The sequence below is a fragment of the Miscanthus floridulus genome, chromosome 1 (assembly GCF_019320115.1).
Source record: "Miscanthus floridulus cultivar M001 chromosome 1, ASM1932011v1, whole genome shotgun sequence".
NCBI lineage: Eukaryota > Viridiplantae > Streptophyta > Magnoliopsida > Poales > Poaceae > Miscanthus > Miscanthus floridulus.
Genome location: NC_089580.1, coordinates 10,135,973 through 10,208,061, shown reverse-complemented (window position 1 = coordinate 10,208,061; position 72,089 = coordinate 10,135,973). Strand labels below are relative to the sequence as shown.

At 45.6% G+C, this 72,089-nt stretch overlaps 2 protein-coding genes across 6 annotated transcripts; one reads left to right on the top strand and one right to left on the bottom strand.

The window, feature by feature from the left end:
- Positions 1-14,913: 14,913 nt before the first annotated feature.
- On the bottom strand, positions 14,914-17,705 carry LOC136541418 (formin-like protein 18). Of its 5 annotated transcripts, none has more exons than XM_066533301.1 (3): positions 16,941-17,701; positions 16,271-16,323; positions 14,914-15,476 (listed from the first exon to the last, which is right to left on the bottom strand). In XM_066533301.1, the coding sequence occupies exons 1-3, from the start codon at positions 17,506-17,508 to the stop codon at positions 15,219-15,221; spliced, it is 879 nt and encodes a 292-aa protein (XP_066389398.1). In that variant the 5' UTR covers positions 17,509-17,701; the 3' UTR covers positions 14,914-15,218. The 5 variants fall into 5 exon arrangements, with proteins under 5 accessions (XP_066389398.1, XP_066389475.1, XP_066389685.1 ...); XM_066533378.1 differs by having other exon boundaries at positions 14,914-15,464; positions 16,941-17,698; XM_066533453.1 differs by having other exon boundaries at positions 15,338-15,967; positions 16,941-17,705.
- A 43,955-nt stretch (positions 17,706-61,660) lies between these two features.
- Positions 61,661-68,004, top strand: LOC136541335 (uncharacterized). The gene is made up of 4 exons (XM_066533204.1): positions 61,661-62,399; positions 62,490-62,689; positions 67,062-67,136; positions 67,220-68,004. The coding sequence occupies exons 1-4, from the start codon at positions 61,733-61,735 to the stop codon at positions 67,649-67,651; spliced, it is 1,374 nt and encodes a 457-aa protein (XP_066389301.1). The 5' UTR covers positions 61,661-61,732; the 3' UTR covers positions 67,652-68,004.
- The last annotated feature ends 4,085 nt before the right edge of the window (positions 68,005-72,089 follow it).

Sequence of the window (72,089 nt, the reverse complement as noted above, 5' to 3'; positions counted from 1 at the left end):
GTCGAAGCCTCGGAGCCGCCTGTTGTTAAAGCCCCGGTGCCACCCGCTGAAGAAGTGGTGGCCGCGCTCGCCATTGTACCCTCCGGAGTCCCCATGGAGCAGATGTCGCTGGCACCAACTCGCTATTGGTGTGATTTCTGCAAGGAGCATACGCCGATCCCGCATACCCTCGAGTACAACTACACGCTGCCATCGCCCACACCGGTCGCTCCGACTCAAGTGGCGACTGGCAGAGGCATCCCGATGGTGTCCTCGATATGTGGTTCCTCGCCACAGAGGCTGCCCCCATGCTCGACTCCATGAAGGTTGAAGCAAAGGAGGATCTGGTAACTGGCCCTAGCATCGGTGTCCTCAACTACCCGGTGGCATGCTCGTAGCTTGTCGTGGCGCCCAATCGTACTTCATCAGTGCAGCAGGCCCCTTGGCACCTCTAGCCATGTCTCCACCTCTAGCTAGCCCGATAGCTTCCTCGATTGTGACCACGCCACCAACGCTTCGATGCCTCCTCGGTCGTAAGGTGGCGGCGGTCGACCATCGCCCCCGCCTCTAACAAGGAGGCACATGGAACCCGATGGACCTCAGCCTCTCCAACGCGGAGATCCTCAACATGGATGCCACGCTCCCTCTAGCTCCATTCCCGGACGCGCCTCCACCGAGAACACGGGCATAGGCCGCCGCCCGCATGGTGGCGCTCGTCCTCTCGACCATGGCAGCCCTCAACGGCTCTGGTGGTGGTGGCTTGGCATCGATGGCTGGCGGATAATGGCCTGCCGTAGGGCTTCGGGTCCTTCCTCGCACGTTGTGCCTCGCCCTCTCCTCTCCCCTCCCCTCCCTTCCCTTCCCTTCCCTTCCCTCCACCTCATCACGGCTCAGTGGGGAAAACATTACACGATGAGGCAACGAGCGCGCGAACGCCCGCGAAGGTGATGGCCCGGGTGGGCTGACGGCTGCACGATGCCAGTGTGGTGACCCCGGGTCCATGCCGTCCGCTCGCTACGCGTGGGAAGCAGAGCAGCCACGGGTGTCCAGATGCGGGCGTTCGTCCGGGCACTAGTCATGCCAGATCAGAAAAGAAAGCAGAAGCGCAATATCAAAACGAGATGTATCATTATCCATTACAATTTGCAACTTTTACATGTTTATCTTGACACAATTATTTTCCATTTATGTTTTATGCACTTTGGTAAATTGAACGGCGGTGCGCTCGAGATGGTTACCTTTATATTATCTATATATACTAAGTGACTTTCCCATGCGTTGTTGCGGTAATACAAAAGTCCAATTTCAGTTGAGTTCTCCGTTAAGGAATAAGCTGAAAAGGAATCGAACATACATGTCACATGGTGTATGAACAAAAAAAACATACTTCCTCTGTCCCACAATAAACGCACGCCTAGGACTTGTGGGGGTAGATTAGTGTAGGTGAAAAATTATGACGTTGCCCTTACAGAAAGGGTTCGAATGAAGTTGTGGCTGGCCTCTGGTCGCTCTAGTGATGGAAGCATTTAACTCTTATATGATCATCTATTTTAGGATAAATTTTGAATTCTAAAGGTGCAACTATTATAGGACAAGTGGAGTAAACGATTCACAAGTCCTGGACCATAAGAGTTTCAACAAATTGATTTGCACATATAGCAACCTCCAGAAAGTAAACAAATAACCTTTGCACTTAAACTGTGAAAGAATTAACGGCACGTGATACACTGCTGAGCAGGTTTGCTTCTTCGTTGTGATCAACACTCAGATACTCTACAGTTGAGAACCGAACTGGGTTCGGTTGGCTGCCAGGTGTGCTCGCTGCGGCGTGAGTTCGAATTCTGGATTCGACTCATGTCTCTTATCGGGATTTATTCCCAAAAAATTTTACAGCCTTTGTCGCGTGGAATTACAAAGGGATTGGGACGTGCCCGTCGCCTACGGAGCCGTGGATGGTTCCGGTAATCTCAAGAAGGACGCGGTCTTCCTATCTGCGTGTAGTTGTAGATCTAATTGTGTACGCGTAGTGTGTGTAGAGTGTGTGGTGTGTGGATGTGTGTTCATACATGAACAGATTCTACAGCTGTACCTATGCTAAAAAAAAACTCTACAGTGGTTCACAAAGGAATCTAGTGGCATACTAGCATGGCCATGTTTAGGCCATGTTTAGTTCCTCATTTTCCAGAATTTGGCACTATAAAAAAAAAGATTCTCTGTCACATCAAACTTACGGTACATGCATGGAGTACTAAATGTTGATGAAATCAAAAACTAATTGCACAGTTTGGTTGTACTTTGCGAGACGAACGTTTTGAGCCTAATTAGTCAACGATTGGACAATTATTACCAAATAAAAACAAAACGCTACAGTGTAGCTACAGTGCCGGCGAATTCAGCCGTCACCGAATCTGCAAGCAACTAAACGCGGCCTTAGTTGCCCTAAATTCCAGAATTTGTCACTATGCAAAAAGAAGATTCCCCGTCACATCAAACTTGCGGTACATGCATGGGGTACTATATGTTGACGAAATCAAAAAATAATTGCACAGTTTAGTTGTACTTTACGAGACGAATGTTTTGAGCCTAATTAGTCAATGATGAGACAATTATTATCAAATAAAAACAAAACGCTACAGTAGCTACGGTGCGCACCGAATCCGGCGGCGCCGATTCAGTGGCCGAACTAAACGCGGCCCATGTTGATTTTCTGCAGGGTAAGTTCAACTAGATAAACAGGCGCGCTCCGCTGCGCGGACTGTTAGATATTATGGGCTTGGCCCATTTATTTAATATCTCTATTAAACTCTATGGTCCGTACATGTACATTAATGGTTTTATACCATATGGGAATTTAATCGAGAGGCGACTCTACTTAAATACTTGATCATTGATCGATCTATTTGAGAAGTAAAAGTGAATCACCTGGATGCCACACGCGCGCGCGCGCGCCGCCGCCGCCGCCGCCCGGCCCGTGCCCGTGGGCGTGGCGTGGCGTGGCGAGGCGAGGCGGGCGAGCGAGTGGACGGGCGGGCGAGGCCTTTATTTTTGAAACTCCATTTCCGTTTCCTGTGACGAATTGATTGGAGGTTAACTCCCGTGACTTCTGGCTCTCCGTCTCCGTCTCTCCCACCGCAGAAGGGAAGTGTGACCCCTCGGTGCCGTCGACTTCTCGTCTTCTGGCCTCTGCCTATAAATCAAATCCTCCCTTCTCGGTTAAGTTCTCTTGGCGAAATACACCACTTTCCAGCAGCGCAAGTTCTTCCCGTTCCACCTCTGGCGAGCACCAGAGATGGAAGAGTAGGCCTCCGGAACGCGTCTCCGTCGTGGGCTTCACCTGCTCGGGTGAAGACGGGCGATTACGTTTTTGGGGAGTGTCGGTGGTGGCACGACTACTCGCTGGTGAACCTGTAGCGGTGCCTCTTCACGGCGTCCTTTTCTGCACTGCATCGAGCGGGACGACTACAACAGCAAAGCACCACCATGGCTTTTCCTGGTGCGAGCGGCTCCGCCGCAGGGTATAATCTCCTTCACCCTCTTCTGAGTTTCATTATCAATATCATGATGTTCCTAGGCAATACTGCTTTCATATTCAACATGCTCTGTTTGGTTGATTTGGATAATTATGCTAGTACTGGTTTTCTGGTTCCTTTTAATTTTGTGATCATCATGATCTTAATATTTGAGAACACATCTTTTATATTTGTGATCATGTCTGTGATGCTTCAGCTATGTAAAACGATCATGTCTGTGATGCTTCAGCTATGTAAAACAATGTTTCACATATGTTTCGGCTCTATAATTTGTCTTATCATCATGTTAACATTTGTCATGAACTGTTTCTGTCTTTTCATTCATGACTTCACTCTCTTTTTTATTGCGTTATTTTTATGGATTAAAATAAATATGAAAATGCCTTATTTCTCAACAATCCAAAAACGTAATTTCAGGCCATTTTCATCTGTTGGCTTTGCGGGCATGCTAAAGCCTACGCCATTTGAGGGCACTCACTACAAGAGGTGGCGTGAGAAAGCCCTTCTGTGGTTGTCGGCCATGCGCTGTGGTCATGTGCTCAATGAGCAGCCTGCTACTATGAGATCCGATGAGGATGAGCAGGCTTGGGGACATGCTGAGACCATGTGCAAGGCTGCACTGTTGAGCATCATCAATGATTCTCTGGTTGATGCCTACATACCACTCCCGACTGGCAGAGCTGTGTGGGAAGCCCTTGAGGCCCGGTACGGTCTTTCCGACGCCGGTTCTGAGCTGTACATCATGGAGCAGTTCCATAACTACAAGATGATTGATAATCGTCCTGTAGTCGAACAGGCTCATGAGATACAGGGACTGGTGAAGGAATTGGAGCTGTACGGCTGTCCTCTCCCTGACAAGTTCGTGGCAGGTTGCATTATTGCTAAGCTGCCACCTTCCTGGATTGATTTTGCTACTACCTTGAAACACAAGAGGCAGCAGTTTAGCATTGCTAAACTTGTTGGCACTCTTGATGTTGAGGACAAGGCAAGAGCAAAGGATGTTAAGGGAAAGAGCAAGGGCGGGAATGGTGAGGCGACTACTAGTGCACATGTGGTGCAAAAGTTTCGTCCTAAGCCACAAAAGAAGAAGCCCCAGCAGGAGCTTAAGCAGAAATCCACTACCTTCTTCAAGAAAGGTAATAATAAGAAGATGGGATTAGACAAGGCAAAGATGAACTGCTTCACTTGTGGGAACACTAGGCACTTTTCTAGAGAGTGTCCTGAGGCTAAGTGGAAGCCCCCACCAAAGGCGAAGACAGTCAACACCATTGAGACTGATGCAGACGCTGCTGGGTATGGTAATTTATCTGCATTTACAGTTTGTTCCTTACCTGATTGGTGGGTTGATACAGGTGCAAATATACATGTGTGTGCTGATAAGTCCTTGTTTTCTTTTTACCAGGTCGGGAGGAGTGGAGCCTTGCTGATGGGGAATGGCGCGTGTGCTGGTGTTCATGGTGTTGGTACGGTGGATCTGAAGCTTACTTCGGGGAAGACTGTGCAACTCAAGAACGTGCATCATGTCCCCTCAATAAGGAAAAATCTTATTAGTGGCTCTCTGCTATGTCGAGACGGTTTTAAACTTGTGTTTGAGTCGAATAAATGTGTTATGTCAAAGTATGAAACCTTTGTTGGAAAAGGCTATGAGAGCGGAGGCTTGTTCCGCTTGTCTTTGGTTGATACTTTACCTCTTGCAGTGAATAATGTCGTTAATAACGTTAATGTTGAGATGAATGTTTGGCATTCTCGATTATGTCATGTTGATCTTGGTTGCATGTCCCGCTTAGCTGGTTTGAATTTAATTCCTAAATTTGACGTTGCCAAAAGCTCCAAATGTCATACATGCGTTGAGGCAAAACAACCTCGCAAGCCTCACAAGGCAGCTGTGGCGAGAGAGTTGGCACCACTTGATCTCATCCATTCCGATATTTGTGAAATGAACGGAATTTTGACAAAAGGTGGTAAGAGATACTTCATAACGTTCATAGATGATTGCACTCGATATTGCTATGTGTACCTAATTAAAACAAAAGATGAGGCATTACATTATTTTAAAACCTTTAAAGCTGAGGCTGAGAATCAACTTGAAAAGCATATCAAACGGTTGCGGTCCGATCGCGGGGGAGAATATTTCTCTAATGAATTTTCTGAGTTTTGCGCGGTGCACGGTATAATTCATGAGAGGACACCTCCATACTCACCACAATCCAATGGGATTGCTGAAAGAAAGAACCGCACTCTAACTGACTTGGTGAATGCCATGTTGGAGACAGCTGGTTTATCTAAGGAATGGTGGGGTGAGGCAATTTTAACTGCGAATCATGTCCTAAATAGAGTGTCCACAAAGAACAAAGAAATCACTCCATTTGAGGATTGGGAGAAAAAGAGATTAAATATTTCTTATCTTCGCGTTTGGGGTTGTTTGGCCAAAGTGAACGTGCCAATAAACAAAAAGCGAAAGCTTGGATCAAAAACTGTAGATTGTGTTTTCTTAGGCTATGCCATTCATAGTGTGGGCTATCGTTTTTTAATAATAAATTCTAGTGCTCCTGATATGGCTGTTGGAACGGTCATGGAGTCTAGAGATGCCACATTCTTTGAGAATGAATTTCCAATAAAAATAGGTGCATCTAGCATGTCTAGTCATGATCCTATTCCTGAACTTCATGAATCAAATATACACGCTGATGATAACACCTATGAGCTTGAGCAAAATCCTGAGGAGGATGATAATACTATCACTCGAAGGAGTAAGAGGCAAAGAGTTGCAAAATCCTTTGGAGAAGACTTTATTATATATCTCGTGGATGACACTCCCACAACTATTTCTGAGGCATACTCTTCTCCTGATTCTGACATGTGGAAGGAGGCAGTGCAAAGTGAGATGGACTCCATTATGTCCAATGGGACGTGGGAAGTGGTTGATCGTCCATTTGGTTGCAAACCTGTGGGCTGTAAATGGGTGTTTAAAAAGAAGCTGAGGCCTGATGGTACAATTGAGAAGTACAAAGCTAGGCTTGTTGCTAAGGGTTATACACAGAAGGAAGGTGAAGATTACTTTGATACTTACTCACCTGTTGCTCGATTGACGACCATTCGTGTGTTGCTATCCCTGGCTGCCTCACATGGTCTTTTCATTCATTAGATGGATGTTAAGACAGCCTTCCTAAATGAAGAGCTTGAGGAAGAGATCTACATGGATCAGCCTGATGGGTTTATTGCAAATGGTCAAGAGGGTAAAGTTTGTAAGTTATTGAAGTCCCTGTATGGCCTAAAGCAAGCCCCCAAGCAGTGGCATGAGAAGTTTGATAAAACTTTAACATCAGCCGGCTTTGTTGTGAATGAAGCTGATAAATGTGTATATTATCGGTTTGGTGGTGGTGATGGTGTGATACTATGCTTATATGTGGATGATATATTAATATTTGGCAACAATCTAAATGTGATTAAAGAAGTAAAAGATTTTTTGTCGAGTAACTTTGAGATGAAAGACTTGGGAGAGGCTGATGTTATTCTCAACATTAAGCTTTCAAGGGAGGAAGAAAATGGTGGGGTAACTCTTATGCAGTCTCACTATGTGGAAAAGGTCTTGAACCGATTTGGGTACAATGAGTGTACGCCTGCTCCTACTCCGTACGATCCAAGTATTCATTTGAGGAAGAATCACAGAATTGCAAGAGACCAATTGAGATATTCACAGATAATTGGTTCTCTTATGTACCTAGCTAGCGCAACCAGGCCTGATATCTCGTTCGCTGTAAGCAAACTGAGCCGGTTTGTGTCAAATCCGGGAGATACTCACTGGAATGCTCTTGAAAGAGTGCTGCGCTATTTGAAAGGGACAATGAGTTACAGCATTCACTTTTCCGGGTATCCGAGGGTACTAGAGGGTTATTGTGATGCTAATTGGATTTCTGATGCGGATCAGCTGTATGCCACGAGTGGATACGTGTTTCTACTTGGAGGTGGTGCTGTTTCTTGGAAGTCTTGCAAGCAGACTATCTTAACGAAGTCTACAATGGAAGCAGAACTGACCGCATTGGATACCGCTAGTGCTGAGGCAGAGTGGCTCCGTGATCTCCTGATGGATTTGCCGATTGTTGAGAAACCAATCCCAGCAATTTCCATGAACTGTGATAATCAAACTATGATCACTAAGGTAAACAGTTCTAAGGATAACATGAAGTCCACAAAGCATGTGAAGAGACGTTTGAAGACTGTCAGAAAACTGAGAAACTCCGGAGTAATTGCATTGGACTATGTCCATACATCAAATAATCTGGCAGATCAATTCACTAAGGGTCTGTCACGCAATGTGATAGAAGGTGCGTCGAGGGAACTGGGTTTGAGACCCACATAGAGCCATCAACAGTGGTAACCTATCCTATGTGATCGGAGATCCCGTGAATTAGGATGGCGAAACAAGCTGTTGATTGACTGAGGGAGAGACCCCTTAGATTATAGCTCAGTTCGTTGGAGATGCACCGTTTCTCTAATACTGTTAGGCAGGATGATTAAGTTCTTAATGTGATCCGAGCGGCTTGGTATAGCGGAGATGTTGTTCTACAGAACATCCTATAAGGAACACACCTATATGAGCTCGATTGCTAGTCACAATCTATGAGATGTGGGTAATCTCTAGATGCTCATGAAAAGGCCTCGAAGTATGACTTATATGCTTCAAAACATAGGGAAGGCACTTGGCAGCCTAGTATCAGTTAAGAGGTTATGTGAAACTCATCTCGCACAAAACTGTCAATTCAAGGTTCTGTCCATTGTTCAGTTGTGGATGAGTGTAGCTAGCTTTCTAGATGGATGTTCAACTTAACAGTCTCCATCGAAACACTGGTATATAAAAGGAATGTGGTTCTGAGAATTTCAAACTGCGTACCCTAGAGTTTGGTGGGGATAGGGTATAATCTCCTTCACCCTCTTCTGAGTTTCATTATCAATATCATGATGTTTCTAGGCAATACTGCTTTCATATTCAACATGCTCTGTTTGGTTGATTTTGATGATTATGCTAGTACTGGTTTTCTGGTTCCTTTTAATTTTGTGATCATCATGATCTTAATATTTGAGAACACATCTTTTATATTTGTGATCATGTCTGTGATGCTTCAGCTATGTAAAACGATCATGTCTGTGATGCTTCAGCTATGTAAAACAATGTTTCACATATGTTTCGGCTCTATAATTTGTCTTATCATTATGTTAACATTTGTCATGAACTGTTTCTGTCTTTTTATTCATGACTTCACTCTCTTTTTTATTGCGTTATTTTTATGGATTAAAATAAATAAGAAAATACCTTATTTCTCAACACGGACCACTATGCAGGGTTCATGAACAGTGTTTCGGAAAGTGGCAAACAGTGTTCAAAGGAGTGGTGGAACAGAGTTTGAGACCGTGTGGGGAAACAATGCTTAGGGCAGCTCCAGTGGTGAGTCGACTTCTTCATGAGAGAGAGTGTCACCTACGCCAAAAAGTCCTCCAGTCGTGAGTCGATGGTGCAGAGACTTAGGGGCCCTCTGATGCGACAGCAGCAGGAAGGAGATGGTCTCACCAGGCCCTCGGGCGGCCGGAAAAAAAAACATTTTCTATTGCTAATGCTTGCCGATGAACCGATGCAAACTTTTGCATCGACTCTCCTCCCTCTCAGTATGCACCAGTGGTTGAATCGACTCACGCTGATGACACGTAGGACATTGAGTCGGTTTGTCACCGGAGAAGCCCTTAAATAGTGGCTGAGGCAGTGCTAAATAGTGGTGTCAACAGCGTTGTACAGTGTCTGAGGGCCTGAGGAGCCTCCAATTTATTCGCGTTTGGCGTTTGAGGGATAATATATTATGCTGCTAGGTTGCAACAGAGACAAAAACTATGTGAATGAACGTCAATTGCATGCAGATCGACAGTGAGGCAATTTAAATATGTTGACATGAAAATTGATAGATTAGAAACATAGCATCAACACATGAAAATAGGGAACATATATGATTAGCTAAAACTTTCTTCGTTCCAAATTGCAAGGCGTTAACTTTTTTAGATATTAGTTTTTACTATGGCCCGTTCGCGTGCCCTTAAATCCGGCTTGATCCGATTCTTTTTTTATCCGGAACAGTGTTTTCCTCTCATAAATTCTTTCACACTCGTCCAGATTTCTCTGAGCGAACGAGGGCCCGTTCGCTCAGAGGAATCTGGATGAGTCTGGAGGAATTTGTGAGAGAAAAACATTGTTCCGGATGAAAAAAGAAGCGGATCAAGCCAGGCTTAAGGGCTATGTTGATATAAATATATATATCTAGATATGTAGCAAAAGCTATGTACCAAGAAAAGTGAGAACGACTTACAGTATGGAAGGGAGAGAGTACTTCAGAGTTGAACATGAATAGAGTTGAACATGAATAGAATAAAAGGAAATCATATTGATCTTTCACTTTATGGGAGACGATGATGTAGGGGTTGCATGCTGCGAGCTGACGCACACACATGAGGAAGCTCATGTCATCAGGGTGTGTGTATGCCTTGCAAGAACCGCTACCATACCAGTGTGAAGGCATCTTCCTCCTGATGCAAACTATGGGCCATGGCCACTACGTACTTGTATTATGAATACCTGACAATAAAAAGTGTGGTCTTGCCAGCAGCGATGTATATGTATGACTCCTTCACCTACAATGCCGACGGAATGGATAAGACGACTGCCTTGGAAGATGGAAAATGTGAGAATTGTAGGGCTGTGGGTACGATCCGGTGATGACGGAGCAGGAGAGATGATGAGACCAGGATTCTTATATGCTAATGGACGGAGTAATGGCTATGTGGCTGACCTTCAGATGGCTAGTTGTGCGTACTTACCATGAATGTGGATGGCAGTTTCTTAAGCATCAATCAATGAAAGAGAAAAAAGAAACGATGGTTGTTGTTTCGTTGGATGGGTGTCACGGAGAAGCTGTGTGAGCCACGAGGGCTCACACGACGAAGGAGTGGAGGCTAGGAAGAGAAACAATAGAATGGATGGTCAGACTGTAGGCGGCTATTTAGGGGGCCATTTGGCACGCCTAGAGTGCTCCGGCTTCTTCTCTAAGAGCACTGTAGCGAGCATGTAGCGAGCACTGTAGCATAGATCCATGATCTGTGGCTCCTCCGGTTAGTGTAGTGTGGAGATAGAACTAGAGGAGCCCTCCCAAACATGATTTTATCGGACGATTGAAACAAAAACAATAACGTGGCTTAACGTGTTCATAGAAAAAATCAGATTAAATGACCCTTTATATTATATATATTAAACCACGTCATATATATTTTTACCAGTGAGTTCTGCGATATTCAAAAAAACATGATATTGTCATAATCTACAACTTTTGGCATCATAAACTCATACTTTTCTCACTATATACGAACTGAGTAGCATATACAATGTTCCAACCAACTGTACTTCTCCTTTAGCATTAAACTTATAGGCTGTCTAAATAGGGATACCCCGATGCCAACTATTGTAAAAACGCCTTGTTGTTCAACAATGGTTGAATCTGAACTTTTTTTCCTCTGATGAAATATTATTTTCTCCAAGGAATGTTTTTTTTCCAACTTCAATATTTTCTTTCGGACCATTTCTAATTTGGAAAAAGTCTACTTACCCCCCCTAATCTATTAGTAGTTGTCTACTTTACCCCCTCACCTATAAAACCATATATTCTACCCCTTAAACTATTGAAAACTATCTAAATAACCCTCTAAGACGGTTTTTGAAAGTGGAACTGCTGATGTGGCATATAAAAAAGTTTACATAATCCCCTAACATATCAAGGGTTGACACTTGTTAAACTTGGCAAATTGATAGCACAGCACAGCACCACAGTTCCAGCATGGCTTCATCTTAACACCGGTAATTTCCTTAGCAAACTCCAAACTTCAGCGTAAAAAAAAATGTACACAAGGGCTAAGGGCAAACAGAAAACGTACAATTCCTTAGAAGGAAAATTACACGTTTCAAGTCAATTTGTTTGAATGTACACGCCATGGAGGAAACGTGGCACAAGACTTCTCCCTATATATCACACCAAAGTTATACAAACATGCAGGCCAGTGGCTCAAAGGATGCAAAATGCAACGATTTGGGGGCAAACGTACAATTTACAATGGTTGCCACCAAATGCGTCCATCTCCAACCTTCTCAAGCTCTAACGTGGTGAAGTGTTACTGCATGCTGTTACAGATAACAGCATATGCTTGCTTGTTATGCGTTTCAAAAACCGTCAGACCAGATATTTCATCAACCACTTAGTTTCCTCAGCTCCAGAGGGAGAAAATTGTTCAAATCAGCATTCCTCTTCGTGCAGAAATTGACAGGAGCTGAGCAACACCAATAGGTGTGATCTACGAATCGATGGAATTACCTCAAAATTATCTTCCAATTTTGGTTGATAGCTTTTGATTAAAAATTTTAATGGACTTTGTTGGTCTTGAAGCCTTTTATATCTTTTCTTGAAGACCAATGCCTTTTGTAACCTCAAAATATGGGACTCTTATGTTCTTAACCCAGTTTTGGTGTTTAATTGTGATTTTGACCTTATTTAATCAACTTTGTGGTTTTGCCCCTGATTTTTCAAAATGAAGGCAAAGTTTACCCATATTTGTTTAGAGTTAACATTGTAAGTTCAACTAAAAAATACAAGTTTTCCCATATAAATTTGCCCCTAGTTTTTTAGTACTATATGACTTTAACCTCTATTTTGACATTAAATATTCGAACAATATTTGTAAACAATTTTATAGCAAAATTTTTAAATATTTTACATTTAAGCAAGTTTAACAAGTTGAACATGCTTAATCAAACATCATCAAAATCTGATAGGATTAGGATAAGGTCAGGGTTAGTACCATCTTTTTTAAAAAGATATTCTTTTCCTTCAATTCATTTATTCGGCATTTAGCTATCAGGGTCTAAATCAAGGGCGAATGGTCATTTCGGATTAAAAACCAAGGGTAAAATTACAAAGTTGAAAAGACAGTTAAAATCGCAATTAGACTTTAGAGAAGGGGGCAGGAACACAAATCTTCCAAATATTTATTAGCAAAAACAAGAGACTGTTTCTACAAGCAATTTGTACACTATGAAAAATGTTGTGTGGCCTTGTGCTTTTGAATCCATATCAGTAAGGTTAGGTGTTTCTGCAGCACCACAAGTGCGAGAAGATTGCATGTCCCTGCAAACACTCGTGCCATCAGATAGATCCTCTTGGACCTTTTTTTTTTGCAGCATTATTCGTGTGACCAAAAGTGATGCTGAAATTGATTAAGAAATGATTGCTCCCAGGATCATCATACATCATTCTGTATGATGAGGGGAGTGAGACATATAATATTTTCTTCACTCCTTGTGGATCCCTGCAGGCTGCAGAGTCTAACATGCTCCGCAGCCGTCCATTCGCCAGGCACAGGTAGGCAGTAGGCGTCCTGGACGAACATCCAGTTCGAGTTCCTATCTGAAGACTGCAGGGAAAGGATACACGCGTCCGTTGCTGTGGACAGCCGGAATCAAGCCAGGCGAAGGCACGAGGCGTGTGAATGTGTGATCATGCTTCATGCCCCAAGCCCCCAAGCATGGTTTGGGTTGGCGCTGGTTAAAGTTAACTATGTGCGTTGCCGCGTGGCGTTATTGTTTCCTGTGGTTGCGCCAGGTTGAGGGCGTGAATGGCTTGACTGAAGATGAGTAAAATGTACCTTCAAGTTCATAGCACATGAACGAGGTCCCCAAGCATTAGCGCATTACCAGATACAAAAGGCTCCGTTAGATGTAGACATGAATTTTCAATGTAAGGAACTCCCTCAATCCTGAAATATAAGAGGTTCAAGTTTATCTTAAGTCAAACATATATTAAGTTTGAGCAAATTTACAAAGAAAAATATTAACATCTATCACATATCAAAGAGATATATTATAAAATTATATTTCATAACATATCCAATTAAGCTAATTTAAAGTCATGTGTAATTTTTAATTTTGTATAAATTTAGTCAAAATTTTATAGTTTGACTTAGGATAAAACTACCCTGATCGTTTCGCTGAAATTTGGCTTATGTTGATTTGTTGTGAGAGAAAAACATCGTTCGTTTACTGAAAAGTAATACTGAAATGCACCTTCAAGAAAATCATCTATGGCGGAAATCAAATATTTTGCCTTGTATTTTCTGAGTTCTGGGGTGGCATGCAATAGTTTGGAGCACCGAAACCATATCATGATATCAAGAATCTACTTGCTGCTTGCATATCCATCCCTGGAGTTGCTAAATCGATAAATTTAGAAATCTCTTAAGAGTTGCTATTACCAGATACAAAAGGCTCTGTCAGATGTCTGACATGAATTTTTTTCAATATATGATAGTAAAATGCACCTTCAAGAAAACTATCATCTATGGCGGAAATCAAATATTTTCTGCAAGTTCATATTGGAAGTACTCCCTTCGTCCCCAAAAGAATGCAATTATGGTATCCGTGCCGGTCAATTGAGTTCAAGTTTGACTAAGTTTATAATAAATAGTATTAACATTTATGTCTCTAAATAAATTTATTATGAAAATATATTCTATAACTAACCTAATGGTACTTATTTTATATGAAGAATGTTTGTACTTTTTTGTGTAAACTTAGTCAAAGTTCAGACTGTTTGACTCCTTGGAATTCGAGATTTGCATTCTTCTGTGCACAGAGGCAGTACTACACAGAAAAAAAAACAGAAATGGATGTGCACTGAGTCACTGACATCGACGACAGAAACTTGGCCGCATCACACATGGATAAGATTCTTTCACAAAAGATTGACAGTGAATCCACGGACATGAAGCTATCGAAGTACTCAGGAACAGCCAAGGAGCTGTCCGGGCAGCGAGAGCAGAGGAGCTGTCCCCCGGCAACTGACTGGAAAAACCGGATGAAATTGTTCTGGTCAGATAGTGACCGAGACAACTCAAGGTCAATGATTTGTAGCCAAACATATCCTCGACTAGTCAACAACGATTTACAGCCCAGCAAACCTCCAAACGATTCATAGCCGTGCAAACCTCCAACCGACAAAGACAAATTTCGCCTTAGGAAAATGTAAGCCCAATAAGGATGAAAGCTTTGCATTCTCTGGGCCACTGGGTCGCCTAGGGCGGTAAACTAGAACTAAGTATACCAGACTTGTTTTCCTCAAAAAAAAAAGGTATACCAGACTTGCATCCCTTCAGCCATGGTCATGGAATAGGTTACACACTTGTTAAACTTGGCAAACTGATAGCACACAGTTGCACCACAGCTCCAGCAAGGCTTCATCGAAGCACCTGTAACTTCTTAGCAAACTTCAGGGTTAAAAAAATGGTAAGGATGCAACAGCAACTACAAACACAAGGGCTGAGGACAAACAGAAGTACAGAACGTACAATTCCTTGGAAGGAAAATTACATGTTTTGACTCAATTTGTTTCAACGTACAAGCCACAGAGGAAACGTGGCACAAAACATCCCCCTATATATCAGACTAAATTATACAAACAAGCAGGACAGTGGCTCAAAGGACGTCAAATGCAACGATTAGGGGGCAAAGGTACAATTTACAATGGTTGCCACCAAATGCATCCATCTCCAGCCTTCTCAAGCTCTAACGTGGTGAAATGTTACTGCACGCTGCGTTTCAAAAAAACGTCAGACCAGATATTTCATCAACCACTAAATAGCCCCACTTAGTTTCCTGAGCTTCGGAGGGAGAAAATTGTTCGAATCAGCATTCCTCTTCGTGCCGAAATTGACAGGAGCAGCACCAATAGGTGTGATCGATGAAGTTGTGGTGTTTCTCCGAAACCTCCCCATGTTCCAATATGAGAAAGGTTCATCATGTTGGCTGCTAGAGCTAGGATCATGCCTTGCAAGATTTGGTTGTACTGGTATTGCACCATGCTGTCTATCATGCAGATCCTGCAACAAATGCTACGCCAATGTTTAGTGAAGGAACGCTGCCATGTTAACGGTTAGTTCATGGAAACCAGGTTTCTCTATCAGCTAGTCATTCTCAGCAGTACAATGTGGGTGTTTCGATACCAAAAGACCCTTCTACCCAAACAGGCCAGTTATACAAATATACCAGATATATTGTTATGATAAACTCTATCTGGATTTGTATGTAACTAATCATGAAGCGATCATGTTTGAGAAACCACATCATCTAGATTGGAATGAGGAGTTCATCACAATATCACATGGACTTTGGTGGAAGCTCATGTGATTGTCAGGGATGAGATGGTCATAGATAACCATTCCCCATAACAAACAAAAATGTAAGGAGTGAGAAGATGATGAATCGCCCCATTCCTCAAACCAAATACCCCATATGTGATTCAGCAAAGGGGAGTTGGTAACCAGATCGTGCAACAACAATAAAGTCTCTACAATCACTGGCAGTTAGCGCTCCTTATCTGTACCTAGGAAAACAAATGCTCAGAAAGTACATTAAGATGTTTCATTTCATTTGCTTTAAGTTATGGACCATCAACAATAGTTTTACCATGGAAAATTATGTTTCAACTTTCAACCAGGATCTTTCTCACATTCTTGTTAAACTGATTATGCAGGTTCTAGAGTATTCAGGATCCAAATGACATTGGGGGTTATTTATTTTGTTGTTATGGGATGTGTGTACCCCTAACAACCTGCAAAGAATGAAGCCACATCGCCCATAAAAATAGATGTTGCCAAGTAATAAGAAATGAAGTTGAAACTCTTACATTAAGTGTTCTTATGGGAACCATGTCCAAAGCATGGCTAGGATATGCAGCACCTACACAAATGGAAATTTTGTCACCACAAGATTTGTTAGATTTAGTGAGAAATTAAGACTTTGTGTGGTGGCCTGAGTCTCTGAGGTCTCTGATGCTCAACTGGATAACAACAGTGAAAAATGATGTGCAAAATAATTTTGTTGCAGGTCAACATATCTACTGTATGTTGTCATGTACCCGGTACCTCTATATTTCTCTATATAATCATGAGGGAAAATCTAGAGAACAGTGCAAGAATTCCCAAGGATGATTGGAAAGTAAAGAAATGGATACATGTAGTTATATTTCTCTATATAAGCATGAGGGACTATCTAGAGAACAGTGCAAGAATTTCCAAGGATGATTGGAAAGTAAAAGAAATGGATACATGTAGTTCACATAATATTCCCAGTAGTCACTAACTCAGTACATTGACTATGAATATAAAAACGAAATCATAGCACTGTCGCCAGAAAACTTGCTTCCATAGCACTGTCAAGCATCCACTTAGACAAAGGAAATTTCTGAAAGGTGTTATGCGCTTGATAAATTCAGAGGCCGCATGGTGGTGAGGAAACCAGACACAAGGACTACGTAGTTGTAGGCATCGAAGACACAGACGAAACCAATTACATACCTGCAGCTCTGGCCGACAGCCAGGCGTCGCGGGGGTCGCCGCTGCCGACCATCTGTCGCGACAGCCCAGGAAACCCACCACTGCCGCTGTGGCTTCCGAGCCCGATCAACGGCCTCAAAGGCATGACCTCCTCGAAATCCGCGACAGGCGGCAGCGGCGCTGGGAGACGGAAGAACGGCGACAGCATCGTTTGGCCGCCGCCGACGGCACTGCGACCAGCAGCGGCCCCAACAGAAGAGGCGGCGGCAGCGGCGTCCCACGCGCCGGCCGGCGCGCCCAGCGACGGGCGCGGGCTCCAGCGGAAGGGGCCGAACCCGGTGCTGCGCGGCGGGAGCGGCAGCGGCGGCGGCGGCGTGCGGGACTCGTCGGTGGAGATGGCGTCCTGATGTGCAGGCGGCGGCGCGCGGATGTGCAGGGGCGGGGGCGGCGGCGGGTTGGGGGAGAGGTGGAGGCGGCGGATCCAGACAGAGGCGAGCGGGTCAAGCGCGGGCGGGAGGCGCTGGTGGTGAGGGGGCAGCGCGGAGCTGCGGCTTCCTACGGAGCTGCCGGGCGCGGGGTGATCTGACATGGCGTCGCCGGCGGGGAAAGTGGAGGACGGGGAGCCGGTGAGGGATAAGTATTGTGTGAACGAAGAAAAGAATATTTTCCTTTTTGAGATGGACGAAGAAAAGAAATATCAGCACGGCGCCAGGCTCAAGTGCGGACACGAGAAAATGTGAATTCTGCCGTCGTGGGAGGTGGGCTTCACTAGGCTTCGCTCTTTTAACATTACTAAACAGATACAACCGCTAAAATGCCATTCCGTGAATTTAGAGCTAAAAAAAATGAAAATCAAAATTCTCTTCCAGGTCTGCTCCTGCCCTTTTCTTCTTCTTTTCCCATGAGCACATGGACGGACGGAACGGGAAAAGAAGAAACGGATCGCGCTCCTCCGATTCGTCTTCTCCCACGCCGGGACGTCGGACTGGCGGTACACGCAGGATACCTTGCACCACAAGTAGGTCTCGAGCTCCTCCATCTGCATGACGAGATCGCAGAAGAGGGCGTGCACGCGCTTGCAGTCCACGGTCTCCGACGGGTTCGGCTGGCATTAATTTTATATTATAGCAGCTGAAAAATACTGTAGAAATTAATCTTCCGAGAAAAAAATACTGTTTCAGTCGAATAAAAAAACTGGCCAGCCAGCCGATCGTGGCCGCAAACTGCTCGAGGATGGCCATCACCTCCGAGAGCTCGCAGTAGCGTGCTCTCCTTAACTAGCCTGTGACAAAGTCATTGGAAGATGAGCATTCATTATTTGGCTCTTAACAAATTCACATGGCAATGCACGGAACGGGCGGCATTGTCTACATGCATGATCCAACTTCACAAAGACAAATTGCGTGCATGGCCACGGAGGAAGAGGAGATGATGCAGCTGGTTGACCTTACGAGAAGCTGATTGACCGTCATCTCTCTCCTGGGCGGGTCCTTGGTCACGAGCGCCACCGCCCTGTGTGCCTCAGCGCCCACCGCATCCTCGTCTCCCATTGAAGGAGGCGATGTCGTCGCATGTCTAGCGGTTCCTGGGCTACGCGTCGTGGAGCCGCCTGCCACCGTGCGTGGCACCGCCCTGCTACCTGCCCTGCATCCGGAGACGGCGTGCAGAGGCATTAACCTTGTGCTGTGGGGGGCGGCAAACGCGAGCAGTGCTGGCGTCGCTCGGGGCAGACGCGCGGTGGACGGCGGGAGTCGCTGGCGTCGCCGCCGCCATGGTGCTCGGCTCCGGGGAGAAGGCGAAGCAGAGGAGCACCCGCTCGGAGAAGAAGCACCGCTCGATCCATTTCTTCTTTCCCCGTTCCGTGCGTCCGTGTTCTCGCGAGTAAAAGAGGAAAAGGCAAGGGCAAATCTAGAAGAGAATTTCGTTTTTCATTTTTTTTCTAAGCTCCAAACTCATGGAATGGCATTCTAGCGGGTTGTACATCTTTCGTAATGGCAAATGAGCGAAGCCCCGTTGCGGGATGATAAAACAGCGAAGCCCACCTCCCATAATGGTAGAATTCCCATTTTCTCTCTGGAAGCAGTTTCGACGTCCGGAACCCCTTCCCATGTGTAGGGTCAAGATGACAACTAGAGGGGGTGAATAGTCATTTCTAAATTTAATCGCGCCGGCTAACCGAAACAAATGCGGAATTACAACAATCGATCTAGCCAAGACTACACCCCACTATCGAAGTTCTCAAGCACCTTATAAATATCCTAATTAGCCAATAAAGGTGCCGGGCTAGCTAGAGCTCACATATCCAATTCTAGGAGCAAGGTCACACAAATCTATGACACTAGTATTTTGCACACCAGGGAGCTCCTACATAATTCTAGTAAGCAAAAGCACAAAGCTCCTAAGTTTACTAGCAATGCTCAATAACAAGACAACCAATGCCAAATTAAAGAGCGTAATTACTTAGCTACACAAACTAAGTAATGTGACTAACAAGGTTACACAAACCAAATTAGCCACGCAAGGGAGCTACTTCTATGCTACACAAGCAAGAAGATAACTAGTAAGCTACACAAGCTAACTAATTACAAGAGCAACTACACAAGCACAATATGAAAGTAATTATAAGCTTGTGTATGGGGATTACAAACCAACGGGTGAAAACTCTAGTTTGGTTTTGGTGAATTAATGAAACCCTAAGTGTTAACCTAGTTTATCTAAGTGATTATAAGATAGATGGTATATTCCAAGTGGTGCAGCAAATGAAGATCATGACATGATGATGATGGTGGCATGGTGATGATCAAGTGCGTGGACTTAAAAAGAAGAAAGAGAAAAACAAAAGGCTCAAGGCAAAGGTATAAGTGGTAGGAGCCATTTTGTTTTGGTGATCAGGACACTTAGCGAGTGCGATCACATTTATGTTTGATAGCCGTACTATTAAGAGAGATGAAACTCATAGTGAAATACGGTTACCAAAGTACCACTAGATGCTCTAACTCATTGCATATGCATTTAGGATCTAGTGGAGTGCTAACACCCTTGAAAATATTTGTAAAAATATGCTAACACACATGTGCACAAGATGATACACTTGGTGGTTGGTACATTTGAGCAAGGGTTCGAAACTCCACCGACGCCCTGTACAGAAAAGATAGGGTTTCACAGAGTGATCGGACGCTGGGGTCCTGTGTCCGGTCAGTAGCAGCAGTGAGCGCGCGTCTCGATCTTGTGACCGGACGCTGACGCGAAGAGTGACCGGATGCTCAGGGTCCATGTCCAGTCAATGTTGACGTACGCTGATGTGGCAGCGCACAGAGGAGACAGTGAGTGATCGGACGCTGGGTGTGTCCGGTCGATGGTGACCGGACACGTCCGGTCATGACTGGTACCTTATTGGAAACGACCGGACGCTGGGGGTCCTGTGTCCGGTCACTTTGAAGCAGCGCATCTGGTCATAACTTAAATGTACTGATGACCGTTGAGATCGGGCGATCAGTGTTTGAAGCAAGGGACACGTGGCACACATCGCGCGACCGGACGCTGGGGTCCAGTGTACGGTCGATCTGACCTGCACGTCTGGTCGTCCCGTTTTTCAGTGGACTGAATAGCCAACGGCTCTATTTTGTGGGGGGCTTCTATTTAAGCCCCATGGCCGGCTCAAGCTCACTCTCTTGGCCATTTGCATTAACATAGCAACTTTGTGAGTTTAGCCAAAGCCCTCCCACTCATCTTCATCATTGATTCATCTTTTTTGTGAGATTGGAAGAGAATCCAAGTGCATTGCTTGAGTGATTGCATCTAGAGGCACTTGGTGTTTGTGTTTCGCTGTGGGATTCACTTGTTACTCTTGGTGGTTGCCATCACCTAGACAGCTTGAAGCAGTGAGGATCATTGAGCAGAGGTTGGTGATTGTCTTCGGCTCCGATCGTGGTGATTGTGAGGGGTCTTGTGCCTTCCCCGACGGAGCGCCGAAAGGTAACTCTAGTGGATTACTTATGTCTTTGAGTTACCTCACTTGTGGGTAGGTTCTTGCGGTGTCTAATTGTGTAGTTAAGGTTTGTGCAACACCTCTTAGCCGTCAAACCACCAAGTGTTGGTCGACACAACGGGGACTAGCGTACCGGCAAGCACGTGAACCTCAGGAGAAAAATTGGTTGTCTCTTGCCCTTTGGTATTCTCCCAGTGATTGATTTAGTATTCATTTTGTGATTGGTTCACTCCTCTACACTGCGGTATAATCACTCTACTCTCATTTATATTCTTGCAAACTAGTTGTAGCAAGCTCTTTAGTGTAATTAGAATTGAGAGCTTGCTTTGTTGTTTTAAGTTCATCTAGTGGAGCTCTTTAGTGTAGCAAGTGTGAGAGCTCTTAGTGAGCAGTGACATAGCAAATTGTGTGTCTAGAGATCATAGCAACTAGAATTGTTGGATAGGTGGCTTACAACACTTATAGAGCTAGAGCAAGTTTGCATTTCGCTATTTGTTATACTAATCAAATTGCTCTAGTTGATTTGTAGATTTTTAAATAGGCTATTCACCCCCCTCTAGCCATATTAGGACCTTTCAAGTGGTATCGGAGCCGTGGTCACCGTTTGATTAAAGGCTTAACAACCTCGGTATCAAATTATGGCTCAAGTTGTGTTCAACCATGTGGGGGTAAACCACCGTTCTTTGATGGCACATGCTATGATTATTGGAAGAGAAAGATGAGGATGTAACTTGGTTCAATCAATGATCAAATATGGGTGGTGATCGAGAATGACTATGCTATAATTGATCCCAACAATCCCACCAACCAAGATAAGACCAACAAGCAATGCAATACAATGGCTCTCAACACCATATACAATGCCATTGATTCTAAGGTGTTTGAGCAAATCAAGGATTGTGAAAGAGTTAATGAGGTGTGGTGGAGATTGAAGGAAACATATGAGGACACACCGGCGGTGAAGAGTGCCAAGTTATACATCCTCAAGGATAAGTTGATAAGCTTCAAGATGAAGGATGATGAGAGCATTCCGGAGATGTTCCATCGGTTGCAAGTAATTGTCAATGACTTGAAGGCTTTGAGAGAGAAGATCAAAGATGATGATGTCTCTCATCGGTTCTTAATGTGCCTACCTCCAAAATTTAAGATGTTGAGATTGCTTATCATAAGAGGAGGATTGAAGGAGATTACCCCTAACCAAGTATTAGGTGATGTCATGACACAAGAGACATACCGTGTGAAAAGGGAGGGGGATGACAAGGATGATAAGAAGGAAGAAGACAAGAAGAAGAGTATAGCATTCAAGGCTAGCTCATCATTATCCAAGAATAAGGGAAAGTCTAAGAAAAAAATCAAGTGATGATGATGATCTTAGTGATATTGATGATGAAGCTATGGCCCTCTTTGTACGTAAGATGGGAAAATTCATGAAGAAGAAGGGCTATGGTGCAAGAAAGAGAAGAGATCACACCAAAAGCAAAGAATATGTGGGAAGATGCTACAACTATAAGAGCCCCGATCATGTTGTAGCAAATTATCCCTACAATAGTGACAATGATGAGGATGAAAAGAAGAAGCATAAGAAGAACAAGAAAGAAAAGAAGGAGAAGAGAATGACCTTCCAAAAGAAGAAGAAAGGTGGAGGCTATGTGGTCACATGGGATAGTGATGGCTCTTCGGATAGTGATAGCTCTAGTGATGATGACAAAAAATCTATCAAGAAAGCACTAGCAAGCATCGCCATCAACAACAAGCCCTCCATCTTCGACACTCCATCGACATGCATCATGGCAAAGCCTACCAAGGTAAAATATTATGTGAGTGATGATGATGAATGTGAAAGTGATGCTTATAGAAGTGATGATGAGGAGGAGTACACAAGGAGGAGCTCTTGGACATGTGTGAGCAAGTGCACACTTGCGTTGAAATAAGAGAAAGAAGTGCAAAGCATTACGCAAGAAAGCCAAATTTCTTGAGCAATCCTTTGATGAGCACAATGCCACTCATGAGAGGCTAATGGAAGCTCATGAGAAGCTTGGCAAAGCTCACTCTAAGATTGAAAAGGCTCACTCCTCTCTTATCAAGCAAGTCAAAATAGAGGAAGCCAAGAAGGAGCAAGTGATTATGTCTTGTGATGTGGGACTAACATGTGATATTATTGATGAATCTTTTTATAAACTTGTTATAGTTGCTCCCACTAACACTTCTTGTAGCACTACTACTTCTACTTCACCTTTGAGTGATGGTCTCACTTGTGATGCCTCACTAATGGTGGAAAATGAGACCCTCAAGAAGTAGGTGAATGAGCTCACTTGTGCCTTAGGCAATGCCTATGGTGGAGATGCCTGCTTGCTAAAGTGCTTGGATAGCCAAAGGTTTTCTCTCAATAAAGAGGGATTAGGCTATACCCCCAAGAAAGGCAAGGCAGCCTTTGTCACTCCCAAAGTTAGCTTTGTGAAGGGCAATGGTCGATTTTGCAATAGATGCAAGCAAGTTGGGCATGCAGAGGAATATTGCAAGATTAACAAGAACAAGCTACCTAATGTATCCTTAATTAAATTTGATTCTTGTTATATGCTTGTTAAGGGTGCCAATGGTGTGAAGGCTAAGTTCATTGGTACACCAATTGTGGGTCCAAAGAAGAAGACCATTTGGGTACCAAAGACTTTGGTAACTAACCTTCAAGGACCCAAGCAAGTTTGGATACCTAAAAGAAATTGATCTTCTTTTGTAGGTCAATTATAAAGCTAGAGGAATGCATTGGATGCTTGATAGTGGGTGCACACAACACATGACCGGTGATTCAAGAATATTCAATTCAATCAATGAAAACAAGAGCAAAGAGATTGATAGTATCACATTTGGTGACAATGGAAAAGGCAAGGTCAAAGGTCTTGGTAAGATTGCAATATCCAATGACTTGAGCATTTCCAATGTGCTACTTGTAGAGAGCTTGAACTTCAACCTATTATCGGTAGCTCAATTGTGTGATCTTGGTTTCAAATTCATATTTGGTGTGAATGATGTAGACATTATAAGTGTAGATGGCTCTAATTTGATATTCAAAGGATTTAGATATGAGAATCTTTACATAGTTGTTTTCAATGCTAGAGAAGCTCAATTGTCAACATGTTTGATTACTAAGTCTAGCATGAGTTGGTTATGGCATAGAAGGCTTGGTCATTTTGGAATGAAACAATTAAACAAGTTGATCAAGCATGATTTAGTTAGAGGCTTGAAAGATGTCACATTTAAAAAGGATAAGCTATGTAGTGCATGTCAAGCCAGAAAGCAAGTTGGTAACACACATCCTAAGAAGAGCATGATGAGCACATCTAAGGCATTTGAGTTGATGCACATGGACTTGTTTGGACCAACCACATACACTAGCATTGGTGAAAACAAATATGGATTTGTGATTGTGGATTATTTCACTAGATACACATAGGTATTCTTTCTAGTGGATAAGAGTGATGTGTTTGCAACATTCAAATCATTTGTCAAGGGAATTCACAATGAGTTTGAAACAACTATCAAGAAAGTTAGAAGTGACAATGGTAGTGAATTCAAGAACACTAGAATTAATGAGTTGTGTGATGAATTTGGAATTAGACATCAATTCTCGGCCAAGTACACTCCACAATCAAATGGCCTAGTTGAAAAAAAGAATAGAACTTTGATTAATATGACAAGATCAATGTTGAGTGAGTACAATGCGAGTCATTCATTTTGGGCTAAAGCAATCAACATGGCTTACTATTATAGCAACTGACTCTATTGTCACCCCATGATGGAGAAGACATCTTATGAGCTATTGAATGGAAGAAAGCCTAACATAGCATACTTTTGGGTTTTTGGTTGTAAATGCTACATATTGAAGAAAGGCACTAGATTGAGCAAGTTTGAAAAGAAATATGATGAAGGCTTCTTGCTTGGTTACTCCACTACTAGCATGGCATATAGAGTTTGGAATTTGGCTAGTGGTACTCTTGAGGAGGTTCATGATGTGGAATTTGATGAAACAAATGGTTCCTAAGAGGAAGATGAGAATCTAGATGATGTAAGAGGCACTCAATTGGTTAATGCAATGAAGAACATGGACATTGGTGATATAAGGCCTAGAGAGGTGATTGATGTTGAAGATGACAAGAATCAAGTGCTCTCTAACTCAAATGTGCAAGCTAGTGGTTCTCATGATCAAGTTCAAGCAAGTACTAGTCATGACAAAGTGCAAGATCAACAAGTGGCTAGTTCATCATCTCAACCAAGTGATCAATCAAAGGCAAGCAATCAAGTGCAAGTGCTTCAACCAACCAATGTAGCAAGAGATCATTCATTGGACACTATCATTGGTGATTGTCGACATAGAATTTCGTCCCGTGCCGAGGACACACGCAGCAAGCTAGAAGGGTCTGCTCGATGGAGCAGATCCGCCTAGCTTCAGCGCAGGGGTGGTCGATCCTGCACAATCCTCCCAAGGCGTGCCAGTCAATTTGACCCTGCAATCGACAAGGAGAGAAAATTCATCAGTAATTAAGGGTGGAACTTGCCGGTGTTGCCAGACAATCTTGAATGTACGGCTGTGAGAGCCGATATAAAAGGAAATCGGCTAAATAGCCGATTCCAGTATATTCATGAGAATAAGTTAGTTAGAGCTCATGGGGTCGTGTGAGGAGAATCGGTTATCATTCAGGATAAACATCATTTAAACGGATATTAATCAATGGCAATAAGATATCAATGATGAGCGGTCCATACTGAGCCAATGATTATGAGTAACCAAACTCCTTTTTATATAAAGAAACAATTCAATATCACTTAATCATTTAATAAAGATAAATCTAATGAACATGTTAGATCTCATCTATCGCCATGACCAATGGGGCATGAGGCAGAATCATGCAGCCCATAGAAACAACAATAGACTCGACGACCCTAACTCATTACTAATATCAGTGGGGCATGAGGCAGAATCATGCATGCCGTAATACAATAACAAGATCATGGGGCTAACACATCTTTCAACTTATCTCTACTTCAACGATCTCGTGATGTGAACTGTTCGTGAAAGCATTCGATATCGGCTAAACAGCCGATTCAGGCATAGCGCACAACTAAGGTCATGTCTTCTCAGGAACGGGTCTATCAACCAATGATCCCCACTCCACGGTGCCAACAGTGGGGTGAGAGGCAGAATCCCATAGGCCATGATGACGGGCCATGAAACGGTTCTCGCTAACCGATAGATCTACTCAAGATCAAACATGCCTTAACCGCACGCTATGCACGATTAAGATTGACGCAAAACAGCCGATAAAAACATAACTCATCGCTTAAGATGTAGATTAGATCAGTTCTAGATTAGCAAACAATGAGTTAAACAAGATATAAGGCTGATCCAGATCTATCTCAATCGAGCAGAGTGATATTGCTGTAATTAGATAAACAATGAAAGCAATAAGCAATATCGGTAACTTAATGAATCTACCAAAGACTGTCACTCTAAGATAGAGTCGATAACTTGACCTTGATCCAATTCAAGCAGTGGGGTGTGAGGCAAAATCACACAGGCCATACTTGAATTAGGCAAGAGTCAATAACTAGCTTATACTAGAGCCGCAGTGGGGGTCGACCGGATCGATGCAGCCATACGAACAGAGGTATAAACCATGACGGTACTTACAACAAGCAGTGGAGGTCGACCGGATAGATGTAGCCGTACTTGCCGAAGAACTCGCCGAGATCTACTCTACTCCTACTCCTAAGGGGTGACCAGAGCCAAAAAAAAAGTAATTGACTTGTATTTGATTGATTGATTGATTCCTTGATACAATAGCCGGGGTTTGGTATTTATACCCGGAACCTAAACATGAATCCTACTCGAGCATGATTTGTTACAACCTTTGGCATAAAATGAAAATATTCCTAATTTAAGATAACTTAGACTCTAATCTTTCCCTTTTTGTAGAGTCCAACATGTTTTCATCCTGGCGTCGAGCGTAGCCTCTGTCGTTATCTGCTGGCGCTGTCCGAAGAAAGTCGATTCCTAGATTTTGCATCTGAATCAACTATTTCTGATCCGCCCGCAACTGATCCCTTGATGATACAATCCTGGGAGTTTCTAGGTCCATGTGACTCTCCTTCCAAATTTTGGTGTAAACACATGCCCCCAATTTTGGGACAAAAGAAATTTTGTTCCAAAATTACCATGTCCGTGCTCCCGATAGGCCCGTAGCCATGGGCAAGGAATCTTGACCTGGGGTCTACTATTCGTCGCCGTCCATATCAACTCATGAGCTCATGCTTCAAAACTTTTTAGAGCATTATTGCTTCATGGGCATTTTGGATTCATCCTTCCAAGCCGGCTATAAAAATAGCTATCCGACCTTGGTGAGAGCAAACTCAACGATTTAGCCATGTTCCACTTCTATCTGCCTCCTCGGGTGTTTCCGATCCCGCTGGATCCTCCATGGTTTATCCTTTTGCTATGTAGATCTTGAGCGGTTAGGAGAATTCTTGTGCATAGGGTGATTGTGTTGCTCATTCTAGCATCCTGTCGAGCAAGAGGATCAGTTATTGTAGTTAGGAGAGTTCTTGTGATATCACCTGAGTCTTCTCTCCATGCTCACAAAGCTGTCCTAGTGTTTGCAAGGGATAAAATGTATGGACACCTTCCCCTTATTTACTCCACTGAATGCCCACTAGGAAAGTCATAGGCTTCTTCCCCATAGTTTTCTGATTTATCAAAAAATTGGTTGAATTTATGTTTAAGCGGGCGATTTCCTCTCTCCTTGGGCATAATGTTAGCAATGGGCCAACATCAACTTGCCTCGTGACGGACTTTGGCCTTGTTGGGGCCCAGACTCCCTTCAATCCAAAATAAACTGGATAGGCCGATCTCTGGTAAAATCTCTGAATCCTTTTCATATCTTTTGTAATTTGAGGAAGCAATAAGTCCGAATCTATTATTTCTTCGTTATTCGTCTCCTAAACTTCCGAAGTGTCGTTTCGCTTCTATTTCTGATTCCAACCTCACACCCCTAGCAAAATCTATCTTCTTGCCTTCCTGGGCTATATAAATAGGCCTCGACAGTTGATCTGAGGATAACTTTGCCTCAAACCTTCTGCACCCTTAGCATAGTTCCTGCTTTTCCGTAGGTTAGAGATCATGGAGAACAGCAAGAGGTTTCCTGAGAAGGTCTTCATTGGGTCTACATCATCATGTCAGCGCCTTCGTCATCAGGAGGGTATGTCCAATGGTGCCTCTGCTACCTCGGGGAACAGGCCGACTCCGTTTGGCCTTCAGGGCCTTCCTCGTCGATGGCTTGCTGCTAGCCCCCTTGCCATCAGATGAGGCAGATTGATAATGACGATCTGCTTGCCTTCATTGATCGACATGGCCAGAGTCTTGCTAAGTGTTTATCCCTCGCAGAATCGGCCCTGGCCATGGTTCGATGCCGATCACCTCCTACGGTCGATTCGGTGGAGGATAGGTTGGCCAAGGCTGAGGCTAGAATTACGGGTGAGATACTTGTCGTAACCTCTAGTTCTTTTCAATTTTGTCTCTAAGACTTTGATCACCTCCCCTTTGAATCTTTTAGATCTATCTACCCAACTGGAGAGCCTTCAATCAGCTACGGATCATGCGGTGGGATTTGTCAATGCCAGGGGCACCATTCTGGTGGTTCGTTTGCATGACATCCCAAATTGTGTCAGGGAGGTTGCTCTCCAAGGCGTTCATCATGGCGCTGCCACGGCGTTGGCTACCGCCCAAGCCCGTTTGGGCCAAAATCTTCAGCTTCTTCCCCATGGTTTTCCAAACGCAGCATACCCTGGGGAGCAGGAGCGCTTGGTTGAGGATTTCATGAGTGCCGCCAATTATGTAGCTTTTAATACCTTGGCCGATGACATAGTAGGCAAGGTTTTCCTCGGCCCATAGTTTGTAATAGGTGATATTTAGTAGATAATTTTCCTATCTTGGCACCATGCGCATTACTTTTGTTTATGCTTGCTTTTCCCCCACGGATGATACGCATTGTACCGGCTTTTACTCTTCTGAGTCTATTTTCGCACCAGCAACGATACCTTTCTGGTATCGGCCATTAGAGCTGTCAGTCGAGCAAATTGGTCATTAAGTATTAATCCAAACGTTAGGGTAATATTCCTTCAAATATTCCCTATTGATCTGCTGAATCCTTCTCCTCCTCCCAACGTCTCCAAAATGTACCAGGCGCGCAATGCCTGAGCCAATAAGGTTTCCCCTGATTAGGCGACCATACCGGCTGTCTCGCTTTTTGGTCATCATAAGTATATCTTTGAGAGCGTTTCTAGATCAGCTGGAGAAGTCAATAGCCTATGGGAGCTGATGTCATTTGACTAGAAATACTGAGAGCGACCCATGGTGCCCCAGACTCGAGATCTGCATGTCATCGCGGATCTTGTGTAGAACCGATCATATTCTCCGTTGTTTACTCATGCTTCCTTCTTTGGCTAAAGAGCCGATTTAATATAGCTGACCTAGGCCTTTGGTTTAACCAAGTCTGAAAACATGGCTTTTGTTAAGAGAACCCTTCAATTTCTAGCCTTTCAGTTGCTCAGTGCTGTATTTCCATTAGCATTAGTGAAGTGGCGCTTCGCCTTCCATTAATTGATGTTGCCTTTTACACGTCTCGAGGCGCCCGTCCCTTCGCTTCAGGTCTTCAAATACCGGTTGGTGGTTTCGGCCTCGAATACATCCTTACTCACAACTATTTCTCCGCTCTTCTCCGCCTATCGAAACCCTATAGCGGTTCTCTTTTTCCCTTTCGTAGATCCAATCGTTCTTCCATGGCCGGCGAAGATAACCGAGGTAAGCGCGCGGCAGAGGAAATCCTGGAGGAGAGTATGCCAATGAACCAGCATCTCCGACGCATGAGGTGAGATCAACATTTCTTGTTCATGATGACGAATAGTTCTGACTCACCTATAGGTTTGTTGTGAATGACAGCCTTCGTCCTCTCTCAAGGGTTGGCGGGCCTTCGATGCCGCATCTTCCGTCCTGGCTTCGTTGTTGGATTCCTCCGACTCCTATAATGGAGACGACGCCGGGCGCTACCTTCATGAGTGGAGGATGGCCCAAAATCATTATTCTGAGGTGACTTGGGAGAATGGCCAATTGGAGATTCGCCTCGGGGTTTCTCAGGCCGCCCTTCATGCGGACAAGGAGGAGGCTAGCACCGTCCGAGCGTGATTGGCCGAATCAGATGCCATGGTGGCGGGTAAGATGAATTCCATGAAGGCCTCTTACTCTGATTTTTTTTATTACTCTTATTTTGATATTTTTCTTGTTTTGTGATTGTCAGCCCTGACAGCAGAGTTGGAATCTCTCCAACTGGCGGCGAACGTAGCTGTGGACGCCGTCAATGCCTGGGGTTCCTCCATCGACATTCATCTCCAAGATATCTCAGCCTATATCCAGGAGGTTGCCCTTCACGGCGTTCGCCACAGCGCATCAGTGGCTCTAACTGCAACGCAAGTCCAGACCGGGCACGATCTTCATACTATGGAGGTTGGTTTCCCGATTGGTGATGGCCCTAAGGAGCATGAAGACCTGCTCAAAGAATTCATCATGGCAGCGGAGGCCATAGTGGACATCACATCCACGCGGGATGTGGTAAACAAGGTCTTTGATTAGCTTGTACTTAGGGTAACCCTGATGAACAAAGACTCCTATTCTTTCCGTGGATGCACCTTGGTACAATGCTCTTGTGTATGACCATTTGTATCTTTTGTTTTTTTGCTCTATAGGCGATACATATCGTATCAGCTTTTACTGTTTTTGAAGATTTTTATTTTTTGAACTAGAGGTGATACTCCTTTGTTACCGATTATTAGAGCCGAGAATGAATCGGCTATCGAATGCTGCCCAGGTGTCAGGATAACGTACCATAGAAACTTTCACATCAAAAGTTGAATGAGCAATCAACCCAGGATGAACATCCTGTTAAATGAAACATAACTTCTTCAAATCCATTAACTCTGAATTCGCCACCTTATCTAGCATTCATACATCGGCCTAAACCTCATAACTAATACTTGTTTTCCTTTATTCCAATGGCCAATATGAAGCCATAACCTTTTTTACTAAAATAAACTCTCACAGCCGATCGCTTGCATCGGCTGTTGGCTTTCATTGCTGATCTTAATGAAGCCTTCTTCCCATGACTTGCCAGAAAACACTCGAAATCTCCTAGTTCCCAAAAGACTGGATTGGCTGTTACGATGCTTATGGACTCATCAGCACAAACCAGTTCGACATCATCTCCATGCCATTGAATCAAACATTGATGCATGGTCGATGGTATGTAGCAATTCGCATGAATCCAATCACGACCGAGGAGTAAACTATATGATCCTTTCCCATCAATGACAAAGAACGTGGTGAGTAGAGTTTTACTTCTGATTGTTAGTTCGACGTTTATTGCCCCTCGGGTCTTGGATGTATTTCCTCCGAAGTCTCTAAGCATCATGTCGGTCTCAAGCAAATCTCCTGGCCCATTGCCAAGCTTACGGAAAGTGGTATATGGCATAAGATTGACAAAAGCACCTCCGTCCACCAACATCTTGTTCATCGGCTTCCCATCTTCCCATCAACAAAACCTTTCATATATAAAGCCTTTAAGTGCTGATGTTTGACTGGCTTATCAAATATTGCTTGCTGCACAACCGTTAACTTGGCAACCATCTCTTCATACTCTGACTCATCGAAGTCTGAATAAACTTCCTAATCTACCGGAGCTCTGAATTCTGATGGTAACAGAAAAGCCATTTGGATATTAGCCAATGGTTGCTTCTTATCAGCTATCTGCTTGGTATGCCATACTTGAGTTTTACCGGGTGCCTAAGCCTGCTCCATCTCTCTGTTCCTTAGGCGCTGCACCCTCCTCTTTTGGCTTCTCATCAAATCTCTTGGGCACCACTGGCCTTCCTGCCATGTGTATCTTCTTTCAGTGCCTTCCTCTTCATGATCAGCCCAGTCCTATCCAATGACTCTTTTTCCCAACCGATCATGAACACTTTCGTTTTTTAAGCGCTGATCCATGTTGTTATGATGATATGCATCTTGAGCATGGATAGACCGATGGTTGGTTTGAGATTGCCAATACTCCCGATATTGATTGCTATATTCTAGATAGTCATGTCTGGTAGGCAACTTCAAACCTTCATTCCAGCAATGCCTAAAGAAGGGACAATTCCAATGTAATTCAGCTTGTTCCCTTTCATACCTCTCTTCTTCTAATTGATGCTGGTATGCTTGATCTTTTAACCAACGTTGATAATCCTTTTCCTTCTGCCGCTGCCATTTATTCAACAGAATTCGAGATGTGGCCCACGGCTTTGACGTCTCTGCTTTCGACGTCTTCCTCTACTCATATCGGCTCTTTTGTTCGGTACGACGTTTTCTAATCTCTCTGTACTCATCAGCTGATATTTGCATTTCGGGATCGACTATCCTAGCTTCTCTCGATTTGGTCGATGTTAGGACCTTGGGTTTTCCTTTGAACAGCCCAGCATCAACCATGTTCTGATCTCCTAGGAAAGGATTATCATCGACTTTCATCTTTCGAGGTGTATCGAATTTGAGCCTCCCTTGCTGAATAGCTCTTTGTATATGCTGCCTGAAGATTCTGCATTCATTAGTGGAATGAGAAGTAGTATTATGGAATTTGTAGAACTTCTTGTTCTTCAACTTATCAGGGGGCAACATGACATGACCATCGGGCAACTTGATCTGCCCCTTCTCAAGCAAGAAATCGAAGAGCTTGTCTGATTTGGTAACATCAAAGTCATAACTCTCCTCAACTCCTCTTCCCCAAGGATCTGGCACCATCACTGTCTTCTTGCCCCAATTCCATTCAGCTGCAGCAACCTCTTCTTCATCTTCATAGCCGTCATCGACTGAATATGGATCGTAAGCTTCGGCCACTGAGGTACTCTTCTGGAATCGGGTATCTCTGCGTATGCTCTGGAATTGGCTATTAAGTACTGCCACTCATTGAGCCAATTGACCCAAGTTGTCAAATTCCTATCCTAGCAGTTCTCTTTCCACATCGGCAGCATTCCTTGGACGGCTAAAGCAGCTAGTTGATCATCGGCCAAGCTCAACGAGAAATATAGATTCTTAGTCTCTCAAAATCTTTGAAGAAACTCAGTGCCCGATTCATTAGTCCTCTGTCTTATGGTTGTCAAATCGGTTATTTTCTTCTCTCCAGTCCCAGTGTAAAAATATGTATGAAACTTCTTCTCCAGGTCAGCCCAATTGGCAATGGAGTTGACCGGTAGTGACGAGAACCAAGTGAAGGCTGGCCCTGACAAGGACAAGGAGAAGAAATGAACTCAATGGGCATCCTCAACTGATGCTTTGCCTAATTGTGTAAGATACCGACTAATATGTTCTATTATGCTTGTACCGTCTTGACTAGTGAACTTGGCGAATTCCGGGAGCCTATAATTTGTAGGAAGGGCGACCAAATCATGCCATTCTGGATATGGGCGTTTGTATGAAAAAGTCATTCCTTTTGGCTTCAGACCGAACTGATTCTTCATCATCTCGGTCACCTTGAACAGCAACTCGTCAGCTTGCGGATTTGGATTTCTCGGTACTTACTGACCCATCTATGGATTGAAATCCTACGTGCCCTGATATCCTGGATTTGGTATCATGTGGAGGGTGTTATAATCCATGTCATAATGATAGCCTTGTGGAATCTCAATCTATTGGGTCTTTTACTGGCTTGCTGCTTGAAGTCTCTGATTATAGACATAAGGATCTATATTTCTACGGATCCTCTGAACGGATGGTGCTATCTTCTGAGCCGACGACGGTATGTGGCCTGATGTGCCAAAATTGATCATCTGGTTTTGACTTTGCCCCACCAACTGCTGCACATGCTATACTGATAGTCTAGGATTGTACTGTATCTGATTTATAGCAGTACCCAGAGTTTGTTCAGATGAACCTTGAAGTGTCTGGACGTCACCATTACTAGTTGGTACTGCTTCTTGATGGCTGGTACCGACTTGATTAGTCTCTTAGGTCGATGGATCTAGAATATTATAACAAGTCGATCCAACCTGACCAACTAGAATTCCATGAATCACCTCTTTCATGGCATTGTGAAATGCATCAACGAAAGCTTCATTGCGGCTTGATAGAGCATTACGAACAGACTTGTCTATGGCTTCCGTAAAGAAACGCCTTTCTTCAGCTTCGACTGTATCTGTCTATCCATGTAGTAGAACTCTTGGTTCTGGAAATTTCTGAATAATTGTGCTGTCATGTGTTTTGGTGTAGGACAATAAACACTTCTTCTGAAATTCTTCTGTAGCTTTGTTGATGGTATCCTTATCTTCATCAGGTAGGTCCTCATAATGTACCATAAGGATGTTGTCGTTGTTATGAACTGCCATGACGATTGTGGTGTCCCACCGAGCGTGCCAGAAACATGTGTCGACACAGAATTTCGTCTCATGCCAAGGACACACGCAGCAAGCCAGAAGGGTCCGCTTGATGGAGCAGATCTGCCTAGCTTCAGTGCAGAGGTGGTCGATCCTACGCAATCCTCCTGAGGCGTGCCAGTTAATTTGACCCTACAATTGACAAGGAGAGAAAGTTCATTAGTAATTAAGGGCGGAACTTGCCGGTGTTGCCAGATAGTCCCGAATGTACGGCTGTGAGAGTCGATATGAAAGGAAATCGGCTAAATAGTCAATTCCAGTATATTCATGAGAATAAGTTAGTTAGAGCTCATGGGGCCGTGTGAGGAGAATCGGTTATCATTCAGGATAAACACCATTTAAATGGATATTAATCAATGGCAATAAGATATCAATGATGATCGGTCCATACTGAGCTAATGATTACGAGTAACCGAACTCCTTTTTATATAATGAGACAATTCAATATCACTTAATCATTTGATAAAGATAAATCTAATGAACATATTAGATCTCATCTATCACCATGACCAGTGGGGCATGAGGCAGAATCATGCAGGCCATAGAAACAACAATAGACTCGACGACCCTAACTCATTACTAATATCAGTGGGGCATGAGGCAGAATCATGCAGGCCGTAATAGAATAACAAGATCATGGGGCTGACACATCTTTTAACTTATCTCTACTTCAACGATCTCGTGATGTGAACTATTCATGAAAGCATTCGATATCGGCTAAACAGCCAATTCAGGCATAGCGCATAGTTAATGTCATGTCTTCTCAGGAACGAGTCTATCAACCAACGATCCCCACTCCATGGTGCCAACAGTGGGGTGAGAGGCAGAATCCCATAGGCCATGATGACGGGCCATGAAACGGTTCTCGCTAACCGATAGATCTACTCAAGATCGAACATGCCTTAACTGCACGCTATGCACGATTAAGATTGATGCAAAACAGCCGATAAAAACATAACTCATCTCTTAAGATGTAGATTAGATCAGTTCTAGATTAGCAAACAATGAGTTAAACAAGATATAAGGCTGATCCAGATCAATCTCAATCGGGCAGAGTGATATTGCTGTAATTAGATAAACAATGAAAGTAATAAGCAATATCGGTAACTTAATGAATCTACCAAAGACTGCCACTCTAAGATAGAGTCGATAACTTGACCTTGATCCAATTCAAGCAGTGAGGTGTGAGGCAAAATCATACAGGCCATACTTGAATTAGGCAAGAGTCAATAACTAGCTTATACTAGAGCCGCAGTGGGGGTCGATCGAATCGATGCAGCCATACGAACAGAGGTATAAACCATGACGGTACTTACAACAAGCAGTGGAGGTCAACCGAATCGATGTAGCCATACTTGCCGAAGAACTCGCCGAGATCTACTCTACTCCTACTCCTAAGGGGTGGCCGGAGCCGAAAAAAGTAATTGTCTTGTATTTGATTGATTGATTGATTCCTTGATACAATAGCCGAGGTTTGGTATTTATACCCAGAACCTAAACATGAATCCTACTCGAGCACGATTTGTTACAACCTTTGGCATAAAATGAAAACATTCCTAATTTAAGATAACTTGGACTCTAATCTTTTCCTTTTTGTAGAGTCCAACATGTTTTCGTCCTGGCGTCGAGCATAGCCTCTATCGTTATCTGCTGGCGTTGTCCAAAGAAAGTCAATTCCTAGATTTTGCATCTGAATCAACTGTTTCTGATCTGCCCGCAACTGATCCCTTGATGATACGATCCTAGGAGCTTCTGGGTCCCTATGACCCTCCTTCCAAATTTTGGTGTAAATAGTGATATTTCAAGAGGTGTGCAAACTAGATCAAGATTGGCTTCATTTTGTGAGCATTTCTCATTTGTATCATCCATTGAACCTAAGAAGATAGATGAAGCTTTGAAGGATGTTGATTGGGTGAATGTTATGCATGAAGAGCTAAACAACTTCACAAGAAACCAAGTATGGGAGTTAGTTGAGAGACCTAAAGATCATAATGTGATTAGAAAAAAGTGGGTCTTTCGGAACAAGCAAGATCAAGATGGGATAGTAATAAGGAACAAAGCAAGATTAGTGGCCCAAGGTTATACTCAAGTTGAAGGTCTTGACTTTGGAGAAATAGATGCCCCGGTTGCAAGATTGGAAGCAATTAGGATCTTGTTAGCTTATGCTTGTGCCCACAACATCAAGTTGTATCAAATGGATGTGAAGAGTGCATTTCTCAATGGGTACATCAATGAGCTTGTGTATGTTAAGCAACCTCCTGGTTTTGAAGATAAAAAAAACCCAACCATGTTTACAAGTTGAGAAATGCTTTGTATGGATTGAAACAAACACCTAGAGCGTGGTATGAGAGATTGAGGGATTTCCTACTCTCTAAGGGATTCAAAATGGGAAAGGTTGACACCACTCTCTTCACCAAGAAGCTTGAAAATGACTTGTTTGTAATGCAAATCTATGTTGATGATATCATATTTGGGTCAACAAATCAAGATTTTTGTGAAGAGTTTGGCAAGATGATGGTAAGTGAATTTGAGATGTCCATGATTGGAGAGCTTAGTTACTTCCTTGGTCTTCAAATCAAGCAATGAAGAATGGCACATTTGTGAGTAAAGGCAAGTATATCAAGGACATGATCAAAAAGTTTCGAATGGATGATGCTAAAGCTATTAGTACACCAATGGGAACAAGTGGAAGCTTGGATAGTGATGCTAGTGGCAACATAGTGGATCAAAAGATCTATCGGTCTATGATTGGAAGCATACTCTATGTGACCGCATCAAGGCCAGTAGTGATGTTTAGTGTATGTATGTGTGCTAGATTTCAAGCCTCACCAAGAGAAAGTCATTTGAAGGCAACAAAGAGAATATTGAGGTATTTGAAGCATACATAAAATGTTGGATTGTGGTATCCCAAAGGAGCAAGATTTAAGTTGATTGGATATTCAGACTCCGATTATGTGGGATGCAAAGTTGAGAGAAAGAGCACATCGGGCACATGTTAACTATTGGGAAGATCACTTGTGTCTTGATCATCAAAGAAGCAAAATAGTGTAACACTTTCAACCATCGAAGCGGAGTACATTTTGGTCGGTAGCTGTTGTGCTCAATTACTTTGGATGAAGGCTACTTTGAGTGATTTTGGAATCAAATTCAAGCAAGTGCCATTGCTATGTGACAATGAAAGTGTCGTAAAGCTCACCAGCAACCCAGTTCAATATTCAAGAACAAAGCATATTGATGTCCACCATCATTTCATAAGAGATCACCAACAAAAAGGGGATATTTGCATTGAGAGTGTGGACACCGAAGATCAACTTGCCGATATCTTCACCAAGCCACTTGATGAGAAGAGGTTTTGCAAGCTAAGGAATGAATTGAACATACTTGACTTCTCCAATATGTGTTGATGCACCCTCTATTATATGACATGCCTCTCCTTCGAGCAAAGCATGGTAAAGTTGATTGACATGTCATCCATCCATTGCTAAGGACTTGTTTAGTACATCTGGTCATTCCTATCATGTCCTAGGCTCATTCATGAAAATCAAATGAATTTGATGCTTGTATGGTACCACTATTGCTTGTATGTTTGAAATGATCTAGTAGTAGCATATGACATGTTTGTGGGCTTGTAAACCTAATGTTTGATCTAGAAAATTAGTTATAAGTGCTTAACTCAACATGGTACAAGATAACCCTTATTTGGAGGTGTGAAGAAGCTTGTCCTTGGAACAAACCGAGTTAAATATCATTTGCAAGTGATCTAGATTGAACCAAATTGGGAAAATGATCCTCATTTCACATCGTATCACCCCAACCTATCTATAATTTGAGCTCGCCTTTTTGTGCTAATTGTTGACAAAGGGGGAGAGAAATTCACAAAGATAGTAAGATAGGAGGAGAAAACGAGATCAATAAAAAATGCACACAAGTAGGGAGAGCAAGCTCATAAACATGTATGTTGCATTTGAATGTATATTTCATATATTTGCTTGCATGGCACAAGTTTTAAATTTCAATATCCATGCTTGTGTGGTGTATGCTAGTTATATGCTTGAATGGTGAAATGAAAAACTAGCATGCATAGGCTAAAGTAACTAGACTTATATTCATCTTATGGAAACTAGACCCTTGCTTGAAATATTGATCTCATGGGATATTCTAGTTTTTGTGTATGTCTAGTTACTAATGGTGCTAAGGATGTTATATTGGTGCACTCCGATTGGTATCACGCTTCAAAGGTCCATCTCTTATACCTTAGCATCATTTGGTACACATTGTCTCCTATATTTCCTATCTAAGCATATGTGCAAGCTAACATCCAAACTCTTAGCACATATGTAGGGGGAGCAATTGCTACCATTTGGGGTTCATGAAACTTATCCATATTCTTTTACACATGTTAAAAATGCTTGGGCAAGCAACATGGATTCAATTAAACTTCAATTCATATCTTTGTGTAAGGGTTGTCATCAATTACCAAAAAGGGGGAGATTAAAAGCTCTAGTTTGGTTTTGGTGAATTGATAAAACCCTAAGTGCTAACCTAGTTTATCTAAGTGATTATGAGATAGGTGGCATATTCCAAGTGGTGAAGCAAATGAAGATCATGACATGATGATGATGGTGATGGCATGGTGATGATCAAGTGCTTGGACTTGAAAAGAAGAAAGAGAAAAACAAAAGGCTCAAGGCTAAGGTATAAGTGGTAGGAGCCATTTTGTTTTGGTGATCAAGACACTTAGCGAGTGTGATCACATTTAGGTTTGATAGCCATACTATTAAGAGGCGTGAAACTCGTAGTGAAATACGGTTATCAAAGTGCCACTAGATGCTCTAACTCATTGCATATGCATTTAGGATCTAGTGGAGTGGTAACACCCTTAAAAATGTTTGTGAAAAAATGCTAACACACATGTGCACAAGGTGATACACTTGGTGGTTGGCACATTTGAGCAAGGGTTTGAAACTCTAGCGGTGCCCTATACAGAAAAGACAGGGTTTCATAGAGTGACCGGACACTGGTCACATAGTGACCGGACGCTGCGGTCCTGCGTCCGATCAATAGCAGCAGTGAGCGCGCATCTCGGTCTTATGACCAAACGCTGGCGCGAAGAGTGACCGGATGCTCAGGGTCCACGTCCGGTCAATGTTGACGTACGCTGATGTGGCAGCGTACAGAGGAGACAGTAAGTGATCAGACGCTGGGTGTGTCCGGTCGGTGGTGACCGGACGCATCCGGTCATGACTGGTACCTTACTAGAAATGACCGGACGCTGGGGGTCCTGCGTCCGGTCACTTCGAAGCAGCGTGGCCGGTCCAACTTAAATGTACCGATGACTGTTGAGATCAGGCGATTAGCGTTTGAAGCAGGGGACACGTGGCACACATCGCGCGACCGAACGCTGGGGTCCAGCGTCCGGTCGATCTGACCTGAAAGTCTGATCGTCCCATTTTTCAGTGGACTGAGGAGCCAACGACTCTATTTCATGGGGGCTTCTATTTAAGCCCCATGGCTGGCTCAAGCTCACTCTCTTGGCCATTTGCATTAACATAGCAACCTTGTGAGCTTAGCCAAAGCCCTCTCACTCATCTACATCATTGATCCATCATCTTTGTGAGATTGGGAGAGAATCCAAGTGCATTGCTTGAGTGATTGCATCTAGAGGCACTTGGTGTTCGTGTTTCACTATGGGATTCACTTGTTACTCTTGGTGGTTGCCACCACCTAGATGGTTTGAAGCAGCGAGGATCGTTGAGCGGAGTTTGGTGATTGTCTTCGGCTCCGATTGTGGTGATTGTGAGGGGTCTTGTGCCTTCCTCGGTGGAGCGCCGAAAGGTAACTCTAGTGGATTGCTCATGTCTTTGAGTTACCTCACTTGTGGGTAGGTTCTTGTGGTGTCCAATTGTGTGGATGAGGTTCGTGCAACACCTCTTAGCCGCCGAACCACCAAGTGTTGGTCGACACAACAGGGACTAGCGTGCCGACAAGCATGTGAACCTCGGGAGAAAAATTGGTTGTCTTTTTCCCTTTGGTATTCTCCTAGTGATTGATTTAGTATTCATTTTGTGATTGGTTCACTCCTCTACACGGTGGTATAATCACTCTACTCTCTCATTTATATTCTTGCAAACTAGTTGTAGCAAGCTATTTAGTGTAATTAGAATTGAGAGCTTGCTTTGTTGTTTTAAGTTCATCTAGTGGAGCTCTTTAGTGTAGCAAGTGTGAGAGCTCTTAGTGAGTAGTGACATAGCAAATTATGTGTCTAGAGATCATAGCAACTAGAATTATTGGATAGGTGGCTTGCAACCCTTGTAGAGCAAGAGCAAGTTTGCATTTCGCTATTTGTTATACTAATCAAATTGCTCTAGTTGGTTTGTAGATTTTTAAATAGGCTATTCACCCCCCCTCTAGCCATATTAGGACCTTTCAACGGGAAGAACAATGTTGATACGGTGATTTTCTCTCGAGGTTCACGTGCTTACCAACACGCTACGTCCCCGTTGTGTCGACCGCTTACTTGGTGGTTCGGCGGCTAATTGGCATCACCCACCAAGCCCGCACGTCGGGCACCGCAAGAACCTACCTTGAAAGTGTGGGTAGCTCAATGACACGCTCAACTAGAGTTACTCTTCGTGGCTCCCATGGGGCGAGCACAATGCCCCTCACAAAGCTCTTCTCCGGAGCACCGCACAAGCTTCATGCGGGCTTCGACGGAGACCACCACCAAACCATCTAGGAGGTGGCAACCGCTAAGAGTAACAAGCACCACTGCTTACAACTCGACCACCTTGTGCCACTTGATGCAACCTCACAATGCAATCGCACTAGAATCGCTCTCTCACATAATCGGATGATCACTATCAAGCATATGTGAGATGGAGGGCTCCCAAACACCACCACATAAGTCACCAAGGCTCTAGTGTGCTTAGCTCTTGCAAGCTTATGGCCAAAGGCTGACCACCACTTCTATTTATAGCCCCATGGGCTAAAATAGCTGTTACCCCTTCACTGGGCGTTTTTTGGGACGACTGGACGTGCAGGTCGTGTGCACCGGACACGTCCGGTGTGGTGACCGGACACGTCTGATCGCTGGGTCTGGTCACTGCTTGACTGCCACGTGTCACATTCAAACGAAGTAGCCGTTGCCGCTCAACAGCGATCGGACGCGTTCGGTGTGCCAATCGAACGTAGGACGGGCAGCGTCCGGTCGAGTCCAGAGAGCTTCCAGAGCCACTCAGTTTCGATCGGACGCATCCAGTGTGACCAACCGAATGTAGGATGGGCAACATCCGATCGATTCTAGAGAGCTCCTAGAGCCACTCAACTCCGACCGGACGCGCCCTTGCATCCTGTCCTCTTTGGACCAAAGCCCGCGCCCCATGTCACCACAACCTTATGCTAAACAGTGATCGCTCAGCGTCCGATCACTACTATGAGCTAGAGTCTGGTCACCTTGACAACTCTGCCCATGCTTGGCCAGAATACCGGACGCGTCCGATCATGTCGGGAAATACCGGACGCGTCCGGTCACCCCATGACCAGCGCATTCAACTCCTTTTCTTCACCAACTTCTTCTCCTTTGCAAATGTGCCAACACCACCAAGTGTACACCACCATGTGTATGTGTGTTAGCTTTTCACAAACATTTTCAAAAGGATTAGCCCCTCAACTTGCCACACCACTCGATCCTAGCGACGATGCAAAGTTAGATTACTCGAGTGGCACTAGATGACCGATATGCAAACAAGTTTGCCCCTCTTGATAGTATGACCATCTATCCTAAACCCGGTCATCGACTTCTCTACACACCTATGACTAGTGGAATAAAATGCCCTAGGTTATACCTTTGTCTTGAGCATTCCATTCCATCTCCTCCAATGTCGATGCAACACATGCACCAACACGATCAACAATGATATGATCCACTTCATATCATCACGTGATTATATTGGTTCATCGATCTTGACTTCACTTGCTCTTCACCGTTGCCTTCGTCCATCAGCGCCAAGTCTTGCTCAAGCTTCACTGTCACGCGGTCCATTGCTCCAAAACCTCCGACTTGCCCATCACTCTTGCAACCATTCCATCAAGCCAAGTCTTGTCTTGATCTTCTCCACCTAGATCACATGACTCAATGTCATGTCTCATATGCAATGAGCTCCTTCATCATCACATGTGTGAGCTTTGCAACATTTCTGAGCTATTTCCACCTTCATAGCATATGTTGCTCACACACATGTATTTGTGGACTAATCACCTGTGTATCTCACATAAACATAATTAGTCCACCTAGGTTGTCACTCAATTTGAGAAAATCAGTGAATTTATTGGATTTTTTAAAATTATGGCGACCGGTCGATAGAGCCGATTAATTGTAACTTGTGTAAATTGAGTTACTGGATGAAATTTTATTAAGGTTCAAAAGGAAAGTTATGAATTTAATGAGATTAGTTCACAGTACATATGGCATATCATTTTGGATGGTTTATTGGAGTTTGCTGATAACACTGATACAATTAAAACTGCACTCATATATATCAAGCAAAAAGGAGTCAAGATTGAGAGATTGGTGGCAAATATGTAAAGCACATAATAACACGTTAGAAATTAATGTAAAAAAGGCCCAAATTACTCCCCAGAGGTTGACCAAAACCCAGATAGCCCCTAAATTAACATTTGGCAACTACTCCAATGATCAAATTTAACCTTTGATATGATTTTTTTCTCCGTAAAATTATGTTTAAATCAAATCTTGTAAGGTGGTAGCTGACATCATAAATTTTCTATCATTATTTGTGTTTATGTGAGATACACAGATTATATGCATCTAACTAAGGTCCGAGAGATCAGTGAATTTGAGAAAATTAGAATGACTTAAAATTTAAGATGGATGGAGTAGATAAGAAGTGGAAAGATCAAGAGAGAGAGAGTAAAGCTCACATGGCAAGGACAGTTACAACCTATAAACTACTCTATATATCTTGTAATATAGCACGTACAAGCATTTAAAGTTTATACCTATCTCCTACAACTAAAAAGAACAAAAGTAAGATAATTTTTTGGTGCGACTTTTTTTTGGGTCGCTCCTCCCTTCCGGCCGTGCGATACCCCACGCGATAGAAAAAGAAACTGCCATCCCTGCGATCCTCGCCTGCTTTAAAGAAAATAAATTGATCACCTGAGGCCACATGCATGGAAGGAAACAATAATCATGCATGGAAGGAAACAATAATCATGCATGGAAGGAAACATCAGTGGTGTCAAATAAAAGATGTGCAGGTTATATATGGTGAGACTGATGAACCTTCTGCAATTTCTTAAATAAATATTCCCACCATTAGTATATAGATCCATTCCCCTATGTTTCTTCGTGCTCCCATTAGCATATAATATGAAAGTATTGTTGTGTTTATCACCACTTCCAGTTGACTACTCCTATTAGCATATACTTCCTCTACCCCAAAATATAAGTCGTTATGGGATGCGTGCAGGTCAAACTTTCTCAACTTTGACTAGGTTTGTAAAAAATACGTGCAACATTTATATCTCTAAATAAATTTATTATGAAAATATATTCAATGTTCTATGTAATGATACTAATTATGTATTATAAATATTAATATTCTTTTATATATAATTGGTCGAACTTGAAAAAAAGTTAACTTCTCGGGAAACGAGAATGAATTCTATTTTGGGACAGAGGGAGTATATGAAAGCAGTGTTGAAAATATTTTAACAATCAAGTTCGTCTCTGTCTGATTGGTAAGCTTAGACATTATAATAGCATCAAAAATTTTGACTCTCATGGACACCCTCATGGATCAGTGCAAAGCATTCTAATCCTACAACATACACAAACGACAACCTTAAAGTTATGATATTTTCAAAGGGCGGATAATAAAGACCATCTTAAACGTTTTGGCATTAGAGTATATACATGCAGACACATAGGCATGGTGGTGCAAGTGAGCAGCCAGCAGGAGTCGAGAGTCAGGGGTGTTTGGATCCCAGGACTAAACTTTAGTCCCTGTCATATTGAATTTTTAGATATTAATTAGGAGGACTAAACATGAGCTAATTATAAAACTAATTACATAAGTTGTGGTTAATTCGCTTGCCAGCGCCGTGTACAGAATGGTATGGAGATATGGTGGAACTTATCTGTGGATTTGTAGGTGCACGAAAGAAATAGATATCAGAAATCTCTTCCTGCCGGTATAAAAAATGATCTTAGTCGCATCACGGAAAGATCTACACAGTAGAGTTTGTGAGCCACGATGCCACTCTCTGTGACCGTATAAATTTCATGAACTTAGCTTTTTAGATTAAATGTCACTTTAACATCGGTCATATACTTTTATAGTATTATTATCTTATCGTGCGGTTCATGTGTTTTTAGTACAAAAGTTTAGTTGTCCCGTAGCAACGCACGAGCACGAACCTATTTGCATATATACTCGAACCTGTGTGTATATGATTATATAGAAATGCAGCGAAACTTATTCATGGATTTATTGGCGCATGAAAGAAATGGATATCGTAGAATTCTATTTGTCGATATAAAATATTATCTTAGCCATATCACGAAAAAGTCTATACAATAAAATTTGTGAGCCTGCGACGTCGCGCTCTCCATGACTGTGTTAATTTCACGAACTTTGCTTTTTGAATTAAATGTCACTTTGACGTCGGTATTTAATTTAACAGTATTGTTATCTTATCGTGCGATCTGTGTGTTTTTAGTACAAAAGATTTAGTTGTCCCATAGCAATGCACGGACATGCTACCTAGTAAAAGATTCTAAGAGATAGAAACAATTTTATACTAAATAGCTGCATAAATTTGGTAGTTATTATGTTAGTTGTCATTTATCAAGCAATCACCATTAATCATATTGATGATAGTGTCTGGTTAGACCAGTCTCTGGGAGTTTTATGTAAGTTTCATTTGCACTTGCTCCTCTGACACATCAGCAAATTTGATGACTTAGCAGGTTAATTATGAAGAGAGAGATAAAGAGAGTTTCATAGAGTTTCATCTAGATAAAACCTATTGTTACAGTTATCAACACAAAAGCTGACGTGATAGCCTAGATAATTGTGCCATGAAACTCTCCATTCATAGTGGTCGTAGAAAATAATGTGAGGGCACATGCTACATGTTGGTGCAGAAAGTGATCAACATGTAAATATTTGTAGTTTTGCCGTATGTTGTGATCGGATGTGGCCTAGCACTCAATGGCACAGGGTTTATATTGGTTCAGGTAATGTGCTCTACATCCAATCTGAGTCGATCGAAGACTTTATTCCTATGCCCAGGTGCTCAAAGTTTGCTATGGGGTTACAAATGGAAGGGAGTAAGATGGGGGTGTAAGAGTTTTAGTCGAACTCTGGACCGGAGGGCCGAGAAAGATGGGAGCTCCTACATGCGCTAAGTATTTGAGCATATGCTCTTGTTGGAGTTGTTCGTTGGGAGTTTGAATCGATCGAATCATCCTGGTGGTCGAATCGTTCGAGAGTCGATGTCATTGGGAGAGAGCGCATCCCCTTTTATAGATGAAGGGGATGGCCTTACAAGTGAGAGAGGGAGAGTTTACGTATGCTACTAAGTCTTGTGGCCCACGCCATCGGGTACAATGATGATTGTAGGCGCCGACAACACTGTTGATGTCAGACGTATGCGGGAGGTTTTACCATATTCACATGTGGGGGTTTTACCGTGTTCGCCTGGTATGGGAATTGAGGGCGCCCACAACACTATAGGGCAAACGTCGGTGCCACAACACTGCTTGGGCTCTGACATGCCTAGAAGGTGGCAGGGCACCCTTCTGACATGCCCTGTCAGTACTGTGTTGCAGGTGTACAGGGTACGGTCCTTAGTATTGCGGTTGACTTGAGCGCACTGCCTTACTTGCTCCGCTCATTTCCTTGGTACTCACCGAGCAGGCGTCCCCGGTCAGTTGGTCCCAGTCGCCTCTGACTGTGCCAGTCAGAGAAGAGCTATAAGCAGAGGTTCGATGCATCCTCGGTCGGAGAGGCGGGCCGAAGTTAGAAACGGCATTGGCCAAGCCTTCCGGTCGAAGAGGTGGGCCGGAGTCAGAAGCGAGTGTTGTTCCTCCTTGGCCAGGGCTTCTGGTCGAAGAGGCGGGCTAGGGTTAGAAGCGAGCGTCATTCCTCCTTGGCTAGGCCTTCCGATCAAGGCGAGCTGTAGTCGGAAGTGAGCGTTGTCCTTTCCTTGGCTAGGCCTTCCAGTCAGAGATTGGATCACCCTTCTGGCCTGTTGTTAGGTTTTTGGGCTGGCCTAGTAGTTGCACGTTGTTCACAACATCGTCTGCTAGGCTGAGCTTTTGCTAGGAAGCAGGTCCATGAGGGACCCTGGGTTTATGAACCTGATAGGAGCCCTCGAGCACCTGGGTGATTCGAGTAGAATCATTTGGGGAATTTTTGTCTTTGACGGTGGGTGCGCACGAGCATACCCACGGGTGTAGCCCCAAGACCTCAGGCAATTTGGATAGAATGGTCTTTTTTCGTCTTTGGTAGCGGGGGAATTCCTTGTTTTGACAGAGGGTGCGCGCGAGCGCACCCACAGATGTAGCCCCCGAGCCCCTGGGCGATTCAGGCAGAATTGCATGGGGGTTTTATTAGCGGGCGTGTGTGCGCACCTTGGTGGGCATAGCCTCCTCTTTCTAGTTTCTAACCCATCATTTCCAGAAGCATGGTCCTAGGCATTTGGTCATGGCCAAGGAACTGGGTGAGACGGAGCCGTTATCTAGGGCGTCGAGCGCACCGAGGGTTTGAGCAAGTCAGAGTCACGGATCTAGGGATCGGATGAGTTGGAGTCACCAAACAAGGTGTCAGATGCATCGAGGGATCGGGCGAGTTGGAGTCAGAGTCACGGACCTAGGCATTGGGCGTGCTGAGGGATCGGGCAAGTCGAAGTCATGGATCCAGGTGTCGAACGCGCTAAGGGATCGAGCGAGTCGGAGTCATGGATCTAGGCATTGGGCACCGGGCACAGCCGAGGCATTGGGCGTCCTAAGCCCCTGAGCCCCATTGGGCACAGCATGGGTTGGGCTCATGCATTACCCCATCCGTGGTTTCCACAACCGGAGGGGCTAAGCTAATGTCGCTTGCCTCGATGGCTCGAGTGACGCGCTAGGTGAGCTCGCTAATGGGTACGTTCGAGTGGAATTCGGGTCCATCGTTCATGATGGGATCGGCATAGCCCTCATGTGGCATTCCACTGCTCCTTAACCCGTATCCCGATAGATGCTTAGGTCATTTTAGAGACTGACCTAGGTGGCCCGCTGGCCTCCCCTTGATGGAGATTCTATGGGCATGGCTCGAGATTAGGATCGAACGAGAAGGTTGAGATGACCTTGTCTGCTTCAGAGCAGACTAGGTGAGGGCCGCTGGGGCTCATCTATATTTTCTCCTCTAGCTCTGTTTGACATGTGGTGACCTTGAGCCCTTCGTGGGCTAGCCTTCGAACCCCGGTCGATCATCGCTCATGTTGAATAAGGCAACTACCGCTTCGTGACGCAACACGGAGCGTTGTGATGCATTAATTGCATATGGGATGCTTCGGATGTATGGGATGAATGAATGATTGTATGAATGAATGTGTGAATGCATGTATGAGAATGGATGAATGAATGTTTATGCATTCAGAAAAATAAAATGAAGTAAGTGGGATTGGTAGAGTTACCTTGATGACTCGAGTGACAGGCTTTGGAGAGCTTTTATCGGAGATATCCGAATGGGATCCGTGCTCATCATTCGTAATGGAGTCAGCGTGGCCCGAATGGGGCATCTCTCTGCTCCTTACCTGTCTCTCAGCATTCGCCTAAGCCGTCCGATCGACTTAGGAAGCCCGTTGGTCTCTCCTGGGTGGAGATCCTGTTGTTGGGCCCTTCCAAGTCTTGCCTGGGAAGGCGGAGGGCCACCTACGTGCAGTTGTGCCTTGTTTCCTATGCTTGGCATGCAGTAGTGGTGGGCCATACCTAGGCCATGTCCCATCTAACTAGGCTCCGTCTCGTTGGGCAAGGTGCATCCCATCGGTTAGGGCATGTCCTGTCATAACCCATCCGCATTGAATGGGGGAAGGGAGAGGGTTTCTCGCCCCAATCTTTCGCCTTTCCTCAACTATTGTGCCTCCTCTTTAAATAGGGGAAGGGAGAGGGCTTTCATCCCATTCCTTCGCCTATTCCCCAACTGCCTCCTTTCCTCCTTCCTTCTTGCCAAGAGCGTTCGGGTGCCGCGGCGGTTCCTAGAAAAAAAGGGCGAGCGAGGGAGAGGAGGAACTCATAGATCCATTCATGAATCTAGAGCGCAATGTCGAGCTAGAGGTCATCTATTGTGAGCGAGTTAGTGCTGGTCGCCTTCACCGAGAAGGGGGTGCTACCGCCGAAGGAGGTGGCGCACTAGAGGGCTCCCGAGGGGGAGGATTTCCCGTGACCTCGGGCCAGTGAGGTCGTCTACTTCCTCTCCTTCCATGAGCGTGGGCTAGGGTATCCCGCACACTGGTTCCTGTGTGGGCTCCTCAATGAGTGGGGCCTGGAGCTATAGCACCTCAACCCGACTGGGGTGCTGCATATCACTGGATTCATCACCAAGTGCAAGGCCTTCCTCGGGATGGAGCCACACGTGGACTTCTTTCGATGGATCTTCTCTAGGTGGGCTTTGTTAGAGGGGAAGCCGCTCAGGATCACGTCGATGGGGGGCTTTGCATTGCAGAAGAAACCGAGAATGTTGAGCGCCTACCCCACATACTCACCCTGCGACTCTAACTGGGGGTGGCGTGGGGAATGGTTCTACATCAGGAACCCAGTGGAGGCACTATTCCCGCCTTTGACCAATAGGAGGCCAGAGATGTAGGAGAGCTGGTCATGGGGCCCTACCAGCCAACAGAACAAGAAGCTAGAGATTATTGGTTTAGAGCTCTAGAAGTGATGTGGCACGACCTTGATGGGGTGGGGGTGTTCCACACCTTCTTCCATCGTCGAGTCTCCTCGCTGGCAGAAAGGACATGACCAATGTGGATGTACTCTAGCACGATGGACCCCGACCGTGCGTCGCCAAAGGAGTTGGCGATGGATGAGGTCTGGAGTCAACTTGATCGGGTGTTGCAACTGAGGGCCAAAGAGACCCCGGATGGAAAGCTCGGGCCTCTTCATGCCATGAAGCTATCCAATCTGGTATGCTCCCCTCTCCTTACTCCGTATTCTTTTCCTCTTTTGCTCTCCTGTATCTTGACTTTGAGTCATCCGTTTCGTAGGGACTCGAAGTTTACAAGTCCCGGCCGCATCTTCCGAAGGGGTCGGAGGGCATGGCTCGGCAAGCCACCCTGAAGGAGGCAGCAGTCGAGAAGAAGAAGAAGAGAGCTGAGAAGGCTCGATGGAGGCATGGGAAGGAGATGAAGATCGCCCGGCGTGTGCAGGCTGGGGAAAATAGGAGCGACGTCAAGACGGAGCTCGTGTCGGAGGATCCCTTGGAGATGGGTGACAATGTGATCTCCTTTGTGGATGAGGGGGACCAAGAGGAAGTCACAACCTCAGTGGAGCGTCACGAGCCTATGGCTGCGTCCGCCACCGGTGCATGGGAGGTAGAGAGGCACAGTGATGTTCTCGCACTGAGGAAGCGCGTCGTGAGCTCAGATGCCGTCGGCGAGTGGGAGGTGAAGCGGACACGGTCGCCGTGCCCTTCAGCGGCGATGCTGACCTTGTCCCCACCTGCTTCGGGCATGGCGGAGCAGGCCAAGTGGTTAGAGGAGCGGGCTTGCACCCACGCATCTTTGCGACCGGTGCTGGCGTGTGACCTACAACGGGGGGATGCCCCACCAGCTGCTCTGGTCAACGCGCCTCGAGCCGGTGGTCGCGATGATGCACAGGCTGAGCGGGAGCCGACCAGGTCGACTCCCCCCTCGGTTGAAGTGAGGGGGCATGGCTCACGGCCTATGAGCGGCCCTCGTCTGGCGGACCCATTGCCGGCGGGTCGGGGCTTTAGAGCCCTACCGCTTACATCCCGGTATGATTTCTTCATTTCTTTTCGATCTCATAGTAATTTGAGTTTTTTAGCGTGACTGACCTATATTTTTTCGACAGTGGCCAGATACTGTCGGGGTTGAGCATCGCCCCGCCTCCTGTGTGGGAGGAGTGGAGGCCCACCTTGCAGCGTGTCTCAATGAGCAGCGAGGGGAGCAGGGCAGCAGCAGTGCGACCTTCCCTTCTAGGGGAGGCGCCCCCCGGGTCAGTCGCAAGTACGGTGGTAGCGGCGGTGATCCTAGAGGTGGTGGCGGAGGCCACGTCGGAGGTGAACCTTGCGACCCCTCCCCCAACAGTCATGGTGGAAGAAGGGAGGGAGACCGAGCACCCTGCCTCGTCGGTCGGAGGTCCGCACAGCTCACCCTCCCTATCGGAGCTAGAGGTGTCTAGGGGATGCGGCTAGGCTGGAGGCGGAACATTCGCTGGTGGGCCGTGAAATCAAGGTAGTGGAGGTCCCCTTCGATGGTGAAGCAGGTGACAGGGTGGAGCTGCCAGCGCTATCACAGGAGCTGGCGGTGGTTCGATCGTCTGCTGGGCCTTCCAGCGGGTCGAAGGCGGCCACCAACCTGGTGTAGCCCTGCCCCGGCAACCCATGGAAGGTTTGGTTCATCCTTCGGGATGAGCAGGAGTTGCAGCTCTGGGATGTGCTTAGGGGGAGAGGGCTCGCGATGGAGTCCAATCTCACCCAAACTAGGGTGAAGCTAGAGGAGGCTCTAGAGCAGGTCAAGTCTGTCCAGCAGGTGGTTACTGTCGACCTACCCCGTGTCGTAGAGGTAGGTTTTCTATGTTCATCCTTGACTCCTTGGTCTTCCATTGGTTATCTCAATGTGTTTGCCTTTTGTTTTGTAGGGCTTAGAGGAGATGTCAAGACACAAGTCTCGCTTCCTCTAGGAAGAGCACGCCCAGGAGGCAGCGATGTCACGATAGGTCATCGAACTCGAGCGCGAGCTAGAATCCGCCCGCCATGAGTCTTAAGGCCGGGTGGCCAAGGTGACGGAGGTGCGGGCGATGGAGCGGGCGGCTCGCCGCTGAGAGAGGGCTTGAGGCGGCGAAGGTCCGCCAGGTAGAGACTGAGGTGGCTCTCTAGAAGTCCATGGTGGAGACCGAGGTAGCGCTCCATGGTTCCCTGGAGGCCCTAGAGTCAGAGTGGGAGGCCTTGGAGTCAGAGCGGAAGGGCCGGTCGAAGGTTGACTAGGAAGTGCTCGCGCTTTGGGGCCGGGTGCTTGGGACGGAGGAGGCGAACGCTCGACTACATAAGCAGGTGACTCGGTAGGAGGAAGGGCTCTCCATCCTCAAGAACACCCACCTTGTTATGTACCTTTTCTGCTTTTGGTTGATGTCTTGGTTTTTTCTTTAACTTGCTTCTGAGCTCGTCATCCTTCTTCTAGAACTAGGCGAAAAGGTTGGGTCACTGGAGCAGGACCTAGAGATAGTCAGGGCGATGATTGGCTAGAATGCAGAGGCACTAGCCAAGTCCTTTGAAGAGTGACATGCTTTCGAGGGGAAGCTCAACCAGCTTCGCAACATCGCCTAGGTCATCATCTCGGAGGTCTTTGGGTCGGCGCTGAGCACCAGCTCGCCCACCATCTGACTGGCGGAGGTCCCGGATGAAGTTTGGGCCCTCATCACGATGGAATGTTCTATGGGACATCGGGGGTGCTAACTTCGGTGGCGACGCACCACCTGGACTTGGACTTCGGTGCCATTTGTAGTGGGTACGCCGATGGCTGGAGCCTAGTCGCCATCCATGCGGTTGGGGAGAGCTTGCTGCCACACGCACAGTTGGTGGCAGAGCAAGTCTCCGCACAATGAGTGATGGAGCCTCACCGTGCGAACATAGCTGAAGGCGCGCGTGCAGATGACGTCGTCCAGCCTATGGGTGGAGTGGAGCCTGAGTCGAAACAAAACGTCGTCCCACCTCTGACCAAGCTGAACGCCATCCAACCGGAGGACGAGCAACCCCTACCTTTGCCGGTCGTGCGTGACAGCTGATGCCGTCGGGCAGCCATAATAGCATGTAAAAGTAGAAACAAGTAATTTGTGTAAGGGATAAGTTTGTGGGGGAGTCCCCTGTGTGAACATTTTTTTGTGTATTAATGAACACAACAATTTTGTTTTATGATGAATCACTTCGTTCGGGGAAGTTTGTCCCATTCGTTCCTTATTTTTACCCTAGCATAGCTTTATTTTTTATTCTTTCTTTTTTGCACCTACCCGTTCATCCCATAGGCTGCAACCTTAAGAGCCCGAGCGTGGCCCACGAGGCTCAGCTACTCGCAACCGTAGGTAGTGGTGGGGTGCGATAGGTCGGAATGTTAAAAGCAAAGTTACGTAAGGTAATTAAAGGAACAGACTACCCTTTCATTCGGGTAGAAAAGTTTTTACCATAAGATAGTAAAAAGAGAGGTGGTATCGCACCCTCATGGAGCCCCCGAGCGACCTGGGCCAAAAGTGTTCGGGCCGGGGTGCTTTGTAGGAGCAAACGTTGAATAAAAGAAATCGGTAAGACCGAATTTAAGGGGAAGAAACGACGTAATTGTTCGATGTTCCAAGTGTTGGTGAGAACGTTGTCATTGTCATCCTTCAGTCGGTAGGTGCCCGATCATATTACTTCGGTCATCGTGTAGGGTCCTTCCCATGGCAGAGAGAGTTTGTGCTTCTCCTTCGTCGATTGGGTCCTTTGAAGCATAAGGTCTCCGACCTTGAGGATTCTCCCTCTGATTTTCCTCTCATGGTACTTGCGGAGAGTGGAGCGAATGACGATCGTCTCGTGGGCCTTCTCAAGCAGGTCAACTGCGTCTTGTTGAGCCTCCGCGGCTCGGTCACGGTCGAAGGCCTTCACTCTTAGGGCGCCGTGATCAAGGTCAGAGGGTAGCACTACTTCAGCTCTGTAGGCCAGGAAGATGGGTGTGAACCTTATGGATTGGTTTGAGGTCATTCTCATGCTCTAGAGGATCATGGGGACCTCTACAATCCATCGTCCAGCGTACTTGTTCAGTCGGTCGAAGATGCGCGGCTTGAGTCCTTGGAGGACTATGCCATTGGCTCACTCGACCTGACCGTTAGTACATGGATGTTCGACCGAGGCCCAGTCGATCCTAATGTCGTATCCATCACTAAAGTCTAGGAACTTCTTCTTGATGAAGTTAGTTCTGTGGTCAGTGATGATATAGTTAGGAACACCGAATCGATAGATGATGTCGAGGAAGGATTTGATAGCCTCTTCCGAGCGGATGTTGGTGACGGGCTTGGCCTCGATCCACTTGGTGAACTTGTCGACCGCTACGAGTAGGTGAGTGAAGCCACCCATGCCCTTTCTGAGGGGTCCTACCATGTCAAGGCCCCAGACCATGAACGGCCAGGTGATGGGGATGGTTTGGAGCTCTTGTGCTAGCAAATGAGTTTGCCGAGTGTAGAACTAGCATCCTTCACACATGCGGATGACCTCCTCTACATCTCATAGTACGGTGGGCTAGTCAAAACCTTAGCGAAAGGCTTTTTCGATCAGCGACCTTAGGGCCGCGTGATGTCCGTAGATTCCAGCATGGACCTCGAGGAGGAGCTGCTTTGCCTTGGTCGGAAGGGACGCACTTCATAAGTACTCCCGACGGACTCCGTTTGTAGAGTTTGTTTCTGATCGCGATGAATGTCTTAGCACGTCGGGTGATCCATCATGCTTTAGTCCTTTTGGGTGGGAGAACTTCCTCGAGGAGGTAGGCAAGCAGCGGCGCTCGCCAGTCGGTTTGATCAAGCGCCATCATGGTGATGTCGGTGGGTGATGTCATCATGGAGGCCCTAGGGTCGGAGCCCCCAAGCTCTGGGTCAGCGTTGGGGCATGTTTGGACTGAATTTTCTAGGACACGGGTGGACGGCTCGTGAAGTTCGTTGATGAAGACCCTATCTGGAGTTAGAGCCCGCCTAGTAGCCAATTTCATGAGAAAATTGGTGGCATCGTTGTCCTTTCAGGGGACATGATGTAGTTCGATCCCCTAGAATTTGTCCTCGAGCTTACGCACCTTCTGGAAGTATACTGCCATGAGGGGGCTTTTGCAAGAGGACTCCTTCATGACTTGGTCGACGACAAACTCTGAGTCACCGCGGATGTAGAGCCACGTCGCGCCGAGCTCGATGGCGATGCGCAGTCCGTTAATGAGAGCCTTGTATTCCATGGCATAGTTTGAGGCCAAAAAGTGGAGGCAGATTGCGTAGTGGAGCCTACTCCCGTTCGGGGAGATCAGAACCACTCCAACCCCCGAGCTGGGTGCCATTATGGACCCATCGAAGTACATCATCCAGTACTCATGGGTGACGTCCAGGGTCGGCAACTGTACCTCTGTCCATTTGGCGACAAAATCCACGTGAGCTTAGGACTTAGTAGCGGTACGAGGGATATACCTAATGTCGTGACCCATGAGTTCGAATGCCCATTTGGAGATCCGTCCCGCGGCGTCGCGGTTGCAGATGATGTCTCCGAGTGGGTATGAAGTGACGACCGTGACTTCATGGTTGGTGAAGTAGTGTAGGAGCTTCTAGGTTGCCATCAGCACGGTGTATAAGAGTTTTTGCACCTGGGGGTACCGGACCTTGGGGTCGGTGAGTACCTCCCCGATGAAGTATACGAGTCGTTGGACCTTAATGTGTTGTCCTGGCTCCTCCCTTTCGACGACTAGGGCCACACTCACCACGTGGTTGCTTGCCACGACGTAGAGGAGGAGGGGTTCTCCTCGTTCAAGAGCGACGAGGATTAGGGCCAACATCAGTGACATTTTGAGGCTCTCCAAAGCCTCCTGTGCTTCCTTAGTCTAGATGAATGTGTCTGTTTTTTTGAGTAGCTTGAAGAGAGGCATCCCTCGCTCGCCGAGCCGAGAGATGAACCAGCTCAGGGCGGCCAGATAGCCAGTGAGCCTTTGTATGCCCTTGATGTTACGTATGGGGCCCATGTTGGAGATGGCTGTGATTTTTTAGGGATTGGCCTTGATGTCGCGTTCGGACATGATGTATCCAAGCAGCTTCCCCTTCGGAACCCCAAAAACACACTTTTTAGGATTCAATTTGATGTTGAACCTTCGGAGGTTCATGAACGTCGCGGCCAAGTTTGCGACCAGGTCACAAGCTTGAGCTGTTTTGACCACTAATTCATCAACATAGACGGTGATTGTTGGTTTTGGCCACTCGGCGTGATCAGGCTGATCGAGCGGGTCGATTCGATCGGTGAAGCATTGCTACATGCACCTTTGGTAGGTGGCGCCAGCATTTTTTAGACCAAAAGACATGGTCACATAATAGTACGAACCATACGGGGTGATGAACAAGGTTGCGAGTTGATCGGACTCTTTCATCGTGATCTGGTGATAGCCTGAGTAGACATCCAGAAAGGAGAGGATCTCACATCCCGAGGTGGAGTCGACTATCTGGTCTATGCGTGGCAAAGGAAAGTGATCCTTCGGACATGCTTTGTTGAGGCCAGTATAATCAACGCACATTCTCCATTTCCCAGTCTTCTTTTTCATAAGAACAGGATTGGCAAGCCAGTCGGAGTGATATACCTTTAATGAATCCGACTGCTAGAAGTTTGGCGACCTCCTCGCCTATGGCCCTACGCCTCTTGTCGTTAAAGCGATGTAGGCGTTGCTTGGTGGGCTTTGATCCTGGGATGAGGCATAGTGCGTGCTTAGCAACCTCCCGTGGTATGCCTGGCATGTCGGAAGGTTTCCATGCGAAGACATCACGGTTGGTGCGTAGAAAGTCGGCGATCTCGTATTCCTATTTGGTCGGGAGTTGGGCCCCGATCCACACTGTCTTGGTAGGGTCAGTGGGGTCGATCCCCACCGCCTTAGTTTCCTCGAGTGGGCAGAAGGTAGTCGAGGATGTTGGCTTGTTGCAGTTTGGGACTGCTGGGGTCGACAACTCCCTAAGCCACGAGAGCTCGAAAGAGTTGATGATGGCAGTGGCGAGCTCGTAATGCTCATAGTCGCACGTGAAGGCATGCAAAAAGGCACTACCCACAGTGATGATGCCATTCGGTCATGGCATCTTCAACTTTAGGTAGGTGTAGTTGGGGACTGCCATGAACTTGGCGTAGCATGGGTGCCCCAAGATGGCGTGGTAGAACCCCGAGAAGTCCACCACCTCAAAGGTAAGCACCTTTGAGCGGAAGTTGGCCCAGTCACCAAACGTGACGGGCAGGTCGATCTGCCCGAGCAGGTACGCCTGCGCTCTCGGGATCACGCCGTGGAAGGGAGAGTTCATCGGATGGAGCTTCGATCGGGGGATGCGCATGGCATCGAGGATGTCGATGTAGAGGATGTTGAGGCCGCTGCCTCCATCCATCAGCACCTTGGTGAGACGCTTCTTGCGAATGATGGGGTCGACGATGAGCAGGTAGCGTCCTGGTCTGGCGATGTGGGATGGATGGTCCCTCTGATCAAAAGTGATCGAAGATTCTGACCAGCAAAGGAAGGTGGGGACGGTCGTCTCGGCAATGCATGCCTCTCTGTAGCGCACTTTGTGCTGGCACTTGGAGTAGACAGCATCGGATCCCCCGAAGATCATGATGCATTCCTCAGGGTCAGGAAAGTCATCCCCATCCTTGCCCACCGCGCCTCCTTTCTTGGCTGCTGCCTCCTTGCCCTTTCCTTCTTTTGGCCCATCGGCCTATCGCAGGAAGCGCTTGAGGAGCTCATAGTCCTTGTAGAGGAGCTTGATGGGGTAGGCATGGTTGGTGTAGGGGCTATCCACGAGCTTATCGAAGTGGTCAAGCAGGCCCTGCTAGGGTTGCTTGCCCGTGTGATTAGCTGTGGCGACCAACGTGGAGTTGGCCTGTCGGCGCCGATTCTTCTTGTTCTTCTTGCCCATCTACGTGGAGGGGCCCTTGTCTCGGTCCTTGCGATTGGCCTTGTCCTTGTCCCGGCCTCTGTTGAAGACCACTTCGACCACCTCCTCGCTAGAGGCGTGGTTTGTGGCGACGTCGAGCAGGTCGCGGGTGGTTCGGAGCTTTAGGCAGCCAAGCTTGTAGATCAGGGACTCACAAGTTGTCCTGGAGAGGAATGCGCTGAAGATGTCTGCATCGATGATATCAGGAAGGGAGTTGCACCGTTTTGAGAACATGTGGATGTAATCCCACAGGGACTCGTTGGGCTCCTTCTGGTAGCTCTTGAGGTCCTAGAAGTTCCCAGGGTGGACATACGTCCCCTAGAAGTTCTCGATGAAGACCCTCTTGAGGTCCGCCCAGTCACGGATGCTGTCGTGTGGGAGGAATTTGAGCCATGCCCGAACATGTGTCCCCCACACAGATAGGGAGGTGTTGAATGATGAAGTGGTCATCATCCACTCCTCTGGCTCGGCAGGCGAGCCAAAAGTCTTTAAGCCATATACCGAGGTCCATCTCCCCGGTATACTTGGCGATGTTGGTAGGCGGTCGAAAGCATTGTGGGAACGGCGTTCTCTAGATGCGTCGGCCAAAGGCCCATGGTCCCGGGCCATCCGGGCTGGGACTCCGGTCGTCTGGTCGGCGACCATGCCTAGGGTGCGTCTCACCGGTCCCCTCGATGGTTCGGCCAGAGCCCATGCTGCCTGCTGTCACTGCCGCCCAGTGGACATCATCTTCACACTAGGCCTGACGCCGGTTATTGATGATGCTGTGAGCGTCTTGGTTCGGCCCAAGACATCCGTGCATAGGCGCCCGATGTGGAGCAGGCGCTGGGTCAGGTTGTGGCATAGCTGCGGCCTCCTGTTCTCCACCTGGTGACTGTAGCGGCGAGTGGATGCGTCTGGTGCATCCCCGCCCCCTGGTGGGGAGAGAGGCCATGAGTCGGTGTCGTGACGTGGAGCTCTTCGCCTGTTGAACAGCGGCGGTCTCCACTAGCGCCTGGAGGTTCCGGTGGACTGCTTGCTCCTGTGGGTCGACACGCTCGGGAAGGCCGCACAGAAGCATCACCGTCGCAGCGATGTTTTGACCAGCCGGAGTGAACTGTGGGAGATCGTTCCCCCCGTCGATGATGTTGCGCTGAACCTGGTGGGCGCGACCCCGAGCGCCGCTCATCGGGTTATGCGCATGGGGCACATCGTGGTGTGCCGAGCGCATCGACATAGGTGGCGGCTGGTTCTGCCGCCTTTGTCGTAGCTCCTCGTCGTGCTCCTGGGCACATGCAAGGGCATCCGTGCGAGGGTCCAGAGGGGTGTGGGTCTAAAGAGACTCCACCACCACCGACGGCTGTCCTAGAGCGTCCGCAATAGCGCACTCGAGGGACAGAGGGTGGCTAGGTGCCACGACATCGCTGATGCTGGAGCCGTCGCTCTCAACATCTTCATCCATGAGGTCGTGGAAAGAGGCAGGAGCGTAGCTCGCCATCCCCACGAATTCAGATGTGAGAGGGGGTGGCGCCAGCATCCTTCGGAGCCCTTGGGGGAACGTGTCCGCGGAGGACATGAGGCCATGGGGGAACCGGTCACATGGCGGTCGCGGCAGGGACAACGGGGCCCCTCTAGAGAATCGACAAAAAACAAGAAATAATGAGTAAATAACAAAGCGTACGTTACTCACAGTTGGGTTTGAGCCCTGCGTGGGCTCGGAGCGAAGCGCAGGCTCCTCATCGTTGAAGTCGCTGGGTGTCCCAGAGCCGACGAAGGGTGCCCCTCCGACGGGCGCCAGAACAAGTGCCTCCTCGCAGAGGTGAATCACGCCGAGCCAGTCGGTGACAACGTCCAGGCTTCCAAAGAGGAAGGCCTAGGACGGCTCAAAGATGGGTGGAACCCACATCCCAACTGGTGGGAGTACGGAAAACTCCAACGAGCCGAAGCGAGTCGTATCACTTGAGCCCGCCATGACGAAAATGGCGGAAAGGTGGGCCATCCAATGACCAAAGTCGTGAACGTACGACGTCTTCCCCACGGATGACGCCAACTGTCGGTGTAGAAAGTGACCAACACGTAAATATTTGTAGTTTACCGTACATTATGATCGGATGTGACCTAGCACTCAGTGACACATGGTTTATACTAGTTCAGGTAATGTGCCCTACGTCCAGTCTGAGTCGGTTGAAGACTTTATTCATGAGCCCAGGTGCTCAAAGTTTGCTGTGGGGTTACAAAAGGAAGGAAGTAAGATAGGGGGTGTAAGTGTTCCGGTCGAACTCTGGATCGAAGAGCCGAGAGAGACAGGAGCTCCTACGTGCGCTAAGTATTTGAGCGTATGCTCTTGTTGGAGTTGTTCGTTGGGTGTTTGCATCGATCGAATCGTCCTAGTGGTCGAATTATCCGAGAGTCGATGTCATTGGGAGAGGGCGCATCCCCTTTTATAGATGAAGTGGACGGCCTTACAAGTGAGAGAGAGAGAGAGTTTACGTATGCTACTAAGTCTTGTTGCCCACGCCGTCGGGTATAATGATGATTGTAGGCGCCCACAACACTGTTGATGTCAGACGCATGTAGGAGATTTTACCGTATTTACCATGTATGGCAAATGACGACGCCCACAACACTGTTGATGCCCAGAGGCATGTGGGGGGTTTTACCGTGTTCGCGTGGTATGGGAGTTGAGGGCGCCCACAACACTGTAGGGCAAACATCGGCGCCCACAACACTGCTTAGGCTCTGACATGCCTGGAAGGTGACAGGGCACCCTTCTGACATGCCCTGTCGGTACTATACTGCAGGTGTACATGGTACAGTCCTTGGTATTGCAGTTGACTTGAGCGTCCTGCCTTACTTGCTCTGCTCGTTGCCTAGGTCCTCACCGAGCGGGCGTCCTCGGTCGGTTGGTCCCAGTCGCCTCCAACTACGCCAGTCGGAGAAGAGCTATAAGCAGAGGTTCGGTGCATCCCCGGTCGGAGAGGCGGGCCAGAGTCGGAAGCGGCGTTGGCCAAGGCTTCCGGTCGGAGAGGCAAGCCGGAGTCAGAAGCAAGCGTCGTTCCTTCTTGGCTAGGCCTTTCGGTCGGAGAGGCGGCCGGGGTCGGAAGCGAGCGTTGTTCCTACTTGACCAGGCCTTCTAGTCGAGGCGGGCTGCAGTCGAAAGCGAGCGTTGTCCTTTTCTTAACCAGGCCTTCCAGTCGGAGATTGGATCGCCCTTCTGGCCTGTCATTATGTTTTTGGGCCGACCCAGTAGTTGCGAGTTGTTCGCAACGTCGTCTGCTGGGCCGAGCTTTTGCTGTGAAGCAGGTCCATGAGGGACCCGGGTTTATGAACCCGACACCACATGTGTTTTTTTGTTCTTTCTTGAGCTATCCTAAAATTTTGAACTATATTATAGGACATGGAGAGTATGAGCTAGTTTATATACTTGTCAGACATTAGATACTAAGAAACTATATTTCTACGGATAGTTTTTCAAAAAAAAATTATCCAATCACATGTTTTATCTCTGCATCATTTACATATCATATTTCTTTATATCTTGGTTCCATTGGAGACATAGTTTCTTATTTTCTCCACTATTTTCTTTAATTTTAATGTCACATCCTCACTTTACTAACCCCCATCATCCTGAATAAATTCCTAGAGTAATTTTCAAGTTTAACCGACTTTATAGAAAAAATGTCAAGATTTATGACATCAAATTAGTTTGTCTGATACTCCCTCCATCCCAAATTGTAAGTCATTCCAAGAATCTTGGAGAGTCAAACTTTTTCAAGTTTGACTAAAATTATAGAGAGAAGCACAAAGATTGATGACATGAAATTGGTATAATATAAAAATATAACTAATGAAGAATCTAATGATACTTACTTGGTATGATAAATATTATTATTTTGTTAAATAAATTTGGTCAAACTTGAAAAACTTTGACTCTCCAAGATTCTTGGAATGACTTACAATTTGGGATGGAGGGAGTACATCATAAACTATATTTTCATAACATACTTACTCATTTGATTTCACAAATGTTTGTATTTTTTTTACAAATCTAGTCTAACATAAATAAAATTAACTTAGTATGAGATAATTTATTCAGGACAGGCTCAGAATCTCAGCCAAGGTATCAGTGTACGGAGTTTGCGGTGATTTTCCGGTCGGACCGGGCCGTGGAAATGCTCACGTACCGCGGTCAGTCAGTCCAAGACCGTAGCCATGACCAGACCAGACCCAGCCCCAGCCCCGAGCAAAATCGAGCCAGTGCTTTACGATTCGTGCATGACCATCCGGCGACCCCGATCGCCCGATTGCCCTACCCGGCTTGCCTGCTTCCCTGTCCCATAAAATCCGACGCGCCGACGCCTCGATTCGTCGCCTCCCCCGAGCCGAGCCCCCCATTCCTGCCACAAATCGCCACTAAAACCCTAGCCTTCCGCCATGGCCACCTCCCCAGCCGCTCCGACCGCCTCCGCCGCCGCTGCGGCCACGATGGCTGCCGAGGCCGCCGAAGGGCCGGTGCTCAGCGTAGTATCGAAGCGTCTCCGCGCGCTGCGGAAGAAGTACAACCGCATCACGCAGATGGAGGAGTCGCTCGCCGCCGGCAAGACGCTCAACCGAGAGCAGGAGGAGGTTCTCCGCTCCAAGCCCGTCGTCGCCGCTCTGATCGACGAGCTCGAGCGCCTCCGCCCCCCGCTCGCATCCGCCGTCGCGGAGGAGCTCTCCTCCCGCCCCGCCCCCGCCACTGCCCCCGCCGCCGACGCTTCCTCCTCCGACTCAGATTCGTCAGTCCAGGACCTCCTCGCGCTCGTCTACTTTGGCTCCCTCTTCGACGTCAAGCAGCAAAGCGACTTCGTCTCTTTGGTTTACGCGAGCGAGCTCGAGCGGAGCAGCTGCCTCACTTATGACTACGTCGGGGATGATCCAGAGGACAGTCTCGCGGAGACCGATCTGAACGCGGTTTCTGCCCTTGCCTCCCTCGCCGCGTCGCGCCCTCCAGCTGGTGCCGGAGTCTCGCACCGTGACGCCCTTCAGGCTTGTGCCCATCACGCCCGCCTCTGGCTCCGCCGTGCGGATGAACCCATCCACCCTGATTCCACCATCACATGTGGGTATTTCTACAGGGCGTTAGCTTGATTTTGTTTGGATGGTAGGATAGTCTGACTTAGACTTAATCTGTATTTCCTTTTGGCTGTAGATGCTGGGGTGAGGGCAAAGCTGGATAGGATCATGGCATCGGGCTACTACACAGCTCAGCTAGAAATGAGGCCACCATTGGATCTGGCTGCTGCAGTGGCAAGCTTTGGAGCTGGAAGTGTGCAGGTGCAGGAGAGTATGGTTGTGTCACCTCAGGCACCGGAAGCAGTTGAGGAGAACCTGGCTGTTGAAGGACACAAGGTGAAATCATACTTGTTATTTTGCTTTCGTCCTTTCGTCAATGTTTGGTTGGCATTTCCAAATGATTGCTGATCCATTAACTTTGTCTTGCTGTGTATGTATGATTGATCTACTTTACTATACAATTATTTATGAGGCTGCTGCTTGTAGATTATATCTTTTCTAGTATGACTGTCCATACTCCAGATTAGTTATCTAATGTTGATTCATAGTATCTGGGTTTATGTTAACACCACAGGAAGATACATCTCTGGGCTCTTTTCTAAACAATATGTTACTTTGATGTTTTGTAAATAGTAATGCATTGAACAGAAAATTAGTTTCTTTGGTTGGAAAGAAACCTAGAAGATGATTTATAGGTTCATTTGTTTTTTTTTCTCATGCCCTGAGTATTTAGCCTATAAGAAATGATTTCAGAACCAAACAATATGTTTGTTTTAAAGTATTCTAGACCTGTATTCTGTGGAGGAACTTAGGCCAGTCCTTTTTTTTTTGTTGGGGGGGGGGGGGGGGATGGTTCAGTTTCATTAATAGGGTGCCACTATGTCACAGTGCTTTTGTTTCCTGGATCTTAGTGCTGAACTACACTTGTAAAACTTGGATGCTACTTTTTTGTCTAGTTGCAATGCCAGGAAGCTAGTTTCTTTTACATTATATGTTTGTCACAGAACAAAACATATTATTACTTGTTTTGTTTAATACAATGGTTTAATGATTTTCAATGATCTTTCTGATAACGCCGGTTATTGTTGATTTTATCCTATTTGTTATACTATCTTAAGTTTTACAAAGAGCATACTTATATATTACTAAATAAGCTTAAATAGATTCATCAGGAAATATAATTCTATTGTGGACCTATTTAGTGTCATAAATGTCAATAATCTTCCCTATAAACTTGGTCAATGTTAAAATAGTTTGACTTCGAACAAAACTAGAGTGTCATTGGCCAGGTGCAAGCGGTAGAGTCTTACCGCCTGTGACCGGAAGGTCCCGGGTTCGAATCGCGGTCTTCTCGCATCGCACAGGTGAGGGTAAGGCTTGCCACTAACACCCTTCCCCAGACCCCGCACAGAGCGGGAGCTCTCTGCACTGGGTACGCCCTTTATACGTATGGGGATGTTAAAAAGCTACGACAGTCAAGTGTCGTAAATGATGATAGTTTTTTAGCTGAAAACGTGATGTAAGCTCTAGGGTTCATCAGGAAAATCAATATCACTTGTTTGTTTACATGTTGCAAATTTAGGTTACATCTTCGAAGTGACCATCTGTATTCTGGACATTAGTGTATTTGTGATAATTGACTTTCTTAATTTTGCTAACATTAGTTTCCATTGCCGCAGCAATTTTATGTCATGACAATGAAATTGTAGTGTCTGGTGCTTGTATCTCGTGTTGCTTTAGGCATAGTTTTGGGTTCCCGTGACAACATAGCTAAACTATTTAATAAAGATTGGAATTTTTTTCGTTTTCATAAGCACCATGGTTTCATACAACTGGAAACTTGGTGGTCCAAGAAGTCCTGAAATAAAACACCTTTGTCTTTGTTCAATCAAATTACGAAATTTTTGGTTCACTGATCCCTCCTGTTCATTTCCTGACATTCATATTTGTCAGTCATGCCAACTTCCGAAACACCCATAGCTAGTGCCTTCATAATATGTTTGGCATGTTGTTATCCCTAATATATGTATTTGCCTTTAGATAGCACCGATATTGAAGTGAGACAGACAGGTTCATAAAAAAACACAATTTTTCCGTATATGGTACAGGATATTGGCTGATCAAATTTTCTGTCAGATGCCACCATCAGTCTTAACTAACTGGAAGTCATAAAATTTAGAGCTCATCTTAGTATGTATATGAAACACACTTACTGGCCCATTCATCGTAGATAGGAAAAAAGTTATTCCTTTTTCAGCCTGAAATGCATCTGCAATGACCATGCTATTTAATCCTCGTGATAGGTCTACAAATTAGATGAATAAAACCTGTGTGTAAACAATAAATAAAACAACTTATGTGTGGAATGAAACTTGATGGTAGGTATATAAGATCATTTCAGTAAGCCTTACATTTTATTTAGTTCTAAAACATATAGACAAGAAAACGTTTCCCATCTTCTGTAGTTCTGTTATCAACTTTCTTTACAGTAGACACACATCTATTCAGTTCTGAAATATGCAGCATTGTACCCATAGATGAAAATGTTACAATCAGGCATCAGCTTTAGCCATCTAACTCGACGTTTGTATATAGAATAATGCTCATCAGTTTGTTCATGAAATTTAACTTAGCTTGATCATCACTCCCTATTACAGTAGGAAGAACCATTGTAGCTGTAACTTTTTGTAGAACATTTTTTAGCATGTGAATTCATTATTCTTCTTGTTAATCCCATACATTTGTACCTTAGAATGCTCAATGCTGTATGATCATCACTCCCTGTTACAGTAGGAAGAACCATTGTAGCTGTAACTTTTTGTAGAACATTTTTTAGCATGTGAATTCATTATTATTCTTGTTAATTCCATTCATTTGTACCTTAGAATGCTCAATGTTGTATGTTTTGTTGTCAGAACAATCCCCGTTGCTTTTATTCCCTTGCTGGCTTGCTTATTTATAGTTTTAAACTTAGCTCATAAATTGTAGTCAGAGTGGATAGCGTGAAAGGCAGCTAGAATTTTTGTGGTGTTCAGTATACCAGATACTTAAGTTGGATTGAAACTGAGCTAGACAAATTTGGCCCTGATGGACCGGACAAGGTTATCCTATGGCTACGTAACAAGGCTAAACTATACCCTTGTAACGACCTAGATAGGTGACACCCTAAGAACCATGGGGCTGGAAAATTTGTAGCACTAAATTCATTTGTAGTCTGTTTACCTCAATGCTAAATGTTAAACAGTTGGTGACCTACCATTTAACCATTATTTGTGTAAAATGGCTATTTTAGCGAGCTAAACGACCAATTAAACGGGGCAAACGGATGATTAAATGAAAATGGCATGCCACCATTTGGCGTTGAAACGACAATTTAGATGAACAATGTTTGTAAGTACTCAATACCTCATGAGTTAATTCTTTGTATTTAGTGATTAGTGGAATGTATCTGTTTGAGAATGTAGGAATGTTCTTTAGTTGCTATCTGGGACATGCATCAAACAATAACCAAAGTCCTATATTAATGAAATGACCCGCAGCTCTACCGCGTCGTCCGAGAAAAAAGCAATAACCAAAGTGAAAAGAGTTTAAATTCATCCTTATTATTCTATACATGCTAGAATACGCTCATATCGAGCTTGTTATGACATTGGTGAAGTCACTACAAACAGGGGAAAAAATAGCTTGTAATTTGCCATTTGGATTGTTACTGTAGTTATGCTCCCTCTGTCTCTCAATATTTTAACAGTTACTATAGGGTGTTATTTGGAGAATATCTGTGCAGTGAGAGAACAGGAGTGTTTTTTTTAACAAAGAAACATCAGTGTTCAGTGGTGTTGGTTATTGTTCATGCTAATTTATTCGTTATTTATTTATTTATTTATTGCTTGAATGACCTTCATAAAAGGTTGTTCTTAGATACTTGTGATGTTTGTTATTTGTTCATGCTAACTTAAAAGTTTTTTTTGGTTTTTGCTTGAACGAGTATCATATAGGGTTGTATAGCAATGGTACCTTAATCCTCACATTACAAAGATCGATCATTTTAGAAACTAAACCAGTCTCGTATGTGTATAAAATGTAAACTATATAAAAAGTGGAATCTGTCTTATCTTCCTTGACAGTGTGCATATTCTTTTGTGATGCTAAGATATTTATTGTGATGTTTGTACCATATCCTTTTTTTTCTTTTATAAAGTGAACATTCTTATTTCTCTTTAGATATACGTAATGAAAAGCGAAGATTATTTAAGTCGATGTCTTGTTTCAGTTAGGTCTTTTTGCCTGATTGTTTGTCCATGAAAGATTGGTGTCTGTTTTCTGTACTGTAGATTTGCCTGTCTCTTAATCATGATCGCATGGGTTTGTGTTCGAGTAGGGGCTGGTAACAAACAAAATGAGTTTTTATTTCTTGTTTTATGCTATTTTAGATTGTGTTGTCTTTGTGTTTGAGGGAAAATGTGTTCTCTAATTAGCTCTGCCTTTATATTTGTTAAGGATTTATAATCTTTTTTACTTGTGTTCATGCATCTTTGCTAACAACACACTTTTTTCCATTTTTTTACGGATATTCTCATTTTTCCACTGGTTAGCCCTTTAGATGATAAAAAAAAAACTTGCACCTCGTCATGTACATTGTAAAGTTTTACTATGTTGTTTTCTGGATTTCATCTTTATTTTTTTTACTGATGTATGTGTTCATTAACAGGATGAGAAGGAAGATTCTCAGGCTACTGAAATCTACAGTGATCATCAGGCTCCTGTTGTTGACGTTGAACACGAGGTATTGCTTTTATGATAAATGATGTGATGGTGAACTCTCTTTGGTTTGAATGTTTCCTCTTTGTACTAACTATGTTGTTTCAGGAGGATGAAGGCCTGGTGAATCCAACTGATGAAGTTCCTTCAGCTGAGGCAGAGCAGGAGACATTTGATGCTGATGTGGAGGATCAGGAACAAAAAGACCAGCAATTCACCCAGCGGCGGTCTTACCAGAACCAGCGTGGTGGTGGTGGTCGTGGCGGCGGCAGGAGGGGCTATCCTAATGGCCGTGGAGGGCGTGGTGGCCGAGGCGGTGGATACCAGAATGGCCGTGGGGGTGGTGGATACCAGAACGGCCGTGGCGGAGGCGGTGGGTACTACTATGAATCTGGATACTACCAACCGAGGAACTACAACAACAGAGGCCGAGGCGGTCGCTCGGGCGGTGGCAACTCTTACTACAACAACCATGGTGGAGGTGCACAGGGAGGCGGCCATGGGCATCTTGGGAGGATTGAGCTGGGTGCAAACGCCTAGCTCGCTGACTGTTTTGTCTGAGGATGTGGAGCGAGGGAGGGGAGCCATTTTGTTATTATAGAACTAACTTAGCCTGTTATTACGCCACCGTTGGCCCCATCTGTGAGTTCCTTTTGCTACTCGAGTGACTGCACATGGTCGGTCGGTAATGTGGAAAAACTCTGGGAAAGTAGTTTCAGGTCATATTCGTTCTCCTAAGTTGCGTCTTTTATGTGTTAATATGCCCTTATTTCTTCATTATATTATACTCTGCTGGAGGAGTGGAGGTGTCGATGTTGTCACCAGATTTTGTCGTTACATCAGGTTGCTGTGTTCTATCGGATCTTCGCAGCATTTAAAGGTGATTGATGACCCGTTGCTTAGGCCTAGAAGTCTTTTGTTGCAAACGCTTATACCAAACCGAACCTCTGGCTGGTTATTAAGAGATGTAAGAAGGTAGACGGATGCTTGATGGCTCCAATAGAGATTGTCGCATTGTTGGCTCCATCCTAATCTGTCCGCTTTGTCCTTTTACGAAACGGGGTCCACCAACAGACACCTATTCTACAGATGATCTCATCCGTCCAAGCAAGTAGTTATGATTAGAGATTAGATTAGCAGTTAATTTTCTCGAACAGTCACGTCCGTATGATGTTCGTACAGCGTGACCCTTCACTTGTATATATATCTAAGAGATCAATGAAAGCAATGGTTGTTCCAAAATCTTGTTCATTTTTTCATTCACTTTCAACACGTTATCAGCACGACGACACAGAGGCAACGAAGGCCTCTGAACCATCACCGGTAAGCATGATGAAGATTGACTTACCGTCACATGTTGTTCGTCAACTGTTCTTCGCCCTTCGCCGCGTCGGTGGAGTTCGCCGTGGCTTGATCCGTCACCACGGCCACCATGGACAACGCCGCAGCGTCTTCGAGCGCCTTGGGCCTCGTGTTCACCGCAACATTGCCCATGGTCATGGCCATGGTCCTTTCGGCCGCCTCTTCGACTCCGCTGTTCGTGGCTTCCGTTCCAATGCAGTTCCTCGCCGCCGATAGACTCCTGTTCGTGGCCGCCATGCTTCTCTTCCGCGCGACCTTCGTCTGCAGAGCCAGCCACCATCTCCTCGCCTTGGCTTGGACGGTGCCGGCCCCAGCAACGTTGCGCCTCCAGCGGTTGAAGCCCCGGCGCCACCAGTCGTGGAAGCCCCGGCGCCGCCCGTTGATGAAGTGGTTGCCGAGCCCATCGCCGCGTACGTCCCCACAGAGCTAATGTCGCCGGCACCGTCACCGCCTCGCTTCTGGTGCGACTTCTGCAAGGAGTTCACCTCGATCCCGCACACGCTTGAGTACTCATACTTGCTGCCGACGCCCACACCAGCCTCTCCGACTCTAGTGGCGACAGGCAACGGCGTCCCCCCGCTCGATCCGTGGTTTCTGAACACGCGGGCTGCTCCCGCGCTTGACGCCGTGAAGATTGAGGAAGAGGAGGATGTGGTCACCAGCCTCGGCATCGGTGACATCTTGAACAGCGCGGCGAGATCGGGCGTCTCGCCGTATTTTTTCCTCGACAGGGCCAGACCCTCGGCTCCGCCTCCGGCTCACGCGGGCCCCTCAGTTCCTCCTCTGGTGGCGACTCCAGCACCGGCGGCCGCTTCCTCGGCCGCGACACGCGCGCGAAGCTGTGGCCCGCATGAAGGCGCAGGCACTCCCGGCGGTGCCTCCAACTTTGACTGAGGGCACAGCCCCCACGCCCCCCACGATTCGCTGCCTCCTCGGCCGCAGGGTGGCCACCGTGGACAGGCGCCCGGGGATCCACCAGGGGACTTGGAACCCGGCCCTGCTCGGCCTCCCGTCGGCGGAGGTGCTCAACATTGCTAGCGGCGGCAGCGGTTTCTACTCCCCGGAGGACGGGGACTCCTCGAACTGAAGACCGGTAGCGGTGGCGCAGTGGAGGGCGATGGCGAGGTGGTTTGCGGCGGCGGCGGCGGTCTCCGAGAAGACAGCGGCGGTGAGCGGTTAGGGTTGAAACCCTAACTGTCGTCCGAACCCTCTTTTATGCGCTGCGTGCGCGGGATGGGCCGGCCCAAGGCCGGTGCCCTGGCCTCCCTCCCCTTCCCTGTGCCTGCCCGATTGGGCCAACCTGGGCCCAAAATCGAAAATGGGTTCAATCCCATTTCAATGGCCTGGCCAGCTCCTTATCTTCTTTTTATTTATTTTCAGCATTAATTCGTCAATGACTAAGTTAGTCTCTTATAATTATGTGCTGTAAAATTAAGTACACTTATGTTTAGTCGCTGACTTTAACTATAGTTGTACTTGTGATATTTTATCATTATAAAATATCCATTTATGATATTATTCAAAGTATTTGTCCCTGTATGTATGGCAAATCTAATAAATAATATCCTTGTTATTATGATCTTACAAATTATTTATTCATTAATCACTTTTGCAATCGATCATTTTATTTAAGCCCCTTTTATGCTTTTTTACTTTAAAGCACTACGCGCTTAAATAATAGATGCAACATATGTATATTTTCTCATCAATTGTTTAACGCGCATGTTCCCTATTTGTTTGTTAGCCATACACAAGGTAGCACCATTGTTGCTACTGCGAGATCTACACTAAGTAAACACTTAGTGACTATCCTCTACGTGCGTACCCAACATCACAAATGAGAACATTTGGTCTACATCTTTTCACAAAGATGACTACCATTAATTTGCATTCCTATTGGCTATACACAAGGTAGCACCACAGTTGCTATTGTGGGATTTACACTAAGTCCACAACTTAGTGACTATCCTCAACGTGCGGTCTACATCATTCTTGATGACTACCTTAAGACGTGTTTATACAACTTGCATAATTACTTGGCATCTACTGTTAATACAAACTATGCCCAATTTGAGGTCTACACTTTTATGGTGACTACCTCCATTATTTTATTATGCACATGAGATCTTTACACCATTAATAATACAAGATTTATCTTGTATCTATCTTGCATCCCATAATTACAATACACCACAACATTTTTATAACTTAAAATGTTTTGATGGTTTGCCTCATGTAGGATCAATGACCTTCAAAGAGTTTGATTTGCTTGCTCTAGACGGCCACAATTATCCCACATGGGCTGTGGACGTAAAGGTTAGTCTTGCGTCCCGTGGACTTTATCGAGCTGTGTTACCACCCGAAGAGGGTGTTGCACCTCTTGATGATCAACATGTATACACAGCCCTATATCTCATTAGGAGCCATATTCATCCTCATCTTAAGGCTGAATACTTGTTGGAAGAGAACCCACGAAATATATGGAATTCTCTTAAGCAACGCTATGAACAACAAAAGGCACTTGTCCTGCCTGCGGCCAATTATGAGTGGACGCAACTTCGCTTACAGGATTTCAAAACTGTGAGTGATTACAACCATGTTGTTCATAGGATTTGCTCAAAGTTGCAATTCTGCGAGAAAGAACCTACAGATGCAGATAAAATAGAAAAGACTCTGTCTATTATGCTTTCCTCTGAAAGGATTTTTCTATTATGCTTTCCTCTGAAAGGATTCTTCAACAACAATACCGTGAAAGGCGTTTCTAGGTTTATTCTGAGCTTATACAAACTTTACTTAAGGCCGAAAAACATTCTGAACTTATGGTTTGGAATAATCAGCAGCGCCCCGTAGGGTCTGCTCCATTGCCGAAAGTACATGCTTACACTCAGAATAAACCCAAATTTGATGGTGGACTTTCTAAGACCCATCCTCAGGGAAATTCTAAGAAAGATAAAAAACAACGCAGACGCAATAAGAAATCCCAAACTCGTGTTTCCAACAATGGTAAGAACATTTTCAAACACAGGAATGACAAACCTGTGTGTCAGAAGTGTGGTTGTTACAGCCATACTACAAAGAAATATCATACCCCAAGTCATCTTGTTGATGTCTACTTAAAGTCTGTGGGTCATGGACGTGCTGCACCAGGACAGAAGTATGAAGCCCACTTCAACATTTGACCTGACACCACCAGGAATAAGGCTAGTTGTTCGCAACAAGTTCCAATGGAACCAAGCAGCAACAACATACTAGGAGGCGAGGATCTTGCTGATACGGGGAATATGATCGTGGAATATGCATCCAACGACATATTTGGAGACTTTAAATAGGCTCCCAATTCTAATGTCTTTATGTCCTAGTGATTATAATAGTTAAAATAATTTATGTCCTATGTGTTGTAAATATTTAATAATGTCATCACTATTTGGTTTGAATATCCAATAAATGTAATGTACACATTTGATATTCAATAAATAAAGTATGTATTCTATATATCATCAAAGAGTTTTATATCAAATTCTTTATTTATATATAGTTTCTACGGGGGTCAATCTGATGGAGGAGGAATTATGCCTAGTGGACAGTGGTACCACTAATTCTATACTTAGAGAAACAA

Coding starts and splice junctions, on each gene's coding strand:
- LOC136541418 (XM_066533301.1), bottom strand. CDS start 17,508: ATGTCAGATCACCCCGCGCCCGGCAGCTCCGTAGGAAGCCGCAGCTCC. Junction 16,324..16,940: donor GCTGTCGGCCAGAGCTGCAG/GTATGTAATTGG, acceptor CCATTTGTGTAG/GTGCTGCATATCCTAGCCAT. Junction 15,477..16,270: donor TTCCCATAAGAACACTTAAT/GTAAGAGTTTCA, acceptor ACATTGGCGTAG/CATTTGTTGCAGGATCTGCA.
- LOC136541335 (XM_066533204.1), top strand. CDS start 61,733: ATGGCCACCTCCCCAGCCGCTCCGACCGCCTCCGCCGCCGCTGCGGCC. Junction 62,690..67,061: donor TGGCTGTTGAAGGACACAAG/GTGAAATCATAC, acceptor GTTCATTAACAG/GATGAGAAGGAAGATTCTCA. Junction 67,137..67,219: donor TTGTTGACGTTGAACACGAG/GTATTGCTTTTA, acceptor ATGTTGTTTCAG/GAGGATGAAGGCCTGGTGAA.